Source organism: Vidua chalybeata, chromosome 1 (assembly GCF_026979565.1).
Source record: "Vidua chalybeata isolate OUT-0048 chromosome 1, bVidCha1 merged haplotype, whole genome shotgun sequence".
NCBI classification, from domain to species: Eukaryota; Metazoa; Chordata; class Aves; order Passeriformes; family Viduidae; genus Vidua; species Vidua chalybeata.
The window spans coordinates 89,340,578-89,412,666 of record NC_071530.1 but is presented as its reverse complement, the minus strand read 5'-3'; the positions used below and the strand labels follow the sequence as shown (position 1 = coordinate 89,412,666).

Here is a 72,089-nt window from a genome sequence, read left to right as displayed (position 1 = left end):
CTGCAGCAGATCTTAACTCCCTCCTTGCTTGTTCAGTTTTCCTTCAGGGCAGAAAAGGGTGGACAGAAGAAACAGAGATTTGTCTTAGCATTCAGGTGTGGTGCCCTAACATGGGTGCCAGGACACAGCACCTATGGGTAACTCAACCTGGCTGGAGCTTCCTTCCAGCTGTTCCAGCAGCACTCTCAAACTTCTCTTAATCCAAACACAGAGCTCTCAGCACTGGTTCAAAGAAAATACCTAAGTATGAAATAATCTGAACACATGGTGGCCACATCTCTGTCTCTCCCTGAACAGCGCTCTCTGTTGAGCTGGTTTGTGTCTTTTGATCTGGACTTTTCACAAAGCAATAGTTAAGAGGGAACAGCATTCATCTTCACAAGTAAAGCTGGGAGCTAAATACCCCTCACACCCGTTGAAATAAGGGAGACATTGCTAGCATACCTCTCCATCCTGCAAAGCCTGCTATCAGCATCCTGCAGTCCTAACTAGCGTGCTGCTACTTCTTCCCTTTCCTGCTAGCTTGCAGCTGTGGTGGCTGCTCAGGCTGTGTGATACAGTCTCTGCTTTGATACCACTCTAAAGGTTTTAAAGTGGAACATGCCGCAGAATTAGGAAGGGTGAATTGTCTTACTTTCATGAATCATAATCTCTTCTTCTCCCTCCTTTCCCATGACCCTTATCGCTCGTCCTAGTTCTGGACTGGCACTGTTCCCACTAGGTATGCTGCTGTTCTTTCTTCTCTCAGTTTCTCACTGTTACTGTTCTACCTCCTCTTATACCCAGAGAAACTTCCCTGCCTCAACCCCATTTCCAGCTTCTCTTATTTCCCAGCCAGATTCCATTCACTCATAACAGTGGTAGCTGTAAATAGCTCCTCAAAGCTCGGAGTGGCTTCTCAGACAAGTAATTTCCCTTAAATGGCCCTACAATAAAGAAGAATTTTTTTTTCTTTATTATTTTTATGTTTTTAAAATGTCTTTACTGTTTACTACCTGAGGAAAAGGGGTATTTTGAACCTGACATGAGGACAGATGAAGGCAAGCAGTGATAAGTGGGAAAACCTGATACAGCTCCTGACCAGCCATTGTCCCTTGTGACAGCTTCATGCCTCCTACTCCTCCAGAGTGTGAACAGCTGCCCACTGCTGCTTATTGTCCACAGGCTGCATTTCATCTGCACAGATCTGTGCACTGAGGCTTTGGAAGATTGGCTAGAGCTTGCTGGGGGGATCTCTGAATGCGAGGAGACAACTTCATTGATCCCTGGGATCTAGACTTGGCCCTTAAGGCAAATACTCCTAGTGTTTTGACTGCCTTGTAACTCTTTGTTGAATGTAGGGTTTCTTTGTGAGGTTGGTTCATAAGGAACAGAAGTTAGCTGAATGCTGGATAGTAACGAGCAAAAGCTGGGAGCAAAAGCTTGTACCAGGGCCAAGTCAGGTTTAGTACCAGGGATTTTTACTTTGCAAACAGAAAGTTATAGGAACGCCAGAGTAGAAACAGTGACAGGATGACTCCTGTGACAGGTCATGGAAAAATGCAGAGACTTGCAAAGCTGGCAGAAATATTTGCTGTCAAGAGAAGCCTGAAATTACAGCTCATTGGCCACTAAGGATAACAGCTATATCAGGTCTTCAGGAAAAGGCTCCCTGCACAGAGGGCTGCGATGAATCTGCCCTGACCACTTCCTCTAATTGCTTCTAGTGCTCTGTTTAAACAGCAGTGCTGTCATTTGCAATGGCTGATAGAAGGAAGACCTTAAGTTCAAGTGTAGCCAAGGGTTTTATATAAAACAAGGGCTGAGCCTACTCCCCATCCTTCAGGTGCAACAGGAGTAACCAAACCTTTGTTAGGCAGTGGAAGGACAAGAAGCAGGGAGCATACTGCCCCAGCCTCTTCTCCCACTTTTGCAGGGGGATATATGTGTGTTGCTCTAACTCAGCTGTCTCTGTGGGTCAAAATACAGAGGCCAAGGGTGCTCTGGCATCAGCTAACTTTGTCCACCAAAACAGTGAAAAGGTAACCCATGGAAAAAAACAGGTTTTTTTCTTTTTTAGTGAGCTGATGTGAATCAGCAAAAGAACCAAAAAGAGCAGGCAGAGATCTACAGCTGGAAGATGAGAGAGGGAGGAATAACAGAGGAAGGAGGATAGGGTACACTAGATTTCCTCCTTTTGCCTGCAATAGGACATTGTGGGCTCAACTGCCTGTGAGACTAAAGCCTTGGGGTGAAGTTGCACACCCATTTCAAGCTGAAAGAATTGTTCCCTGGCAGAAGAAGAAGGAAGTCTCCCAGCTTCAAGGCTCCAACATCTTTGTGAGATCCTGCCACATAGTTGTTTGTAACCCTTCTCCTCCTTTCCTTCCTTCAGGTTTTTTTGTGGAAGACTAATTTTCAGGAATCAGTTGAGAATGAATTTAGTAATAGAGACTTCCAGAAAAGAGTCTTGTGGATGTGGTAACCTTGTGCAACCGGGGTTATTAATGACTTAATTAATTTTGCCCTGCTTACTTTGCTATGAACAGACACACTGAGAGAAGATCATAGAATCATAAAAGATGACCAATAAGGGAATGTGTAGGGGAGTTAGCAGGACTTTCAAAAGAAGATATACTGGTTTTGTAATTTAAATAGAGGCAGAGACCTCTTGCATCATCATCTGCCAGTGATGATACAAGGCAGGAATCATAGAAACATCACCAAGATCCTTAGGATATCTCTTTGTCTGTAAACCTGAATCTCATTTTTGTGATTTGGGTATCTGTCTACATTTCACTGCTTTGTAAAGGTCTTTATGGTCTTAGTCTGAAAAGTAATGAAACATCAGAAACACGCGTTCTTCTTCTATAAACTGCAGTCCATGGTGGTGTTCTTGTTCCTTGTACTGGGCCAGACTGCCTGATGCTGCTGAGTTCCCAGGACAGTGAGGGAGCTGGTTATAGTTTTCTGGTTATCTGAGTCAGCTCCTGCAATGTATATACACCAGATGACAATCATCCTACAAGGGACTGTTCCCCAAGCTAAGAATAGCTGGAGAAGTGAAAAGAGAGGACTATAGGGGAGGAAAGCTGTCCCAGTGTCTGCACTGAATGGACCAGGTTGCAGCTTGTACAGCTTTATCATAATTAATAACAAAAGTGATAGGGATGAGGGGCCTGTAATCTTGGCAGCCCTTCAGCATCTGATCAGCTTCATTCGATATCTTTAAGTAACTCAGATCTAAAGCACTAGAGCAATCAGGCTCCTGTCAGAGGTGAAAGAGGGTGTTTCTGAGTCTGATCAGAATAAAAAGTTTGTCTCCTTGGAATAATGTCAAGTAAACCCACCAACTTCCGAATATGAAGAACCCACCTCAGCCCTGGGAATGGGCTCAAAACAAAGACTAACATTGCACCACCGAGACCCTTGGAATAACCTCTTATTTCCTGAAACACAGGGGACAGAGTTCAGGACTTTTACCCACACAGGAGCTTTCCTTCTTACAACTCTCATCAACACAGGCAATGTGTCCTCCTTTGCCAGCTGAACAGCACAACAGACCACCCCATGGCACTGGATGATAGATACCTGCTCCTCCTGCCACCACACCTTGTGCTTTTTCTCTGTTTCAGTTGCAGGAGTACCTACTAAAAAGCTTTAAATACCCAAAGCAAATATACATTTACATCCAAGGAGCTGTTTGATAAGCATCCCTTGTTTTCTTTTGATATCTTTTCCTGTGTAACTTTCTCAGTAGAACAACATGCACCATATTCAACATTTTGAGTCATATGTGTAAATAGTTCTTTGCCCTCTATACTTTAGATAGCACGAATGCTATGCTCAGTCACCAGTGACAATTGCCACTGGAGTATCTGGGCAAGACAAAACAACAAAACTGTCGAAAGATGCCAAGTTAGAAATGGCAAACTTGCCCCTTCTGATTTTCCATTTACTAAAATAGGTTTGCATGGCCAAAGTCTACTTTAAGTTCCATTTTCATTATGCAATCATTGTGCGACACATAAAAACTATTTTTCTTCTTTATCATTCTCACGTTACTGAATGATACCCAAACACTTAACAGGAGTATGGCAAGGCCATCTCTCCCACTCTTCATTCCAAGGTAACAAAGCCAGTAATTTTCATACGGAGGTGCAGTTGAAGTACAGCTACTGGAGGCTTTCTAATTCTCAGCCACCTTGAATTTATTTCTACACCGGTAGTATTAGCTATAGAATAATTTTACATATGGCCATATATGTTCTAAACTGTCCAAAGTTACAATGTCTGTCCTGGGGAAACTTCTGCCTTTTTACAGGATATTCTTACTGAATTGCTTGTGAAAAATGTGGTGTGGCTCTTTAATAGTTGCTGAATGAAATAAGCATTTCATAACTCATTCTCACTAAAGAGGAGTTGTTTTCTACCAAAGGCACAAGAAAGAAGCCTGAATAAAGACTTTGGTGAATGAGAAAAACAGGTAAAATATCTTTTGAATTATGAAAATCCTTAGCTCTGAGTATAAATTCAGGTCTGTGGCCTGAATTTGTAAGCCTTTAGAGGCTTGAGGAGTTATGGCCTGGGTTATGTTGCCAGTGATCCCAGAGACTTGGACTGCCCTTCTTCCAGTAAAGTCTGAAAATCTAGGTCAAAATATGTCCTTTCTATGCACTTGAAGTTGGAAACTTCTTTTTCTAATTATTTCTTCTGAAATGACTAATTTCTATCCAAAAGCCATAATAACAGATAATCTAGGTTTCACTTTTATGGCAGCATTATGATTTGTATCCCTGTATATCTATTCTATATGTATGTTTTATTAAATATCCTCAGTAATTTAGGCATGAAACAATACACTTTCTGTTCCTTGGAAATAGCAGTGATACTGAGTATTTTTCAATCCTATTCTGATTTGATAGCAACAGGCTCTTGTTTTCCTCCTGCTAGTAATCAGATAGACTATTCAATTTGTATCCACTTGAAAAAGTTAATATTTGTGCCTAATATGATCATTGTACTATCATATATAAATAGACTGTCGCAGTCATTCCTCAGGAAAGCATGAAGACTGAGGGGAACATTTGCCAACCTATTTCTCCTTCTGAAAGTAGAATTCTTTATTACTCAGTGGAGTTTACACATGAGATCAGTGATACACATGAATTAAAATCCCTGGCACATGTGTTTATGATAATTTTTATTCAACTTCACTCATAATTCAGACATCCCTGTTCTTTTCAACAGTGCATTATATTTTCTTTTCCATTTTCTTTTCATGATTTGGTTTACTTTTCACAGGTTTCCAGATTTGTCGTGTTCCATGTGGAAAGTAAATATCAGGATTTCTTTATCCTGTCTTGGAATTGCTCAGGTGACTCATTAAGATGAGAGCACACTCATTTTCTGAGAGGAAGGAAGACCACATTCTAGTTTTGATGTTTCCAGCGTGAAAATCTCAAAGTGCCATTAACAGTGCTTCCAAGCTGAAAAGCAAGAACTATTAACAAAATTTTGACATTTTTGTGTTTCCTTTTGACAATTTCCTATTTAATTGATCATTAAGGCAGAGATCACAGTTGTGCTCTGTCCTTGTCCCTCACAGACACAGATCTCTTTATAGCACCAGCTCCCCACAAGACACACACACACACACACACACACACACACACACACACACAGAGTCTCTTCAAGGCTCCTCAATCCCTACAAACCCCCACTCTGTCTGAACCATCAACCCTGGGAAAGAAGGAGCTGCCTTGCCCTCCATGTGGCAGCTGTTGCATTTGGGAGGGAACAGATGGACCTGGCAAGGTCCACTTGGGTGCTCCATCTACTTCAGTGGGTCAAGTTAGATGCTGCACTGCAGGGAACCAACAGTGAAGTCTTAAACAAACACTGGAGCACAGGCTGGAGCCCTGGTCTGTCCCAGTGTCAGACAAGGAGCCCGTGCTGTGGCTTGCAGGGTGCTTCTGTTGGCAGTGACCATGTAAACCCTCAAGGATAAAGGAGGGAAGGTGGTCTCTTACACCTGGTTGGAGGTTTGCAGCATGAGTCAGACACAGGACCAAAAAATTAGATTTTTTTTTTTTTTGCAGGCTACAATCCTACCTTTTAAGAGAAGGTTATAGTCCTCAGTCCCTTTGTGTACCTAGGTTATAACTTTCAGAACATTCTCCTTGAGGAGAGGTAAAATTGTTACTATGCTTTACCCATCTAAGGGAAAACCTCAAGGATTAATGGCACAAAATGAGCTTTCTAGCACTTTTCATTTGCATCATAGTATATTCATGATTTAAAGTTCACAGACACATAGAGAGCTGTGACAAGTGTCATGTCTGACCGTGGCTGTGGTGCCACTGTCAGCCAAGCTAGTTTGCAGTGGTAAGAATATGGCCCTGTGTTTTGCATGCATTTGTGTTATTTTTCACATGGAAGCTTCCTTTTATAAATATTTGCAGGTTCACACAAAATGCACATGAAAATACATACACAGAAGCCAACACACATACATCCATATGGGTAATTCTTCCAAAAAACCGAAATTTCCTGCTCCTTTTAGAAAATCATCACTACACAGGAACAGCATTTTTTGCACTCTCCGTGATTATAAAATATCAGGTTAATGTGCTGTGTGCTTTATCTGTTACTGTGGATTTGACAAATAGGTTATTTTCACCATTTTTGTTAAAACACCACCAACCTGGTTTCTTTGAAATCTGCATTTTTTACATTTGGATGTAAACATCCCTTAAAAACAATCATCTTTTGCAATAACCTTATTTCATATCTTCTTACTCCTCAGTGGGACGAATTGCTCATGCAGCTGGTAGCATTTAGCTTTATGTTTGCATACCCAGTGATGTGGCCAGGTTTCATAATGCTGTGAATACCAAACCATAAAACCGCTTTTCAAAAGCAAATTCATAAATGCACTCATGCATACCTTTTTGAGTTATGAGGTGGCTGCAGATTTGGCAGTGCTGACTTGATGCAGTTTTGACAGGTTAGGTTAAAGGATTAAGTCTAGTCTGTCTTCACTTTGCCCTGGCTCTGACACACTCTAAAAAAAGTTGTAGGCTGGCTCTGTGCCTAGCATGACCTCTACATCTCCTCAGAGTGACAACACTTCCCTTTAAGGCTCTCCAAAGGTCAAGGCAGATAACTTGTTGAGTCTTCCAGATACTTTCTTATCTGTGGCTCTTCCTCCTAACCTCACACAGTGGAAGAAATATGCAAAACCTTGGAGGGAAACAAATCGGGCTTCATGAGGAATAACCAGCACTAGATCAAATATTTCTATCAACCTTTTCTGTATTATACAACCCTTGTTTACAAAAAACATCTGAGATCACAGGTCCCTAAAATCAGATACGTGTTCCATAAAGAGATCTCATAGCCCATCTTCTTTTTGCCCTGGCTAATTTGCAACTGAAAGCAACTTTCAAGCACCTAAAAAGAGAGAGCTGGGGAAATAATGATATGATGACAGAAGAGTACACTTCTACAAAAAAAGCCTGTGGAATTTGTTTAACAACTGTTCACCTTTGAGAAAAAAATAATGTGAACAAATATGGATGATAAGCTCAGCCCTTTATTCTGGCATTATGCCAAAGACTTTTACAGAGAAGTGTTGCTGTATGCAAGATTCATAGAAGTTAACAGATTTTAAAAACCAGAATACCATCTATTTTTCTCTCTGATTTATCCATTTAATTTCATCTAAAATTGTGTTGTGTTTAAAGGCTTGTGACTGACTGCAAAACATCACTTAGGAAGGAGAAAAAAACCTCAACATTCAGTTTTGATGTGCAAGTTTAAATTAAAAAAATAAATAATCTTTCTATACACAGTGTTATCACTTTATATTCTGATTACCAGAATGAGTATTTTTGTCTTCTGAATTCAAGTGCCTTACTGAAAGTAAATACTTCTGGTAGTTAGAGAACTATATACAGGACACATACATCTCTTGTGTGTGATTCTTTAAGCTAAAAACTTTAAGCTTCCTGTGGGTTTGGTTGCAAAGTGGAATTTTCTATCTGTAAAATTATTCCTATAGCCCTTGTCTGAGCACTCCGCTCAGATTTTTAAATCTTTTTTGAAGAATAGATATCAGACTGCATTTTGGCAATGGTATCAGTAACTTTGTGGACAGACAGAACACAGCTCTCTTCCCCTGTTGCATGATTTCTTGTTTGTAAATCCACAGACTTACAGTAATCCTCTTGGCTGTAGCACCAGATGAGAAAATATTTCCACTGAAAAAGTATTATTACCTTGCCAGGCTCAGTGCTTCTTAAAGTATTCTCTCCTAAATGTTAAATCTTCCATTTTTTTTTTTTCCTGTGTGGGGGTCTGACCTGTGGTTATATTAAAATATGTAATTTTTTTCCCCAGTTTTTTAAACAATTGAGAGAATCATGTACAGACAACCCAGATTCATGATTTTTTTACCACAGGCTCTGTTTTTGTGGCACCTGCAAACCTTATCAACAATTCTTTTATATTTCTTATATGCATTTTTCAATGATTTATGGCTTCACTAGAGCAAGAACTGGTCTGTGCGAGACCACAGTGGAAGCGTATTTGATTATGATACTTTGGTAATTACTCTGTTGGATATTTATCATTCACATATCACATATCAAATCATCTCATGATAGTGAGAAATTTGCATGGTAATATGCAAAAAACTGTACAGATATTCAGCCTGAACAGAATATCTGGTAATAAAGGTACCTTTAATCAGCTCATTGTCTCTTAAGAAAGAAATGAGGCCACCAAAAACTGGTTCATGCAAAAACAAAAAACAAGCAAACAAAAAAAAGTCAACTGAAAGGAATTGTAATCTCATCCTTTATTTTTCATATAAATTATCCTATTATTATGATAACCTCCATGTCATCTTTACATGTTTATTATTCTAATGATAATTTTAAATTATTATTAATTTAATTAATCACAAATTTACCTGCCATCCTTTAGAATTTCCCTGCCATTCTGAAATTTTAAAATGTTACCAGGAACAACCTTCAAAATTATTTGAAAACACTTGGATTTAAATGATAGATTCCTTTGTAAAAAGCCTTTGTGATAGATGTTTAATTTGTTTCTGAAGCCCATTTATTTCTAACAGCGCAAATGACTTTGTGACCAGAGTTTTTTCCGTTACAGAGCACCTGAAGTAAGAAGTTATAAACCCAACTTAGAACGTAGCTATAAGCCCAGCTACTGACGTATCGAATGCCTCAAATTGTTGTTTGAGCCTACAAATGCATGACCTCAGAACAGGTCAGTTTGGGGCTGGATTTCTGTCCCTCTATAGAAGAAGCAAAAGGAGAGGGGGAAGGGAGAAATACCATGAGGTTCACCATCTGAAGTTTTGGTTGCTTTGTTTATTTCTTTAAGTATTGTCGAACACAATGGTTGCTTCATGGGCTGAAGGACTGTGAGGACAAGAAGGTGTCAGCCAGGGCAGGGGCTTGGACAAAAATGCCCATCTTCCTGCAATGCAGGGACACAAGTGTGCTCTGCTCCCAGCAAGTGTGAGTTGCATGCTGCAATGACATGTTCCACAGGAAGGGGTGCAACCCAAAAAGCCCAACATCTGCATGTTTAAATGCAAGGAGATTTAAGTTCAATATTAGGAAGGAATTCTCCATGACCCTGGCGCAAGTTGCTCAGAGAAGTGGTGGATATCCCATCCCTAGAAGTGTGTACTTTACTAAACGTGTACCAAACATAGCAATGTATGCACACTGTCCTCACAGTGTAAAGCTCTTTCTTCCTTGAGTACATTTTGGAGTCATTACCAGCAGATACATTGATGTTTAGCAAAGTACTGAGGCTCAATACAATATATTCTGCTTGTCAGTCAACACCCAAGAAGATTCAGAGCATGAGATTTAAATTTTCTTTCTAAAGAGCTTACACATCCTTAAATCTAATTATCCTATGAACCCGAAAAACAGTTTGGTGGACTTAAGTACCCATCGATTATGATTCAAGAGTAGTTTTAAGCAGGCCAATTTCTACATGGAGTCATTATCCAGTGCGGATTGCTGAGAGTAAAGAGGACAACAGTTCAACAAGGAATAGAAATGAATTTCATGTTTTAACATTAGAAAGAGTAAATAAGATCATGTATTAATTAAATAAAAGACTAAACAGGACAAACCTTTGGAACAACAGACATAACATTTAAGAATAAAATCAACATGGCAGGGTAAAGGTCGGAGAAGATCAAGTAAGACGCTAATAGTTGTGCTTTTTCCATTTTCTTATCGATCAATATTATGTTTTTCCCAGTGAAAATGCAACAGCAGAGTTATTGCTGACCTTTTTCTCACCCTTCCATTGTGTATAAAATCACAGCAAAGTAACAAACAACTTCATAAGCTGCAGAATTTTTTGAATCAAAAGGCCTATGTCCAAAAAAATAATTGTTTAAATGATGCACAGTAAAAAATGCTCTTTACATGGGAAGAAGTAATCTACCTCTCTCCTTATTACACATGTGAAAAACTTTGTGTCAGCTTAAAAGTCAATAGGTAAACATTTTTTGGGGGAAAATTCAGCAATGCACTTTGTCTGCACTTTAAATAATTGACAGGTCAAATACACTCTCAGCAACAAGAATAGGAATTAAGTATATATTTCAATAAGAACTAAGGACATATATATTTCACTTATTATAATGTGTGTTTCTTTCCTGATGCTTAATTCCTCCTTCTCACTTTAATGTAGCTTGGATCAAAATTCTGTTTATTAACAATGATTACTCATATTGCCCTTTTAAAAATTAAGAATAAGCTTTTGTAAGAACTTTACATTACTTACTAATAAGGACATGGATGGCCGCAGTGAGCAATTCAATCAGAAAATTGTATGTTCTGTTCCAGCAAAATGACACTTTCCATTTTCTGCCTCTGCCACTGCCACCAGGAAGAATGACACAGAAACTGAGGCAAAGAATAAGAGACATAAAAAAAAAAAAAAGGAAAAAAATCATAGTGATTTCAGTTAGTTCAGACTGATACAGTGAGTGTTTTATTCCATTTAATATTTTTATTTTGATCAGTTAAGATTAGGAACAGAATAAAAGTTTTCATATGGTAAAGCTGAACTGATTCATCATTGGGAATGGCAGAAAAAACACATAAGGGATATTACGACATACCAAAGTTTCTTTCAAGTGAAAGAAGAAATGCTTATATTTTTCTACTGTAAATAGTATTTGCAGATCCTGTAGATATAATAAAAAATAGCTAACTGATTTATTGAAAAATATTCACAATTCTCCTTTCAAAAATAGATACTGAAAATACGATCAGAAGTTAAAAACTGCCTAGTAAAAAGTTTATTGTCACTACCAATGTACAGGTAGTGAAGATATAATTTCTTTACATAAAAATTAGATAATCACAGTGTTATCTGCATAGAAATGTAGCTTGATAAACCACACGGTCTGGTGCTCAATGATACAGTAAGGATATGTTTTGTTGCAGAAGGTTATACGCTCACTCGATGTCCCTTTATGTGACATACAGGACGTGGTGACATTTGTAGACAAAGGAAGCCTCTTTGTCTCCATAAAACTTATAGCTGTTTCCCTAATTAAAAGCCACCAAAGAATAGAAGCATATGAGATAATTTAAGAATCCATTAAAATCTCTATATTACATGTTAGATTTCAAAATCTGAACAGAGGCTACTAAACAGTGAAGATGTATCATATACACATAAAAAAGGCTTTGTGGGAGATTAGAAACCTTGACAGCTATCACAGCTTTCTTGTGAACCGTGATATAGCTGAAATTTACTCTGAAGCCATGACCTATAAAGATGTGTGATTATTGGAGAATTTCTGCCTTTGTTTAGACAAGCAGGTTGCAGCCAAACTTGTTTTTTTCCAAAGGTACTTGAAAATGAAGCCTCACAGTATTCTATGAGTATTTTCAAAACACAGATGGCAAATGCAGAGACTCCAGATGCATTATTTATTACCAAGTCTCATAATTCATTTAATGATGTAATTGTTTTACAAGCCTGGGTCGTCATTTGTGAATATCTGAGTGTAGTGACATAGAAATTAACCTAAAAAAATGCCACCATTGTGCTTTACTGTGCCATTCTCTCATTCAATTACTGTAGGCAGTACACAGCTCTCCCTTGCTCTTCTCCTCTTCATTATCCTTACCTTCTGCACTAGACAAATGCTGCTTGAAGTTACAGAAAACACCATCCAACCAAGAGAGAAGATGTGCTCTTTTCTAACTATTAGCCCAGTCATTACAACATTTCCCAGAAACACTGGAACCCACCGGAAATGCGTAAACTCTGGAACTCCAGACAAGTTCTAGCAAGAGGTGTGCAGAAAAGAAGACATCTGAATACACTAAAACACTGTGATGGAGACATGGGAAAATGCAGAACCTTCCATACTACTTTTCTGCTATTTCTTGCTGTACATTTACAGCTTCGGTCCACCTTCACGTGCCTTTAACAATTTCTAGTACCCCACAACAAGTAAAAGCTGAATTGGAAGGCATGTCACAATTCTCTGTCTGGTGAGACACTGGCTTTGAGCAGGATACTACTGTAGAATATAACTGTTAGGGTTATCAAATTCCCAAGGTAGCTTTCTCCCTCAGAAAGGCTGCTGTTTAGGGACACTCCTCCTGGAGTGCCATGGCTTTGGAATAAGCACACTTCACTTTCTACTGACTAAGACAAACAAAAAAGTATTTCCATAGTAAGAGACTGCAATATTCCTATTGCAGAAGAAGATCTTTTGATGCCATAATGTTGCATGGCTTAAAGCTCACTCTGCTTCTTCTCCCCTGCCTCTTCTTACATCCTTTGGAGGAGGTTTAATTTTCATTTTCTTTCTTCTTTCTTCCCAATGTCCTCATGCAGGTCTCCTCTCTGCTCCTGTGCTCTTCTCATTCTGTTTGACTGTCTCTCAAGCATTGTCATTGTCATTGTTGTCATCTATTCTCTATCTTTTTTTTTTTTCCCTCAGCTTGCCTTAATTTTATCATGAATATGGTGACACTCAGCTTACTTGAGATGTATCTCCAACTGGTCACACATATTCTCTTATGCAAGTTGCTTGATATTTCCCATAGTTTTCTCTGGGACTTGGACTCCAATAGGTCTCTTTGGCAGTGGCTGCATTTTCCCTGCATGTTTAGGTGACACTGCAAATATTGCCTGCCTGGCTAAAGATGGACTAGACCTCCTTTTTTTCCTGCCTGGAAAGAATCTTGGAAAGACAACTGTATTTGAGGCCTGCATGAAAGCAGCAGAACAGACAGTACATAAGAGAAAATGTTTTGCTAAGTGGAAGAAAAACAAGAGTGAGGGAAAGCTATGTCACAAGATATTTGAGAAACAGAACCTCAATAACAATAGCAAAGACTGGGGATTGTCTGCTTCTGTATTTTTCAAAGATGTGACAGTTGGACCAGAAGTCTTGACAGGACATGGGCAATGATCAAGGAATTGACCTGTAGTGACAGGACAGTGCAAGGCAGAACATCACTAAGCCTGTGAAGCTTAGAGAGATATGAGCTGACCCAGCTGGGAGAGACCAGCTTACTTTCAATGCTAATTTTTCACCCTGCAGATTAATTAGATTTGTGAATACAGTAGAAGGGGATATGAGGACTGTGCTGTTAAAAGGTCTTGTCCTTAACCAAACTATGAATTTGCTTAGTGGCCCTATATTAGCTTTTTACATTTGCTCTTTTTTTTTTTTTTTTTTTTTTTTTGATTTTTGATTTTTGGTGTAATTTTCCAGGTATGAGGGGTTTTTCCCCAAAATATACATGATTTTATATTTTCATGAAACTCCCACCACTCAACAGAGAAATGCCTGCCTATGAAGATCACTAGGAGATTCAAATTCCTCAGATTCTGAAGAGACAAGGGCTTTACGGGGACTCTGAAACAAATATTTTATTTTGTAAAGGATCTCTTAAAGTAATTGAGAATTCCAGCTCTTTTTACTGATGGTGGCTTCTGCCACAAGGGCTAGTGTTTGGAAGAGGCAAGTTACAAAATGTAAATGTGTTGTATTTAAACCCTGAGAATAAAGAATAACATCTTCTATCTGGGGGAGAGAAAGGAAAAAAAATAAAAAAAGAAAAAGCATCTTCCAAGAACAGAAAATGCAACTTGGCTGTTTGGGCAAGAAATCTAGCACAGTTGCTGTGAGCCCATCAATCAGTGGCTGAGATGAACCCATTTGTAAAAGTTAATAGAGCAAAGTATAATGAAAGACAAATTGGTGTTATTAGTCTAAAGTTTATGGTTCAATTAAACTAATAATATGCAGTAAAGCAAAAAGAATAATTAGAAACTATGATAAATATACATGGGATTGTAAAAATATGACAAAGCTTTACATATTTTGTTCTTTTTGAGTACAGTATCTTTTTGATAACTTTATACACAGTTGCCCTAGGGCATACAAGGAAACTGCAACAGTAAGATTTAAAACAGATAATTACTTGAAACCAAATAGTATTAAATATGCAACATAAAATTTACAGCAGAAATTATCCTGAGAGCTGAACCAATTTGAGATTTTAAAAAATAAAAGGATAATTTAAATTGGTTTCATGATATTACTTGTTTATCAGCTTTATAAATAAATAAATTATAAATTTTTTATTGCTAAGCATTATTATTCTGTTCTCTGAACCCTCTAATATTTACAAAATACATACAATGAGCTGCTCTATCTACCATGAAGCTTTCTATGTCCTCTGTACTTCTCTTTGTGGAAATGCATAAAGGAGAAAGATCCTTTGTCAAGCACTCAGCGCTGTCCCTCTGCTCCTTGCAGGGTGACATCAGGAAGTCCAGGAAAACTCGAACCATCTTTTCCCCAGAAAACCAACCAGAGTTAGGAAGCCAGGCCAGGAGATTGGCTTGCTGCTTAAAGAGGCTGCTCCCCTAAGAGCCCTCGGAAGCACGCAGAGAACTGGTGGGATCCTGACAAGTCTTTGTCTCTGCCAGGCTTTGCAGCATGGCCCTGACCCACGCAGCACCCAGATAAGCTGGGGGTGCAAGGCTCTGCTCTGCAAAGCGATGATCTCTTCACTCAGGGGAACAATTGTTACTTCCACACACCTACCTCCAGCAGCAGGGCAGGTTGGGTGCCACAGCCACAAGCACAGCCTGTACAGGCATGGCTGGAATCAGCAGGAGCAGCTGAAGGTGTGCCTTAGATTGAGAGCATGAAGCTACATAAATATCAGCCCAATCCCCAATCCCATAAATATCAGCCATGTAGCCTCTCAGCCTTCAAACTTATCACACAATTTTAAAATATTTTAATTTTTCAAAGTTTATTGGGATGCCAGCCAGGTATTTTGGTCACTGAAAGATGGATGGGGAATTTGCATGAGGAGAATATCAAAGGTAAATCCTATAAAAAAATAATCCCAGATAAAAAAACTCCTCCATTTGATCTATATCTGATTCAATCTGCAGATGGTGAAACAGCTGCAGGAGGAAAGTGGAAAATAAGACAGTAAATGTTTCAGGTTCATAAGAGGACAGGGATCAGTTTTTTGAAATGTGGTGTCAAGCAGACAAAGAAAATAAATAGAATTTTAGTACAGAAAAGTAATTACATCAAGTAAAAAAACCTTCAAAACCCAAGTACAAAACATTAATTCAAAGTTTTATGAAAAAAAAACCCAGCAAGCCCAAACCTGTTCAACAAGATATTTTGGTATCTTTTATAGGCTTTGAAAGGACTGTTATATCATCTTCTCAGAGAAGTTAAATTTCATACATCCTTAATCCATCAAATACCTTTTCTCAAACCCCAGGGCTGTGACATTTCAGTCAATCAAAGGCAGAGGACAGCAGAGACCAAGACACCTCCAGGATGGGAACCTGATTAGATGTATATGCAACAAAAGCTCTGTTACCCTCACAGCAAGGAAACAGTATTGTATTTCAAGAAATGCCATCTAGCTTCAGTAGGTTCTCTGGATGTTTGTGTCAACAAGATTGTAATCCCCTACTGCCAGACCTTTTTTTCACTATGAAATTCCTTTTACCAGTGATCAGGTTACATCTTGATCTTCTATCAAACAAGCTGAGCTAGATGAGCTCTGAAGGCCTCATACCACAGGGCTAGAATATTTTGATCTCACATGGCCAAATGGTTTGAAAGAGAATGTCCTAAAAAAAAGTTTCACACTGTTTCCCAAAAAAAAAAAAAAAAAACCTACATCAAAAATATAACTTCCATGAAAATTACTTTAGACTAGGTATTTTTGCCATAGTTTAGCCTAGAAAGAGGCAAAAGATTGAGAGGTTCTTACTTTTATTCAGCATTTCCATTTTCTTGCCTTTCAGTTGGATTAATTAATTAATTGAAACAACTTGATCCCTACCTATTTCTTTATTTCTAATGTTAATTATTTGAAATTTTGTAACATAGCTTAGGCAAAGGTATTTCAACCTATAAAGTAACAGTTACCTACCACAATAATTGATTCAAACATTGTCTTACTCAAACTTCTAATTTCCACCTATGATTGATTACTTAAATACAAGAAGATGTTTGGTTATTTCCCCCTTTCCTATTAATTGAAAGACTTGCAAATTTGCAAAGAGTTTCCTACAATAATTTCAATTAGAACAGAACAAATAATCTCCACCTAGCAACTCAATAAATGTTTTATTATCTTACTTCTTGCTAACTCTCTGGGGAAAGATCCTCAAATAAAACTGATGTGTTGCTAGTAAGAGTTGTTCTTCCCCTTCTTCCCTCACTCATACAGTTTACAGATTACATACCAGTTCTCTGTAATACTCAATGTTCAAAATTCTAAGTCTTTTGAATGTTGTCACTAATTTTCACAATTTCATTACAATGCTGAATTGGTTGAAGACAATGCCCAGCAGGATTGGCACAATCAAAGACCTGACAGTGAGAAAACTTTAACCAGCTTTTCTCTCCTCCTCTTTGCAGCATTAGCACAGCAGGAGAGCTTAAGGAGCACATATTTGAGATGACACTTGTCACTCTTTCCAAGACAAGGCAAATCACTTTTCATGCCAGCTTTGGTCTAAATGGTAACGGTCACTTCAGACACCAGTGTGAGAAAGAAAAGGAAGGAAAAAATGAAAAGTGATTTCTTTGTCTGCTTATGCTCAGACAACACAGAAAATTGAGACTTGACCATTCCTGGGATCCCCTTTGCTGGAGAATCACTAAAAATAATGCAGAGGTAAGATAATGTGAACCACAGACATGTGGGAAGTGGAAAACTGAGCCTGGAGAGAGGGAGTGACCCTGAAACAGCTTTTCCTGCAGGAAGCACAATCTGTGGTCTTCCTCTGAATTAATTTATTTTGATGAGGTTTTGATTCTGCCTTGGAAGTTCTCTTCCTCTCCCAAATTTCTTTTTGGGAGAATCTACACACCATTCCAAGATCAGGCCTGTGTTGCCTTTGTTAGGATAATTTGGCTATTAGAAAATAAAACAGACAGGAGAAGAGATTAAGGTTTCCTGTTGGTAACTATCAATTCCTTCAGAACTTTTGCAGAGAGCATTGCTGAGTGGAGGGAAGAGCTTCCTGTTAGGAGAGCTTTTATTTTCATTTAAGGGAGTCAAAATTACAACACTCTACCACTTGATCATCTGGGACAACACAGGCACACCTGGATTGCCTGGAAGAAACCTGAAAATTCAGAGGTATCTCATCCAGGTCTCTGGATCTATCCCCACTGCCAGTCATAGCTAAGAAAGCTCCTGGGACTTCTTTGGGGATCTCTGTGAGGCCCAAAGTTGCCTTGTGCTACATGGAGCACCAGATTCTTGTAGGGCAAGTTCCACATGCTGTTTTCTCAGCAAACGGAGGACTCACTGATTTTTGGAGAGACCAGGGCTCAGTGATGGCTTTTCCTCAGCTACCAGGAAGCTCCCTGAATGCCAGGCTTGGGGCTATTCTGGAGCAAAACCAGCCTGAGCTCATATTTGTAAAAGGGGTCAAAATTTGAATGGTGGTACCATCAAATCTGGATTAAGACACACAGGAGTTGTGTGACAGTCCAGTTTTGCTGTCAGAGCACATGATGGGCAGAAAAGAACTCTTTGAGTATATTAAATGACTGTTTGGTTACTTAAAATTTTTATTCAAGCAGAAGCTTTAAATCGTGCCTTCCCTCTTCTTGCCAAGTGTCCCAATTCAGGAATATGCCCAGGTCACACACCATTTCCATCTGATCCAGCAGACATCTTTTTTTCCCAACTCAAAGCATCAAAGCATAAATGGGAAGATATGGGATGCACCACCCTCTGTTCAAGGAAGCACCCAGCCTCCTGCTGAGGGCCCTCAGGTGCCAACTTTGATTTTCTACTGGCAGAGGAAGCATTTACTGCCCTAAAGATTCTGTCCCCAGTCACACCAAAAACTGTTAGAAACTCCTAGCTTGGACTAGACAAAAAGGAGTGTTCGATGGACAGAGAAAACACCAGTGCATTTCCACAGTCTGTCTCCTGCCAGGTCCCTGCTTTGTGCTTTGCTTTTTGTGGAAGGAGGCTCAGGGACCTGCCCAACGTAGGATACAGCTAAACTGTAGATGTGGCTCAGGACTGCATTGTACCACTGGAAGAAACAGAATTCCAGCCAAAACTGAAATGCTTTGCAGCCTCAGAAAGTCAGTCACTGCTTTCCAAATCAGCAGATATCCTGAAGTCTGTGGGAAGCCTGGGAAAACACCACAGCCTGGTATTTCTGAAGTGGCCATGAAACTAAATCAGCTGGGGGAAAAAGCGGGCATGTCTTGAAGCCAGGCATAAAAATATATTTAGTAGGGCTAATCTTCATATTTTTCTGCACTTCACTCCTTATTCCTTTTCTGCATTTCAGCCAGAATCCAAGTCTGTATTTCATTTCAAACAAGCCACAAATGATTTTCCCTCTTAAATTTGTTTGCCATTGTAGCAACATCATTTTACAGCACACCAAGAATTTCGTGAGTTTTTTAATACTATCACAATGCCTCACTTTTAATTACTTGAACAAAAAGCTTTCAAGTCCATCAGAGTGCCTTTCAAGGCCTGCAAAGATATTAACTGATTCCATAACCAATTACCTACATTTTCCTTTACTTATTGCAAATGTGACCTTTTGTTAGAATTTGATTGCGAGTTTCCTGCTGTGAGTATATAACTATCTGTGCGTCTGAGAATGGCTACCCTCCACTCATGTGATGACTGCTGTTAATTTTAATACACTTTGATGGCTAGAGAACAAATAAGTGTCTGTGACACAGAGCAGAGACATTTGAAGGTGGATAAACTACCACTTTAATGAGTAGAAATCAGCAAGTAAAGGGGCCTTCCAGTGACAAACCAGAAGACCTTCAACCTAAGCAAAGTATTTTTCAGTCTGGAGGGGATTTTAAAAAAATCTACTTTCTGTAGAGATGGAATAACAAAACACCCCGTAAAAATGGCACAGATTATAGAAAAGAAGAATGCATAAATAAATGCTCTCCACAGGTAATCTATTTTTCTTATAAATAAAACTATGTGGGAGAAAATATTTCAGGGAAACTATTGTAGTTATATGTTTTATTACCTGTTGATAGTAATTCTCTGAGATACAAAACAAAAAAAACATTACATTTATAGACCATTTTTTCCATACTGGCACTGCATTACACTTGTTTGGATTAATGTTTGGGAGTTCTTTGTTCACTCCAAAGACAATCTTCAAGCTAGAATCCTCTGTCTGAAGAAAAATACATTAACATACTTTTTGGAGTCCAGAGGAGACCAAGAACTAAAATTAGGAACCTGGAAGGATTTTCTTGTGAGACGAGATTAAAAAAAATGTTGCTTACCCTGACTAAGTAATGATAAAGGTCAAACATTAATTCTTTGTAAATATTTGAATACTATGAATCCTTAGGAATGAGAGAAATTAATTAATAATATGTAAAGGAGTACTGGGATATTAGAAAGGTTGTAAATACAAAAATATGAAAACTGGATTATTTATTGTAAGGAAAAAACATACAAATTATTAAAAGTAAATTAATAAAAAATACTGTCTGCTTAGGTAAAATGATATTGCACTAAAGTTTGACTCTTCAAGCTGCATTCTTTTCCATACTGTTATTTCCCCTAAAAATGAACAACACAATTGCATACAGAGGTTCCATTGTGTAAAATCAGGAGATAAACAGAAAAGACTTGCACCAGGCTGGTTTTTTCTTTCTTTTCTAATTTTCATTCACAGTTTGTGGGTGTATTCTGAAACCTAAGTACTGACTTGTTATCAGTAGTGGAAGAGTTTGCAGAGCACAAGGTCTCTGATTATGTTTTAAAAAGTAGAAGCAAGCAAAAAAGATTCTCTGAATATATTCTTTGCTACTCAGACTCCATTGGATGGTTTCTCAAACTGATGAAATCATCAATTATTAGCCACAGAGTTATCTTTTCTTATGTTTCCGTGTTTACAATGACTGATTAAAGATTCTCATTTATTTTCAGAAAAATCCCCAAAACCAGCAGTTTTTATCTTGTTACCCCCAGAAAGAAATCCCATCTTTGCATTGGCTCCAGAATCTACTGCTTGCCTGGATTCTTACTACCTTACTAAATACTCTGTTCAATAATGAGAAAAACTTCAGATGTATATGAGGACTTAGGACCCTCTACAGCGTTTCAGTTTCACAGCCCATAGCTGACTTCTTTTCTGCAACCACTCTTAATTAAATAAGAGAGGAGGGACATTGCCTTTGCAAATATTTCTCATTATAAAAGTATTTTTTCAGTAATAATTTGTGTCAATATCTTAATATTTTGTTCTGAAATTGTCCATATAGACTCAGATCATCTTATCCTACTCGCTAGAAAAGAGTTTCTGCAAAGACACAGCTTATTCCAAGAGTCAGATGAGCAAAATTACCATGATGCTTATTCAAGCCCTTCCATTCAGTGATGGTGCCAGAAGATGCATTCCTGTAGCTGAATTTCTTACCTTCTCAGAAGGTAAGAAAAAGCTCTTGGTCTCATTCCCATCATGACTAGTTCATCCTTGATAAGGTAAATTTTAATCACAGAATCACAGTGTCACAAGGTTGGAAGAGACCTTTAAGATCATTGAGTCCAACCCATGCCCTAAGACTTTAGCTAAACCATGGCCACCAACTAAACTGAGTGCCACATCCAGTCTTTTTTTAAACACATCCAGGGATGGTGACTCCATGACCTCCCCAGGCAGATGATTACAGTACTTTATCACTCTTTCTGTAAAAAACTTTTTCCTAATATCCAACCTATATTTCCCTTGACGCAGCTCGAGACTGTGCCTTCTGCTTCTGTCAGCTGCTGCCTGGAGAAAGAGACCAACCCCCTACCTGACTACAGCCACCCTTCAGGAAGTTGTAGAGAGTGATGAGGTCACCTCTGAGTCTCCTTTTCTCAAGGCTAAACAACCCCAGCTCCCTCAGACATTCCTCACAGGGCTTGTGTTCCAAGCCCCTCACCAGCATCGTTGCCTCCTCTGGACGCACTCAAGCGTCTCAACGTCCTTCCCAAACTGAGGGGCCAGAACTGGACACAGCACTCAAGGTGTGCCCTCACCAGTGCTGAGTACAGGGGAAGGATGGCCTCCCTGGTCCTGCTGGCCACACCATTCCTGATCCAGGCCAGGAGCCATTGGCCTTCTTGGCCACCAGGGCACACTGCTGGCTCACGTTCAGCCGGCTGTCCATCAGCACCCCCAGGTCCCTTTCTGCCTGGGTACTGTCCAGACACACCGTCCCCAGCCTGTAACATTGCAGGGGGTTATTGTGGCCAAAATGCAGGACTGGGCACATGGATTTATTAAACTTCATACTGTTAGATTCTGCCCATGCATCCAGGTCTCTCTGCAGAGCCACCCTACCTTCCAACAGATTGACACATGCTCCCAGGTTCGTGTCATTTGCAAATTTACTAATGAAGGAATCAACACCCTCATCCATGTCATCAATAAAAATATTGAACAGAACTGGCCCCAGCAGAGACCCCTGTGGGACACCACTGGTGACTGGCTGCCAGATGGATGCAGCACAGTTCTCCAAGCCCAGCCATCCAACCAGTTCTTAATCCAGCAAAGAGTGCTCCTGTCCAAGCCATGGGCTGCCAGCTTTTCCAGGAGTATGGTGTGGGTGACAGTGTCAAAGGCCTTGCTGAAATCCAAATGGACAACATCCACAGCCTTTCCTGCATCCACCAGGCAGACCACCTAGTCATAAAAGGAGACCAGGTTGGTCAAAGACAACCTACCCCTCCTAAACCAGTGCTGGCTGGGTCTGATACCCTGGTCATCCTGTAAGTTCTGTGTGATGACACCCAGCATAAACTGTTCCATTACCTTACCAGGTACTGAGGTCAGGCTAACTGGCCTATAATTACCAGGATCCTCCTTCCCACCCTTTTTGTGAATGGGCATCACACTGGCCAGCTTCCAGTCATCTGGAACCTCACCAGTGAGCCAGGACTGTTGGTAAATGGTGGGGAGTGGCTTTACAAGCTCATCTGCCAGATCTCTAATCACCCTGGGATGGATCCCATCTAGTCCCATGGATTTATGAACATCTAAGTGGCTCAGCAGTTCTCTGACTGCTTCCTCCTGGATAACAGGGGGACCATTCTGCTCCCTGACACCACCTACCAACCCAAGAGGACAGTTGTCCTGAGGACAAGCCATCTTCCCACTAAAGACTGAGGCAAAGAAGGCATTAAACACTTCTGCCTTTTCCTCATCTGCAGTTATTAAATTCCCTACTGCAACCACTAGAGAACAAAGGTTATTCTTATCCTTCCTTTTGCCATTAATATATTTGTAAAAACATCATTTCAGCGGTCCCATAGTTTACTGGATATTGTACTGTTGGCATACAGAATCATCCAAAACTCATTATGCTGCTCCTTTTTTTTTGTTTGCTTTTTCTTTTGTTTTTGCTTTTGGTTCTGCGCAGGTCGCTGGGAGAAGATTGTCTTTGTCCCATTACCTGAGTAGGTCCATGGTTGGTAAGCAGCTGGCCCTTCTACTCTTCTAATGCCAAAAGTCAAAAACTTGCCATGATGCCATCACTAGCTCACACCAACCTTTTATTCCTCTGAAACCTGGGAGTGGTTAGCAGGAATCCACTGCTGCTGCTCTCTTGCCAACTTGTCAGTGAGCTTCCTAAGCCTCTTGATTAAATTCTGTCACAAAATATTTTTCCAAGGCATTAATAAATACTCTTTCCTTTAGCAAAACAGACTGGAGCCCTCTGTATATGTGGTGCACCTGTGGCTGTTTTCCTGGAAAAGAAAGCCAGTTTCCAAAGGACTGTAATAGCAAGAGAGCAGGCAGGGCTTGAGCTGTCAGAGCTGTACTAATCATAGGACAACACTTGAGTGTAAGCACATTGCCGGTCAGACCTGTGTGTCCAGACTTGGCCTTCTCCTGCAGTGCAACTAGCTGGCTCACTGCACAGCATTTTGGAACACAAACTGACAGCCAAGCGTTGAAAATGATGCTGAGAAGGACAGGCAAGGTTTGTACTCAGCAGTATTCCCAGACTGGAGCAAGCTCATCAGCCAACAGACACAGTCAAAAGGGCGGCATCTCCAAGAGGAGCTACTGGTAACAAGTGGTTCCACACAACTTCTTCAAAAATCAGTGTTGAATCCATGTTCACACTGAATAGAAACAGAGCACTTAGTAGAACACTGTTTGCAGAAAGGCTCAGTCAGTCTTGCCTTTCTGTATCAGTGTGACCTGCAATTTTTTTCCCTGATTCTCAGTATTACTGAACCAAGCAGGAGGGAGGAAATGCTTATATTACAATGGGTATATTTTTTAATAAACTGTAATTGATATCCAGATATATGTCAGTCAAGGTCATGAAACCCAGACTGGGAAATCCAGTGAGACAGCAAATCTTACCAAATCTGATTATATTAAGGGCAAAGAGCATCTCAAATATAAGACAATCAAAATGAATTAAAAATCAGAACAATATAAGATGCAAAGCTGCATGTCTTTGAAAACAGAAACTGCTTGTTACTGGCACACATTGTATTACACAATATCTTGTGGAATGTCCCTAACCTGTATCTTTCTCCATTACAAACTTCTTTGTGTTGTTCTTGTCATATTATTTTTCAGTGGGAAGTTATCAATACCTTTCAGTCACTTTTGATCTCTTAGATCTGAATTTGAATTAGATCTTAGATCTGAATTTTTTTTACTACATCATAACCTTCTAAAATTAATTACAAATATATTGATAAAATCAGTAAGAAAGATACTAATAGCAAAAAAACTACTACAAATTTCCAATAGACATCTCTTAAAATTCAGCCTGTCTTTGCAAATCATGTCTTAAAAGCTATACTGTAGACTGTGATGTTACTTTTAAGCAAAAAAAAAGGAAAGAGTGATATTTTGTATCAGAAAAACTGGACCAGCTACTCCATGACAAGGGGGGGGTTCAAAGTGATTTTTTTTTTTTTGTCCTTACTTTTGCAAGATCAGAACAATTTTAGCCATTGCGTAGATTGAGACAGATTTTCACATTAGTAGTCACTAATGCAGGTGAAGCAGAATGACAAGACAAATTCAAAGGCTAGAAGGACCTTTGCAAGATGGACAGGATGGGTGGGATTCAGTTGCCTAAACATTGTCACCTCAAGCTGAGATGCCATGGGCAGCCACAATATCTGCAGGTTTAAAATGTCAGAGCCAACACTAAAAGTGATACTTGGCCCTCCTGTTTCAGCAATTCCATCTCCCTCTCCTCCTTGAGTATTCCTTAGCTTGACCTCCTTGTAGGGCCTGGGGCTGTAGTTTGCCTTTCACTCCATTTCTACCAGAAAATTGAGTTTCTCCAGAGACTTCACTGAAATTGAACCTTACACACCAAGATTTGATTCCCCAGTTTTTCATCTGGGAAAGGACCAAGAAGATTTTATGTCCGTTTTCTTTCTTCCTCTTTAGGAGCTCATAAGTTATTGAATGCATTGTGTCCCCACACCTCACTTCTGGCCACCTCAGCAGAGCATAAAGGATCCTATCCTGGAGATGTGAGAGCTTTCTAAAAATTCTCATTCTCTTTTCAAATTAAAGCCTAAGACACATGACCCATCACAAAAGTAAATAAAAGCTACCGAAACCTTTGCTGTCTTCTAGAATTGCTCAGTAGTGTGTGCTTGCAAAAGGTGAAAGATCTGCTCTGAGAGACCTATTAGTGTAGAAACAAGGGGCTCAGTCCAGTTCTCCTACTAGCCAGAAGACTGCCTGCAGCAGAAAACCACTGAAGTACTGCAGGTGCAGCCTACCCAGGCTTGACAGAGCTGTTCCATCTCATGTTAATAATTAAATATTCATTGGAGCATGGACCAGAACCTGACTCTCCCACTTCCCAGGTGATAGCCCTAATTATATGCCTAGGTCATCAATCTCTGTCTCTGCTGTAATGAATTGTCATTATTTGTATATACTGGAAGAGTTTTAACAGGAGATAGCTCTCCTCCCTCGTCTCCTCCCCTCTGAATATCTGACAGCCAAGAGGTCGCAATACTCTTTCTGGCACAGATGAAGAGACAGGTTCAAGTCTTCTCTGAATTACACAGAGTAATGAATCTGAGAAGAGGTGCATGGGGAATAGCCACAGTCACTGCAAGGTAGTCCTCAAAGACTCTTCCCTGGGCGAAGCTGAGGGAAACTAATTCTGGTCGGAATTCACGTGAGGTCATTAAGAAGAAGGATCCTGACCAGGTTGGCTGTGGGTATGTGTTTGGGCATGCCCATTAGACACTGAACTATAGCTTTAACATCCCTGCTGCTAAAGAGTACAGCTGTGCACCAGAAAGAACACATGGATGCTTAAGTCTTTTCACACATCTAACCCTTATTATCTACAGGATTACCTGCAGAGGTATACATGGCCTCAAATAACTTTCTAATGAAAGAGAATATCAATAATCAATATAGTGGCTCTGTGCTCCTCTCCTCTCAGGTGTCATTACACAGCCCTTGCCACCAACTTGAACAACATAAAGATTTCACATTAAGACTCACACAAAAGATCTTTCAGACTCTGTAATCACATATTGGCTCTCCAGGGCATTTTCTACAATGCAATACCATATTTTCATATCCATTACTCACGTTCTCCGTAATACTCTCAGCACTAACACTACTGAAATTACTTGTGCAGGCTTTAAACAGGCTGGTTATACTACACTAAGCAGGTGCTTCCCCAGAGTTTTCCATTGCTAGATCCTTCCTGAAATGCAGCGCAAGAGAATTTGTTTATCACAAGTTAAGAGTCTCTTAATGCTTACCTTTTCTTTAGGAAAACAAATGAGATTAGAATTGATAAATTTAGCACTATTTATAATAGACTCACTAGTTCTGTTCACCCTCTGTGTGTACAGAATTACTAACTCTACAGTGTAGAAAAGCTATTTTTCTATTAAACCCTGGTAAAAAGCGAGTATGGATTTTTTTTTTTTTTTTTACATGACAGCTTTACACATTAACCTCTTTAATATTGTAGCCTCTCTCTTTAGAGTGGGAGTGCTTTGCCAAGTCAAGCTGCAGCAGGGGCCAGTGCAGTGCCCATGTGATGGGGGAAGGCGTGGGGCACAAGATGAGCTTTACCCCTTGCACACCTGATCACACGCTGAGGCATGATCCTTCTTCCCCCACCATGCAGTACCCAGCACAAGGCTCCCACTCGCCAGCTGCTGCACAGAGTCACAGATCCCCTTCCGTGACCTACATCTGCCTCCTGTGACCAAGATGCCAAGGAGAAATGGCCATGTAGTGCTGTGTATAGCCAGTCTCCCAGTGCTGCAGCAAGGACTAGGAGATGAAGGCTCCTGTACCCCTCTGTAAATCTGCACCTGCAAATATTGACAGAATTCTACTGCAGATAACATGCCCATTAGCTAATCCATGCTTGTACCATCTAGAATGAAGGAATGAAATTTTTGGTCCTTCCCCATTGCATATATTGTTAGTTTTAAAAGCAATTACCATGTAAGGCAGCAGCTATTAAAACACCACTTCCTAAAATCCATTCAAAATGGTAATTTTGAAAATGTTCCCACATAAATCTTTTGCATACCAATTATGCTTTTGCTGACAGCAGTTACAACAGTGTCACCTCAGTGAGTTGTTTAGAATTACTCTTAATTTCACCTTAACAGAGTAGCAGGAGAACCAGACTTTCTGAATCAACGTTTAACACACTCAGAGGGAGAAAAACACTAAAGGCAAAACCGAATAGCTGCTTTGCTAGTGCTAGCATTCAAACATTATGCCCTCATCTCAGCACAGTCTTCATGAAGCCAAAGTGAAACATACAGCAGGACAGTGTTTAGTGATTCATAAGGTCCTGTGGGACCAAGGGGAAAGTTTCACCTGCAGTTGGGTGTGAGGGAAGGAATAGCACATTGCTAGAGCCTGGATCACACCATTTTTACAGCAGAAAACACAGAAAAAGCAGAGAGAAGATATCTTAAGACTCAAGTGTTCTTTATGAAATACAAGCAGTATTGATTTTATTTCCTTTCATCTATATAGGAGAAAAAGAACTTTACCTCTGCTGATAATTGCTTTAATAATTAAGAAACTAAAAGCCTAGCTGTGATCTCCCATATATAAGTAAGAAAACATGATGAAAATATAGGATGGAAAAGGGAATGGAAAAATGTTGGCTGAACAGTTCTCTTGGCTACTGCACAGAGCATACCAATACATCTGCCTTATCACACTGTTATTATTGTGGTGGCTTGCCATGCCATCTAGCAGGGATTCAGGGAACTACCAGTTCTGGGGAAGAACTGAAAAGGCAACACAAAAACAAGACCTGGACAAAAGTTTTGGAATATATATTTTTGAAGAGTAAATATAAGCATTTGCATTTTTTCAATAAAACAGGTTCCGAATGAAGAGTAGTTTCCACAAAAAAGAACATCTGCCTCTAATTGTTTAATACATATTGAGCACTTCCATGAGTTCATTATACATTGTGCATGAAAATATTTTCCTTTCACCTTTAAACATCTCATGTTTGCTCATTTTCTCTAAAATTAACAATGAAAATCTGCAGCTGGCTTTCCATACATCATGTTTTTCACCTCTGGTGCGTTCATTTTCTTAATCCCTTCTCTCTTTTTTTTTTTTTCTGATGCTTCTGTGAGTTGAACTCCACATGCTTCTAGACCAATACTGAGACTAAACTGAAAGTGGTTTATGAACATCACTGATAACCTGATACACTACACACCAACATCTGTCAAATGTAGTTGTACTTTACTACACACTGGCATGCAAAAATGACTTGTTAGGCTTCTCCTTTTTTAAAGGGGTAATATGCCATTTTTTAGAGTTAAAATAATTTTCAATCCAAGAAATTACTAATCCCCACCAGATATACCAAGTCAAAACAGTACATTAATGCAAAGTTCATTAACTCAGATTCCTGCTTGAAGGCTGTAGTCTATACTGCATGAACAAAACCATATTTCCGTTCTCTTTTTAAGCATTTTATGAAACAGGAAGTTTGAATGAAATTTTATTTGCTCTTAGTATAAAGCTACTGCTTCTACCACTTGGCCACACAGAAAAAGCCTTTCCAAACCTTTACATACACCAATACTATGTTTGCTCCAAGGAAATCTTAAAAGGACATGAGAATGTCCATACTGCTGCCCCTCTAACTCTCACTGAGAGACCAAGCCTCTTAGAATTTTACAGACATTGGTAACGTTGACATTTCTTCTTCATTTTCCCTCCCTCTTCCTCAATTTCTACTGCATCTGTCTTCCTTCTCTAGCACGAATGCCTTACACTCCAACATCTGTTAACGCATACACCTTTTTTCCTCACTTTAGCAGTTTCCTTTTTCTTTCTCTCTTGTAGCACATAGCAGATTCTACCAAAACATGGTTTTCACCTCCCTTGCAAATAGATGCACTTTGACTCCATTCTCCCCATTGGAACTATCAGTATCATCACCACCATCACCACCGACAGTTCAAAGAAAAAATTTGGACGAGTGAAGATCTGCTGTTGACTTTGCCATTGTACTTCCTCCAGTCCCCTTATCCAGCAAAACGTAGTGATGGGAAAACAAGGACATAAGCTGTGGATACAAGAGCAAACACATCAATGCAGCTCCACCCAGCCCTGTTGCTGGCCATGCACCTATTTCTTTTTGGTCTCCCTGTGAACACAGGGAGAATCAGTTCCTACGGTGTGCATCACATGTGACATGTTGCTGCCTGGCAGAGCCCATATTTGCAGTGACATCTCTCGACAGACCATCTAGAAAAGCCAGGGTCTCCACCATCCTTACACTGAATCTGTGGTCTCGTGGTTGCCAGATTATCCCATTTGAAAATGTACACATGGGAATTAGAGATAAGAACTTTGGTCATGGCAACACTCTCCAAGAGACAGAGATGTATAACATTTTTCCCTGGTACTGAAGGAACCCTGATAGACATGATGAAGAACAGGAATCCAGTTGTTCGGTCACCTTTGACTCTTTGAGCACAAGGGAAATTCAGCAATCCAGAGGTCTACACAAGGAATTGGAAGAGGACACAGCTGGGACATGGCTAACCCCAACTAACCAAAGGGATATCCCACAGCATATGGTGGTCATGCTCCACATACAAAGTGGGTGGAAGAAGGAGGAATGGGGGAGATTTGGAGCAATGATATTCTGTCTTTTCAAGTAACTGTGACATGTGATGAGGCCTGAGGATTGCTGAACACCTGCCTGACTGTGGGAAATGGTGAATGAATGCCTTATTTTGCTTTCCTGGAGCGTGCAGCTTTTGCTTTCACTATTAAACTCTCTTTATCTCAACCCATGAGTTTTCTCACTTTTAGTCTTTTGATTCTCTCCCCCATCCCGCTGGAGTGTATGTCTGGCTCCCTACTGGTGACCAAGCGTCTGGCCCTTCACCACTGGACAATAAACAACAAATGGAAAAAAATGCTTTCACCCTCTTTTTTCTAGTACTTTGACAACTTCTGCAATCCCATGTGTCCTCCTGGACTCTCTCTTTGAAGAGGAGGAGGAGGTTCTTTCTGAAAACTCTCCATTTCCAAGCGCAACTTTGTGCTTTGGCAGTGTTTCTCAGGTTGTAACATCAATAAGTTGATAATATTTTCTTAAATGGAGTAAAATTATCATCAGAAAATCCATTGAACCCTAGGAAACTCTTGTTTCCAAAGACTTTTATCTATTAAGAGGTCTGACTAGTAGCTTTTAAAAATAAAGTTGGTTGCACAGGAAAAGGACGCAATCCAGAGGGATTTCGATGGGCTTGAGAAGTAGGTCGCTGAACCTCGAGGTTAAACAAGGCCATGTGCAGTCTTGCACTTGTGTGGCTGCAATTACCAGTATCAGTACAGGCTGAGTGATGAATGACTGCAAGTAGAGCCAAACAGAAGGATGTAGGGATACTGGTGGATATAAAATATAATATGAGCCTGCAATGTGCTCTTGCATCCCAGAAAATCAACCATGTCCTGGGCTGCATAAAAAGAAGTGTGGCCAGCAGGTCAAGGGAGGCAGTTCTCCCCTTTACTCCACTCTCATGAAAGCCCATCCGTTTCTACAGTCCCAAGTACAAGGAGACTGTTGGGGTAGGTCCAGAGAAGGGTCAGGAAAATGACTAATGGGCCGTAACACCTGCCTGGTGAAGACAGACTGAGAGAGACAGGGTGTTCAGCATAAAGAAGAGAAGGATCTGGAGAGACCTTATTGTGGCCTTGGAATACTGTAAGGGGGCTTTTAGGGAGATAGATAGATAGATAGATAGATAGATAGATAGATAGATAGATAGATAATAGATAGGACTGTTGTTACCAGAGCCTGTAGTGAAAGACAAGGGCAAATGGTTTCAAATTGAGAGAGGGTAGGCGTAGAATAGATACAAGTAAGAAAATTTTTACGATTACATTGCTTTGATACTGGTACATGTTGCCCACACAAGTGGTTAATCCCCCATACCTAGAAGTGTTAAAGGCCAGGTTGGATGGGGCTGAGCTAGTAGAAGATCTTCCTGACCTTTGATGGAGGATTGAAACTAGATGATCGTTAAAGATCCTTTTCAATCCAAACCATCCTATGACTCCATGACTGGAATCACTAAAATAGCAAACAAATGAATAAGAAGGGACACATAATCAACCACATCAACTTGCATGCAAGTGACAACCTCAAGAGGCTGTTACTGAGAAGGGAAATACTCAAAAGAACAATTCCACTGTTGCTCACACAACCAGTTTTCCACATCTGGATGTTTTTACTCTGGAGTCTAAATAAGGCAAGATTAATGTGGAAAAAAAATGTACATGACCATGCAATTCAGAATCCAAATGCAGATCCTGAAAACACAGGAAGCACATGCAGATGATCAGTTCTAGATTCGGAGTGCTTCAGAAGATGACAACAGAAACATTTTTCTAATATAATTCTTAAAAAAAAAACCCAACATATTCTTAAAACTGATTTGTTTGTTTGAATCTTTAAAAACACACCACCACAGCTTGACAGTACTCTGTAGAACTGCAGCAGCAGAAGCCACTACCCCAAGTTCTACTACAGTGACATGTCAGCATTTTCAGCACAGAGGTAGCCACTGCAGTTGCAGCTTTGGCTGCTGTAGCAGCAGCTGTTACTCCCTTGGCAGTAGTACAGCCTGGGTTCTTCAGATGTTCATCGGATTCTGACCGACTGGATATCCCTAAGAAGGGCAAATGAAAGAGGAATCTTACCACTCTATAGGAAGAAAAATTTCCAGGACATTTAAAAAGGCACTTCTACAACCAAAAGCATTTCAACATGAAAAATATCCAAACCTTTATTTCACATACACAGTAGCAACATATAATTTTCAGGTGAATATTTAAAATCCACCTCTAAAATGTTAAGAAATAGCTATCCTAAAATACAGGCTATTGATCAATTCTTCTTGGTAAAGTATATACAGAAGATCTATCAGGAGCTATTACAACAAGGCAGTCAAGATACAAAAATGGAAAACACAATCTCCCAAAAGTACAACTTTTCCCCATGAAATGTGTTTGGATTGAGGAGCTCACTATTGCAAGACTCTGAATACTCTTTGGTCTTAGCAAGTTCCAAGGAAGCACATAGAAACAACAAAAGGACCTGGAACTTTAAATAATAGTTTAAAAAACCCACTAGGTATAAGATAATGATCTTATCCTTTGGTTTTTAACATGGATTTAAGTCATGATTAAGAAAGTCTTGTGGGATGAGGGGCACTGATCATCCCTACACAGTACCTAAATAGTTTCATACCTTCAGCAGCTCCTGATTGGGGTTACTGCTATGAAAAGGACAAGGGAAGGGAAATCTCGGAGGCTTCTGCTTTGCATTTGGCTTTTGGTTTGCTGCACAGCTTTTTTAAGACTGTGCAAAATGCTCAGGAATCAGGGTCCAGGCAGCCTGCCTGTTTCAGTAGTTTCAGCAGAAAATGCAAAAAGAGAGCGGTTGGCATCCACAAGTGTCCAGTGAGGACAGTGAGGAGAGGAATGATGGGTCTTTGAATAGTTATGACTTTTCACATCCAACACTTATATTCTTTAACAAGCCTTATCCATTATGTAACCAAGATTAAGAACTACAGATCAGCCTTTCTGTGTGCCATTATTTGTTACTGGGGAGATGTGGGGGTGGTAAAAGTGCCTTGACAGTAACTGAGGTACTGTCTGCCAAGAAAATGAAAGCACCTGTCAAATAGTTTTCCTGGAAATAAGAAAACAATTCTCCCCCACTTTAAAATACTACATCACTACAGAGCCACAGACTTCCATCTACTTGCTGCCATGATCTGTTCAGAAGGTACATATTTGGATGTACATGTGTGGAAGAGGCCATAACATTACATTCTGCTTTATTTCATTTAAACCAAGTAAACTTACATGGGGGCAGTTATAATGCAAGATTAGAACAAATATTGGTTTTGAGATGCTTTGAAGATAATAAAGAATTGGAAGCAGTTTTCAAGAAATGTTTAACACCTAAGCAGACATGGCTATATTGCACAAAGTTCTCAGTAGGAGCTTTTGGTAGTGGTACACCAATTACAGAAATCTTCAGTAAACAATCTGTCCTGCGAAAGGATTTACGCAGGAAGTGATGTTAAGGATATGTAATGAAAAATTAATATACAGCAAGAGCATAAACATGTCTAGAGAGTATCAGAAAGCCAGAAAGATAAGACACAAAGCAAGATTTGGTTAACAATGAACTTTAAAGGCAACAACAAGCAGTTGTACAACTATACTGAAAAAATCAGAAAGCACAAGGATGTTTTGACTCATCTGTTGATTCACAGTTAAGACTTTCTGTCCAAGCTTTTACTATTAAAAGAAATTACTTAATACACCATCTCTTTTAAGTAGAAGCTTAGAAATGCATAGGTTCCAAGAAGACAAGATGCGAACCAAAATTGCCCCTGTTTTTGGTTTGGTCAGGTTTTTTAAATGTAAATAGGAGGCTTCCTTTAGTACTTGTGAGGATGGTTTGTGCCTTAAGGGAGAGGAGTACAAGAGGAGAGCAGCAGTCCTCTCTGCCTCTAGCAGCTGCCTGGTACCTCTCTCATTCACTGCTTAATACATCACAAAATGCTAATAAATACGTTCAATTTTGCTTGGCCAATTATAAAACATAAACTGGAAAAGAGTTACTTAACAGATATTTGCTATTGACACCTTCTGCATGTGTTGCTTGGATTCACTTCCTTTTGTCAGATTTGTATTTAATCTGTTTTGTACAGAGAGGAACTGTTAACAGTGATTTCTTTGATCACAGCCCAGAACAACACTACCCTTGAAATTGTCATTTTTTCTACATCTGCACAAAACCACAGTGTACCTAAGAACGGATTTTTTTTTTTCTGAGCAAATTCTATCTACACAAAATGTTTATTTTCATTGTCCATTTTTTCTCTCCTGATAATGAAATTTAAAAGATGTATGGAGAATGAATGCAATTTTCCTTCTAGGAAGTTCTGAGGTATTTTATTTTTAAACAGAGTTTCCATGTTCTTCTATTTGTATGTGGATTGAATGATTTCTAAAAGTTCCTCTGTGTAACATATTTAGGTATTTTCCATATTACAAAAAGAGAATTCACAAAAATATTTAGACCAAAGTTTTCTGCTCCTGAATTCCCCTCTTTTCCCCAAATGCTCACTAGCTCTCATCTTTGCTCTGCAACATCTTTCCCATTAAGTCCCACTGCTTCTAATTCTCCTTTGTTTCTGCTTTTATGTCACTCATCAGTGGCTCATGTCAAAACTTAAGTGCTTTTAAAATGGAGCAGATTATAATGAGGTACAGATTATCTGATTTAAAAAACTTTTTCTTTGTTGCCATTGTAAATGCCCACATAAGTATACAGAAGATGAAAAGGAGCCATAGATGTACTTATAAGATGTATAAGATGTATGTACTTATGTACTTATAAGATGTATAAGATGTATAATCTGTATGTTTTTCATATACCCAGACACACATACATGTTTTTCTTGGCATTTTGTATTCAAAAGTAATAAAGTTGGACAGAAAATATTTCACAGGTGACCTGCTGCCAAGAAGAATTTGAATTATTTTCGGTCATTTTGAGTTATAAGGTCTCAAGATAAAAGAAAAGAACATTAAGAATAAGCCATTAAGTCACTTAACCAAACAGTCCTAAAGGAGTTTCCTGCTAAAGTGAACCACATTTCACTGTCCCTCTACCTGCTGTAATGAATGATACATGAAGCACTTCAGATAGTACCATGGGGTTCAGAGTGATGAGCTGACAGTGTGACTTTCCTTGGCTTCATTGGCAAGCCATCAAAAAGAAGTATTAAATCATTGTGGGTTTCTTTTTTCCCCCAAATTTTTTCCAACTGCCTGATACACATGAGCATATTTTTACTCAAATGACATGAGACTCTATTTGTTTACCTTACATAATGAAGGAACTACTGCATCATATTTGCTCTGTAACTAATTTAAGATTTACCAATATGGAATAGTATCCATATATTTGCAAAAAGACCTTAAAGATCTGTTTAGTGAAATCCTTGTGAAATGAATACAACTCAGTGAGGACCTTACAGAAAGCAAAAAGTAGGGATAAAAAGGGGAAATAATCAATCTAAGGTTATCTCTCACACAGACTAGTTTGGTTTTGTTGCAGACACTACAGCTCTAGCTTCTACATTATATCAAGTAGTTGTAAAGGAATGGAAAAAAGGAATTTTATTCTATACTTCTTTTAACCAAAGCTCTGATGCCTGTGCCCATTATTTGAAAGTTTGCACCACCAGCCCCTTGTATTTCTACAAGAATGTTCTAACTGTAGGGAAGTAGCCATGTCCATCCTTCTGCTAACATCTTGCCATCAACTAATCAACTCAGCAGAAATTCATGCCCTCAGAAGAAAACAAGCAGACAGGAAAAAAGCAGATGCTAGTTTAAGAGTCTATAAGACTCAGCTAGATGCAAAATGGATTAGGATCCTAGTTCATGCTTCTTTACATTGTTTTAGATGATTCATGAATCAGAAAAATCTCCTCCACCAAGCCAGACAGTCTGGAGAGCAGAATACTCTATGGATGATAGAGTGTAAAATTAAATAAAATGGGCATTTCCTACAAATTATGGAGTTTTTTCCTATCTACACAAACATGATTCATAGGAAAGGTCACTTCCTCAGAGGTCCAGATATACAGAACCGTAACTAGTCTATCAACACCAAAACCCATGAAAGATTTAGACTAGATTATTCCACACAGCATTATTCCCACACCCTTTTCCCTTGACTGTGGACATAGGTTCCAAATTTAGCCTTAAATTGCTTATGGGGTTCTGCAAATTTTTAAGAGAAGTCATCCTTATGGGCACTCATCACAAGCTCCCAGGCAGCAACACAGCCCTGGTTATTACATATTTGAGAGGTGAAAGGTACATAACACCTGACATATAACCTGCATACCTGCAATTGTATGGAATACCCCAAAAAGAGGTGACTAAGCAGAGGTTCTCTATGAAATACAGAAATGGAGAAAAAGACCAGTATTCAGATTGCAACAGTTTTATAATATCACCTTCTTCTCAGCGTCCAAACACACTTTTCCTGGGTTATATGAAAATTAAAAAAGAGGGTTTATATAACGTTTAAAATTAGGAAAATAAAATTAATATTCACTAAAACACCAATAAGCCACCTGAAAAGGAACTGTCATTGGCTAGTAAGATGACCTGCTTGAGCAACACAAGAATTTGAGCTTAATACTTAATGGAGTATGAAGCTTTGTATCCTTTTTGAAAGGCAAAGAAAACAGGTCATAGATTACAACTACACAGCTCATCAGAATCAGGTTACTCATAATTCTGACCTTAGATGAAGCACAAGCATTTTCAAAACAGAAAGTCTCTATTGCTCTCTGAATCAAATGGGTACCACACAGCAGTCTTGATTCACACATTTTATTTCAGAGATTTTTTTTTCTGTTCCAACAGCAATACAGAGTTACAGAGCTCATAACAGCAACTTCAAATGTGAAATTGATCAATTTCACCAAATAAAGTAAACAGTGTTAACCCACCTTTTATTTTTTGTTCATTAAATAATAAGCAGAAATGGTACTGGAATGGATAAAACACTCTTAAAATACACATGAGAAAAAAAATTCTTAATGGAATGGGGCTTATTTTCCCCAAAATGTTCCTGCTTTGCAACATATTTTTTAAGTGTTCAGATAGAACTATAGAACTGAAAATCGTAATCACAAGCTAGAAAATTAGGGGTTTCAATTTTCACTTTAGATAAGAGCCTGCTTTAAGAGGGAACAGCAGATCAAAGTCATGAATAACTACATAAGCTATTAATGCATACAATCATACCAGAAGAACTGAAACAAAATATTAAAACCACTAAAAAATAGGGAATGCAGAAAAGACATAAATTTATCACAACTTATAGAAAATAGAACATCAGGAAAAATCTATACTGTAAGATGTAAGGGCCATAAATGTTTGAGTGTTTTAGGAAAAGTGTTACACTATTGTTGTATTTCTACTATTGGGTGATATTAAAAATTGGTAGGTGGCAGATTACAAAAAGTTGTTCCAAATGAGGAAATTCCTGTCAAACAAGGATGTTTGTCATTAGAGAAGGCCTGACACCAAGTAAAACTGTTTCCCAGAATTAGAAAGAAATACAAAACCATCTCTGGTTATGCAAATATTTGCAGAGGAATGTAGAAGACAGAGAGAACTGCTTACAAAGTGATTTGAACCACTCAGCTGAGCATACCCAAGCTCAATACCCAAGCTCATACACTCAAGTGCAAGGTCACACAGTAAGGAACAGAACAAGCATCCAGATCAAATCTGCAGCATAGGAGACACTGTGAGTCTAGAGGACACAGCACACAACCAAGTCCACATAAATTTCCAACACTATGCTATCCAAGAAGGTGAATGCATTCCCTTGAATAAAAAGGGATTCCCTCTCTGCTATTTTATTTCTGCCTGCAGCAGCAATGTTCTTAATGCTAAGTTATTATATTCACTGTAGCTAGCAATATTTTAATGTGCTGAAAAATTGCTGAGGGTTGACTCACAAAAGAAGTAAAAACTTGTTCTGTGCATCTTAGCAAAAGTAAACCAAGGTTACAGGACACAGTGTATAAAAACCTTCATGCAGGCAAAGTAACAGGTGCCAATCACTCTTTTAATGGAGCAGGAAACAGCCAGAATGAGCAGCAAGGTGCTGTCATCTTTAAATGTTGTTGTACAAAATATATTTCTTGCAGTTTTCTGAATGCTCACCTGTGTTCCAAGAGGTTAGATCTATCAATGGAGGTAACAGGGGAAGTTCTTCAGCCAATTATTCTCAAAGTTTTCCAGTCCTGCAGGTCTAAAGGTCTTTACTGAGAGTATATGCCTAATATCCTTTCCATTTATCATCGGAAGAAAACATATTTCACCTCTGTTTAACGTAAGTATCAGCTCTTTTCCAACCTGTTGGACATAATTAGTTAAATATTTTCTCTCTTTTGAAAATTTCTGAGATTTCTATTACTTTAATGTAACCACTATCAAAGATCATTGCTTGGGATGTTTTGGGGCTTTTTTTTATGGGGGGAGAGGGGAGAGGAAGTGTTGGGATTTATTTTTGGTTTTTAATATGCTTTAAAAATCCCTTCAATTGTTCTTAGCATTAATAAAAACTGATGTTTTGCCGATAAGTACAAATTTTCCTAACATTGTCTCAGGCTTGTCAAAAATGTCTGAATCTGATGTCTAACTTATGCTAATTGGCATAAAAGTCAGACATTTCATGATTAAACAGTAAACACTTTATTCCACGGCTATTCTTGAGGAAGATGCTATTATCCAGCACAGGAGATGCTGAATGCTGGCTACTTCATCAAAGCCATGGAAAATGTCAGAAGCCACTGGAATTCAGAGTGGCATTCAAATGGGTAAGCAAAACTTAGAAGTGTAAGTCTCTTCAATCCAGAATCTGGTATAAGCATCAAGAGCACCACAAAATCAATACTGCCAAAAATAAAATTACAATAAACTTTGGAATCTGGGACTTCAATTTGAATGGAAACAATCCTTTTACATTTTCATCCCAAAAGGTAGTGCAGATTTCACATATGTTCTCTTAAATGAGAAAGTGAGAACAGATCTGAAGTCCTCTAATTGTCCATGTCCTGAACCACATTTTTTTTTTTTTTTTTTTTTTTTTTAGTTTAGTTTGTCTGGCTTTGTTAGACACTGAGCAGATGATGACAATTCATCATGATTACTATCAGGATTTGAAGTTTGGTCTTTTTCCACATTGCTACAAAGCCAAATATTATTTTGCAAGAGCAAAGTTCAAGTCCCCATCACTCAGACCACTAGAATACTTTTTGTGGGAAAACAAAGTTCAAGTCCTTCCTGAATCTTATCCAGAACAAGGTCTGGAAGGCATTTTTAACAGCATCACTGTTCAATGGAACCACTATCTCTGGCCTGATACATATTTCATTTCAAAGACTGAGAATGGACCACTGCAAGGATATAATTACCTTTGGAACACAGTCCATAATGGTTTTCAGATTCCAGTCTTGTTTCAATTAATACACATTTTAGAAAATACCAAGTTTAAAAATAGTCAGGAATGCTTCAGAATTTCCTGCAATCCTTGGTAAATCCCACACTGTGAAGCCTCCTTTCCCCTGGTCTGAATTTGCTTTGTCTATAGCTTCCAGCCACTAGAGCTCATTGTTTTTAGCCAGACTAAAGATCCCATTATCAAGGTTTTGTTCCCTGCATTTGTACTGGTAGACCCCAATCAAGTCATTCCCTTAACCTCATTTATAAGGAAATGCAAAGGCAAAGCTTGTTCAAAGCTTGTGTAGATCTTATACTACACAATACTTTTTCTACTCTTTTAATTAGTACCATGGCTTTCTTTGAACATTCTCTAACTTAGCCATATTAATTAATGAACCATAGATTTCAAACTGGACTTGGTATTCAAGTAACAAACGCACTCATGTAAAATTCAGAAGGATGTGCCTGCTGAACACATCTCTATTTATTCCTCCCAAGTTCATAAAAGTTATTTAAGACATGGAATTGGTCTGGAAATTCATAGCATATGATGATCAACAAACTCCCCCAGTCAAACGCAGTAGTCAGTATTTCCTGTAACCTGAAGTTATTAGGGCTGTTACTCACACAGGATAAATTGCAAATCAGGCTGATACAATTATCACTTCAAAGAAATACATTTTTTACAATAAATATGGACAGCATTTCATTTTTGAAACACATTCAGCTTTGTGCTAGTCTTGGCTAAGTGGCAGTGAACAGAATCACTGCTGAATCCTCGCCCTCAACAATGCTTCAACCTTTCAATCCTCAGCAAACCATCAGTAGCTATAACATGGTTTTTTAGGACACTCCTAAGAAGCTAAGTGCCATAGGACTGAGAAAGGACGCCATGAAGGGTCCAAGAAAAATGCATCTTTTCAGCAAGGAGTCTCATTTTACACTGACAGTTACACACCTAAGAATTATCTACTTTAACACATGTAGAATATGTGAAGTGTTACTGATTGATTACACAAGACTTTCCTTTCTGAATCAAAATATGGACTACTAACTCTAATCTTCAAAGAAATCAGATGATATTACATTAACACTTTTAGCTTTATCAACCACTTTTCCTAATTTCATCAAAAATACATCATGCTAACTTGACATGGTCTGGCTTTCCTATAACTCGTGTTGATTGGCACTAATTATACAACACTTCTTTAATTCATTATTAATTAGGTCCCTTATTATTTTGCCCAGAAGTGATGTCAAACTGACAGACATGTAATTATCCAGGTCATGCCTTTTACCCTCTTTGAATGTGGCACGTTAGCCATTTTTGTGCTCTTTCTCCAGTACTTCAAATCTTACAAAAAATCAGCATTAATGGTCCAGGAAGCTCATTGGACAGCCCTGTTGAAACTCATTATCTGAGCATTCTAATTTAAAAATGGCTAAATTTAGCTGCTACTAAAAAGCAACCCCTTGAGTGCCTATTACTGGAAACTATTGCATTGACTTCCTATTATACAATTACATAATCTAAAACATACATCTTTTCATTTGCCAATCTTTTTACACCACTTTACAATTCCACCACGTCCCTCTCACATTAGACCAACACACCTGCTTGATTCTAAAGTAATTCAGTGCTCCATATCAGCCTTACTTATGCTTACTATCACCCTTCTGTTCTCTTTTTCCTTCAACCATTTACAACATACATATTACTTAGCTTTACAGCTCTCCTAGCTGTCCACCAAACATGGAGGTAAGTTTTTAACCCATGTGGCCTCCTTTACCACTGTACCACAGCCAACAAGTATTGCCTCTCGAAACAATGCGTACTGCTAGCAGGGAACACACTGAACAGTGCCAACAATGTGGATATTACAAAAGCAAACATTTCTATTGCTATTACAGCATGCTGTATTTCGTCTGATGCTTGCAACAGCATTAAATAAAAAGGGCAAGCGTTAATGGCAGGTCAGAGGGTGAGAAATTTAGCAGATGCCATACAACTGAAAAATTTTAGAAAAAGTGCTTTTGCATATTGTGCCATAGTCATAGTAATGATTTGTGCTCTTGTAAACAGAACTTGCCTTGTAAATACATTTTAGTTAGTTTTTAATTAGAGGACAGAGAGCTAAGAAAGTAATGTGGGGAAAAGTATCGATGGTCCTTATTTATTTTGGAAGTTTAAATACACAGTGATTTTCACCAACCTTAATACATGCAGCAATAAAGGGGGGAAAAGCCTATCTGGTTTTACTAGAAAAACAGGATAAAGTTGTGACCATTATCATGTGTTGGTACTTTGCATTTCCCTAGTGACAGAGTATAAACTATGGTTTGTACTCCACTAATCAGAGACTGTAGTTCCAGCCTGGGATGAATTATTTATGAGGAACAAAACAGTGACTGACAGAATCTAAGTCTGAAAGTTTTATTCCATACCACTTTCGAGTCTGAATTTGTGGCCTGAGAACTGCAAAGCTGCTTTGAAACTCACCTGGTTTAGTCTACCCTTACTTTGATACTGATGTATTCTGGTCTATCCTCACACATCCATTTCCACATGCATCTATCTGCTTGGCGCAACTAGTAAAGTTTAGTTCTTGCTTTTCCCCACTTCTTTTTCCTGCAAATCAAGGCTGGCCTTTCCACAGATACGTGGATGGCATAGTTCAAAGTGCAAGACTTCATATAAACAAACATTCCTGCACAGACACAATGAACCCAGCACACAGGAACTGACATGAAGCAAAGTCTGAAGTCTTCCTGTGGAGATCACTGGAGCAAAGCAGAGGCCTTCATTTCACAGGCGTCAACAGCTTCACACAGCACAAGTACTTTAGGGAGAACATCCAAGAACAGCATTCCATAGTTCAGACCAGTGGGATGGGATTTGTCTGGGTCCTCAGCAGATGCTGTGCCAATTTAAACACTGTTAATTTATTATGAGCAGCAGTGATCCAAGCAGATGTATTATTCATTAGAACATCAAAGGCCCAAGGAAGAGGACCACATAAAATTATTTGTTTCAGGTCTCTTTGAGAAGATGATTGCACCATGAGAGAATTCTGCCAGCCAACATACCCTACAAACTGGTAGAGAGCCAGAATAAAATGCAACCAGACACGCTTCAAGACAAACACTGATAGTTCAAGCATAAGACTTATCAGAAGACTGTTCATAATAGCCCATTTATGCTCAGTCAACAGATCATTTGCATAAGGTCAGATTGCAAATTACTGGGTTTCATGGAAGGATCTGTTGCCATCTTTGTACGTGCTCAGGCACTACTCTAAACACAGCATATGTTAACTTGGCCACTGCACTAACATTACAAAATTACAACCTTCGTAACAGAGCCTGGCTTGGCCATAGAAAGGTGAGTACTCAGTAACCTACACTGCACAACAATGCATAACTCTAATTAGTACTTCCTAAATCTAGGTCATTACAAAGAATAAATTGATGGCCAGAAGATCACTGAAACCAGCAGTAATGGAAAGGAGAAAAAGTGAGGGGAAGAATAAGGGGAAGAGACAGAAATAGGTAAAGCTTTTATAGGTGGAGTGAATGAAAAAAGAGGAGGGGTGTCCATGCAATTACTCACATGCAGTACAGTCTCTAAACAAAAGACCTCTACAAGAGAACCTTTCAGACCTTGCTTTAAGCCTGAGTTGGTCCATCTTAAGTCTATAAATTGACACAAGTTAAGTAGCTTTAGGCCCACATGATTTGGTTCAACTTGATACAACCACATCAATCTAACTATGTAAACTGCAGGTTTAGAATTCTACCCTGTTAAACTTTAGACAAGCAGCAATTACTCCCTGGGACCATGCCCTATCACCAGCATTTAAAAAAAAAGTAATTTACTGACAACAGATTAAAAAGCTTTGTGAAGCAAAGACCAAACCAAACTCAGACCCTTCTGCTCCAGATAGAGGCCCTGTTGGAAAGCTACGCTCGCATGACGGAATGCTACCTAAGTGAAATTAACACAACCAGCCCCACACAGCCTAGGTAGATGCTGTCAGTGTCATATTACCTGTATTAAAGGAGCAGAAGCTACCACCTGTAATGGAGCAATGCCTACTCTGAGAAGACTCTTTTTCACTACTATTCCATGGAGGACAATTGCAAGTCCCGGTGCTGCCCAGGCACTGCAGTGAGTTAAGGTCATCAGCTGCAAACAGAGGCTTCGGGTGTGAATCCCGAGCAGAACCAGATACACTCTCACCCCTTCAAATGAAGGGCAAATGGTTACATCCTCACCTTTCACACATGCCAGCCTGGGTAGCTCTCCAGCTCACACTGATTACCATTCCAGACACTGGTAGCTTCTTTTAAACAGGTAGCAAGAGCAGCTACTTGATTCAGGGCTGACTATCTTGCTTCCAGGAGTGTTGTAATGCTGAGTATCATAATATCTTTGCACTTCCATTTGTGAATCTAGCTATAGATACTGGACCATGAACCAATTAGGAGCATCACACAGTGACAAAAGAGAAACACCCAGGATAATTAATCACCCAGTAAACAATTACAGCCCATTCAGTGTTGAAAAGAATACTCACTACAAAACAAACCTATCTACAGCCGAACACCAACTTTAAGCCTGCAAGAAGTCTGCCAGACATGAAAACTAAATTAAGTACAAAGCAGATATTGTAATACCATTCAGCTCTCAAACACTTGACAAGCTGTGTTTTAAAAATGTACAGACTGGACTTTCCATAGTTAAGATAAACACAGATCTTGCTTTCTAAATATATTGTTTATTTATAGTTGAACGTTAACATCTGAACAGAAATCTGCAAGCACACAGGGATAATCATTCAGTGATGTTTCCGTTTAAACTGAAGTCCACAGTAGCCACATGTTCCGGTCTTCGTCTCTTTGTCCTGCAAAAATATGAAAATACAATAGCTGTTAGTTTCACTTTATAAAACTTTAAGAAATTACAATTTTTCTCTTATTTATTTGTGCCATCTTAAAACCAATCAGTATTGCCAAAGTACAGAGTTTAGTCTTATTTGAAACACTGGAAGCAAAGATTCTTCAAGAGTTTGGCACATCAAACAAAATCAACATAAAGTGATCAGGAGTGTGCTACAGAAGTTAAGGCTGAAGTCCTTCCTAAGTGTTATAAATCAGAACCTCCAAACATTTAACTTTGGATAATGTAAAATGAACTATTACAAAATTCTTACTTTGTTCCAAATAGAAATGCTTATGATTCTAGTTAGGAGTCACAACAACACTGACACTTAAGGACACCAGCTCTTCCCCACCATTCTTTTGGGCATTAGGAAATGTCCAAGTTCAGGTGAGCAAACAAAGATTTTAAAACATCTGCAATCAGGCTCTACCTGAGAACAGGACCTAAGCAACAGCTCAGGTCAACTAAGGTCATAGGACAGTAGCCTCAGTATTTTTACTCTGTAGAACAAGAATACACTGGCAATTATCACTACTGTCAGCAGCAGGATAAGACAACATTTATTCCTCATTCTCTGGCCATGACCAAAATACTCAGTCTTCAGAACTACCAAGATTCCCAAAGACTGAAAGAGGGGTTGGTTTGTTTGGTTTTCATCATTCTTTTTCCCTTGAACTTGCAAGACTGAAAATAAACTGCATATTCTTAAAAATACTGCAAATGTATGGTCAAACTACATGGTGGCATTTAAATAATTAGAGTTCCAAAATGCAGCAAGGATGTTAATTTTTGCTCTCAATGGTAGCTCTTACTACTTCACCTGATTTTTTTTTAAACAAACCAAGATTTCAAAAAGGAATTTCTATAACTTCAAATGGAAGCCCTCTAATTCTTCTGATTTATATCAAGCACCAAATAAAATGAGCACCTCAGGTGGTTACTCCTTTTATTTTGTTAAACTAGCATTCCAAAAACCAGATAATCTTACAAAAAAGAACGCACAGGCAAAACATGCTGCATGGAGAATAATGACATTACCAAGTTTATGTATACTTTGGGATGTCCCAAAGCTCCACCACCACCATCGCATGATATCACTCTGCTTTCAACTTGACTCACAGGCTGCTCTGCTATCAAATCGATTGCAAAATTCTTGTTCACCTGTAAGAAAAAGAGGGAAACTTTCAGATACCATCCCCACCCAAACAGAAGGCAATTGCTATTTGCTGCCTCCTCAGGCAGTTCCACTACAGCCATTTTGAGAAGTTCCTGCTTAGGCTTCCTCCCAACTCCTCCACCAATTCTAAGGCTCTGCTATAAGCCAGATCAATGATCTATACATTGAACTCTGCAAAAGTAATCAATCCCCTTCCCCTGACATACAGACCACATCGGTGCTCAGGTTTCAGCAGATTCAGCGGAGAGGTGAGCAGGAACAAGTAGACAAGAACAGAAGATATTTAACCAACAATGTATTCTGCTTTAGTGACTACATGATAAAATTGCAGAAGAATCTCTGCTGATAAACTCAAAAATAATAGTGAGACAAGTAAGGTCAGGCATGAGATAAAAACACTGCTGGTAAATTAGAGCCTCTAGCCATGTACCTTATTCTATCACTGCACAGGAATCTCATGAAAACATGAATGTGGTGCATGACAACAGTCAGAAAGACAAATTGTTTAGCATCAGAAAAAAGGAAAAACCTCTAAATGCCACTACTCCACTCTGTAAGTCCATCATACACACTTCCTGAATATGCACATCACTGCCAAGTAGGGCTTCTTCCTAGAGCACACCTGCATGGCCTGGAAAACATATCCATGTCTGGACAGGCTGGTGAAAGCAGCTTGTCCCTCAGCAGGACATACAGCAACCCAACACTCTCAAGGTTGCACTGAGCAGACAACTACTGCTACAATTCAGGGAAAAGTATTCCAGGAGGGACCACCTTTTTCAAAAGCCATGATATAAACGCATGAATATCAAATAACATGCACACCTAAAGAGGAGGCAGTATCTACTGCTCTGCGTTTAAACATGCTGGTATTGGAATAAATATTAGATTCTTGGGAAAAAGACAGCTATGTGTCCATTACATAAATTCCTAGGAACTACAATGGTGGTTTTACATAATCCTAATACGTAAGAACTTAGCATCTTCCACCAAGCCTCTCATTAAGTCTCTGCATTTTTTGGTACAGTAATGGAAAAGTAAGTTTTGCAAACTAAGAATTTGTCCTCACCGAAAGAAGATGATAGCTAAAAAAAGTTAGCAAAAAAATTAGGTTTTGGTATTGAAAGAAACTGGCAACATCAAGAACCCCACTGTCTGGGGCTGTGTCCACAATCATATAATTTTCACCAAACAGCAAGAACTTTTACTGCTGTTTTTAATAACACTCAAAAATGTGCATCCTTTATTTCCTGCTAAAGAAGGAGGGAGATAAAACCATTACACACCTTTGCTTCAAGATTAGAAGCAAGAACTCCACTCATCCCAACGCTTCTTAACCACAAAAAGTACTTGTGGGGAAAGAGAGAAGCAAAGACCTCTCATCTACTGCATAGCTAAAACCTGTCTGTGGTTCAGCCTACCAAATAAGACACAGTCTAGGAATTCACCAGAAAAAAACACCCAAAAAAGCCCAAGTGGTTGCAGTTACAACACAATCCTCTGACTAAAGCACAGCAGTACTCAGCAGGAAGAGGCCGATTCTCTCAGCACATCCAGATGTACCTTGCCCCAAGTATAAATCAATGGGCTATTTTTTTTCCTGACAGAGTGCCAGTTTGACAATTTTGTTTCTGCTTCTTCCCACCTAGCCACCTGTGCCAGTCCATGGTCTGGGAAACCAAAGAGATAAAACCAAACTTGGATTTGATTTCAGTCCAAAGATGTAGAGGGAAGGCAGGAGAGAATATTTAAAACAGACAAGCACTGAGGTGAGTCCTCCTCACACCTTCAGCTGCTGCACCAGCCCAACAGAAAGGGCAGAGCTGAAGGGGGAATGGCAGTGTTAAAATAGGTCCTGCTCTACCTTAGGGATTACAGAAGGGCAGGATGACCTGGTTGGACTGTGGCAGATGCAGTTTAGCAGTTGCCATGATCAGTTTTCTCACAGCTTCCTGCTTCAGGCCCTTGCCAGAGAGCACTGATCCCCCGTTCTCCACAGAGAAGCAATGACTTTAGCTAGAACACATGGATGTCACTAGCGACTAGGCCGGCAGAACCGAGGGGACAATAAGCACATCCTCTTGGTCACAGCCCTGGGCCTGGCCACCTGAAGCACACAGGCCCAGACACCCTGACTGGGGAGACTCCAGAGGCTGCATTCCCCCAGACAGGAAAGCTGCCATGGCTGGAATGGGCCGATCCTGAGCGGGACTCAACCACTTGGACCTACTGAAGGCAAAGGGAAGAAGCCACCAAGAAAGAACAGTCACCAGGAGAGCTTCTGCTTCAGAAATATGATAACACTCAGACTACAGACATGGCTGTCGACCCGAATATTGGAGGCTGAAACACACTGTGGGATAATGGCAAAGCCCCTAGAGAGCGATCCTATTAATAGGCACAGATCACTTAATGTATTTAACATGTACATTTTGTCCCAATTTCACATTAAAACTTAGCATTAAACCTTGCTCAGCAGACACAGAGCTTGGCTTTTGCTGGAGAAGGAAGAACTGGGCTGAACTGAAAACCCTGGATGTTCCACACCACATGGAGTCTGAAATTACCTGATGTCAAAGGCACATTTAGAGGGACCACTGCCCTGGGGAGAATTAGCCTTAAGGAGCATTTCTTAAAAAGTTACACAAGTAGCAGAGACACAGGTAGTATACGTGGGAGAGACTTACTTTGCCAACTATCCTCCCTGAAGTAAGCTAATTCAGCATTTTAAGTGACATTTTCATTTAATTATTTCACATGTAGAATCCCCACTTTTGCCACACAGCATGAGTTAAATTGTATCCGCCACACAGTGAGGTAAATTCAATATGAAAACTCGGAAATTAGTGTAATTAGTTCAGGTTAATTTAGGAAAAGAATAATTATATCAAACTACTTTAAAAATGTATCACACCTTATATTTAATGTCTCTGCTGAACATAAACATTTATAGCATTAACACTAAGGCACTATTCAAAGGTTCAACCACTGAAATAATTCTATTTCTATCCCAAAGGCCAGCAGACCCCTCGTGGAGCTGTGCTGCTTGATCATTAGAGAAAACTCAGTGCTAAAAGACTTCTCATAGAGTGGGTATGTGAAATATTAAGCAGCAGCAACAGGGCCACCTTCCCAGCACTGCACTTGGATGATGCTGGTATTACTAGACTTTGCATTTGAGGCTTCATCATTTCAGAATAGTCTACATATTACTTTTGTTTGTTTCATCACTCTTTCAGCAAATGCTTCTAGGCTCTTAAAAAAGTAGTTTGAGTAAAGAGCAGAACTTTAATTAGAGAGAAGCAAATTAAGCTTCAAAACAGATGTAAACAGATATATATAAACAGATTAACAATTCAGCAGAGCATTTAATGATGTGATTTTTCTGAATATAAATGTGCTAAAAACATACTAACTTCTTAAAACACATGCTTAAAACAAAAACTGTTCCAAGTTTAAGATGTTCAAATGCCTACAACTCTAACACCCTAAATGCTAGCACTTAACAAATGTAGAGCAAGTCTTGAGTTTTTCAAGTTTACCAAAAGCAGGGAGGTAAGACAGAAACAACTGTAAACTGCCTTGAAAAAATTTTTCACTATAGTGAAAAAAACTCCACTGGAACCCCAAATCCAAACCAGTTTGGTTTTAGTAGACATTAGTTTGTTTTGGTTTTTTTTTTTTTGGTTTTTTTTTTTTTTGGTTTTTTTTTTTTTTTTGGTTTTTTGGGTTTTTTTGTTGTTGTTTTTTTGTTGTTTTTTGTTGTTTGGTTTTTTTTGGTTTTTTTTTTTTTTGTTTAGTGGGTTTTGTTGGGTTTTTTTTTGTTTTGTTTTTGATTGTGGGTTTAGGTTTAGTCGGTTTCTTGATTGTTGGGGTTTTTGGGGCTTTTTTAATGACAATGAGGTTGAGGACACTACTATTAGGTAAAGAAAAAAAACTATAAACTACCCCCTCTCCCATGAAAAACTGTGGAATGAATTACCTCCTTTTGTCGTCCAACAAATCTAACTCTTCTATAATCCTTCTCGTCATATACCTAGAGTGTAAAATAAACTTGATCTTATTTACAGAGCAACAACTATTAACATACAACACAAAGACTCAGAAAACAAATAGCTTGGCCTGTATATGTAGATTCAAATATTATCACCTTGCAACCATGTAGTATACAGAAAAATTAGCTTCCATTTCCCTCACACAAGTAACTGAATTGCACGTTGGAAAGTACAACAGACAAGGAAACTGGTGGTGTCGAGGCTGGCATGAAAGCCAGTGAACAGAAGAGCCTGATCACAGAGGTGAACACAAATGTATTATTTATAATGCCGTTCCTTGATCTCACCTAGGTGGTGAACTAAACTGGGAAATTCAGGTTTCGTATTTTATTTCTGTTCTGGTAAGTAACCACAGTGCCAGCTTTCCCAAGTTAGCTCCACCCGCCATCCTCTCTCGCATCTCCAGGCAGCACACGAACCTCAGCTTCTGCCTTGGAAAAGAGGAAACCTGGAGTTACAAGGCACTGACACCAGGGTGCCTCCTCCACCTGGCAACTCTTCGGCTGGGCACAAGTCGGATTCGGACCGGAACGCTCGGTAATGGCCAACGACCCCGATCCCGATTAACGGGGTTTTTGTTTGTTTGTTTGTTTGCTCCGAAACAGCGCGTACCTCCTGGGAACGGGTCATCCAGGAGCATGAATGTCCGCTGTGCGCGCTGAACGGAGAATCACAGAATAAATCAGGTTCGAAAAGACCTCTGACATCACCAAACCCAACCTGTGACCGAACGCCACCACGTCAAGCAGACCGTGGCACTAAGCGCGACATCCAGCCATTTCCTGAACACCTCCAGGGACGGCCGCTCCACCGCCTCCCGGGGCAGCCTATTCCAGTATCGAACCACTGTTTACGGCAAGAAATTCCTCCTGATATCCAACCTAAGCCTCCCCGTTACGTTACATCACTGCACCAGCGCGCTGCCCGCGGTCCCGGCGGGATTTCCCTGCGGGCGCCGTGCGGGACGCGCCCGCCGCCCTCCCGGAGCAGCGGAGGGGCGGCAGCACCGGGCCCCGCGCGCTCACCTGCCCCGTGTGCGTCACCAGCTCGCCGGTGTCGGAGGCCCGCACACCGTAGTGCCGGGCGGCGGCGGCAGCCAGCCCCGGGCGGGACAGCAGCGGGCGGCTCCGCGGCAGCAGCCAGCGGAAGGTCGCGGCGGGCGCCGCCATCTTCGCGCCGCCCACGTGACTCCCGGTCAGGCGGGCGCGGGCCCCGCCCCGCCCCGGTGCCTGCGCGCGCTTCCGGCGGCGGGGAGGGACGCGTGGCGGCGGGCGGGGAGCGGCGCCTTCCGCGGGGGCCGCGGGCGGCTCGGGGTGAGGTCAGCGGGCAGCGGTGTCCTCACCGGTGGCGGGAGTGGGGCGGGCGTCCTCGACGGTGCGGGCGGTGGGTGGTGCGGAGGCAGCGGCGGGAGAGGAGGAGGGGAGCGGGAGCCGTGCATGTGTCCTGACCGGCGCGCTGTCCCCGCAGGGTGCCGAGCATGCTGTCCCTCCTGGTCAGGGCCGCCGCCACGGCCGCTCCGTTGCGCTCGCTGTGCCGCTCGTCCTTGTGCTCGCTGGCCCCGTGGGGACGGGCGGCGGGGCTGCCCGCGGCGTGTGCGAGCTGGGCCCCGCCGCCGTGGCGGGCGCCCCGCGGGCTGCTGGCCGTGCCGCCGCCCCCCGGGCCGCCGCTGCCGGCCGGGCTGAAGACGAAGACGGTGCTGAAGAAGCGCTGCAAGGACTGCTACATCGTCCGGCGGCGCGGGCGGCTCTACGTGTGCTGCAAGAGCAACCCCCGGCACAAGCAGCGCAAGGGGTAGCGCCGGCCGGGACCCCGCAGGGCACAGAGCCGGCGCCGTGTTCGGCGGCCGGAGCCCCCCGCTGCCCGTGTCCCCGGCACCCCGCGGCCTCCGGGAGCTGGCAGCTGCGGACACGAGTCCAGAAATCGTGTGCTTGACAATGGTTCATCTTTGGAACACCTAGAGCGAGGTGCGATCTTGACGGCCCTTGCCGACATTTCAAGCCGTGGATGCGGAGAACTGAAGTGGGAAACAACAGGCTTCAGGATCTCTTGTCATCTTAAACGTGAAGCCTTAAAATCACCGCGCTGTTAAATCAGGAAGGGTGGAGCTGAATCACTGGACTCTGAGGTGCATTTGGGTTTAATTAAGAGCAAAATGAAAATAAACTCCACTGATGTTTATTACTACAACACTGCGGTTTTTTTCTTCTGCCTCCCCCCACCAAGATGTTGATAATAGTTTCAAACTCAGGTGGGCAATTTCAGATTCCATCTAACTTGCCTTAAGATTCTGCAAAGCTTTAGGCTAGTTCTCATTGATTGGTGAGGCTTAAATATTCTTTTCTTATGTCCCTTGAAAGAAATCTCCTAACAGGTGTGGAGAGAATGACTGATAGCAGTAATGCCTTAGAGGTCATATAGCCAAGCTTAATGTTGAATGCAAACTAGTGGATTGGTTTCCATTAATTAATTAGAGCCAAAATTGCTTCAGTCACCAGTGGTATTCCTCACACTTCTCAATATGACTCTGCTTGAGGCAGGAGTGTTTGATCATCCTCTGAACTGCAAGTTCTTAACAAATGGTACCAAACTAAACTTTCAAAAAACTATCCTCTTATAGCTACAAATTTGCCAGAGTACTGTGAGGAAGTGTCCCCGACTTGAAAGAGGTGAAATTGGTTGAGCACTGTGTTTGAAATTGCCATAACATTGCTGTGTGATGACTTGAAGACCTTTTCTGCCCAGTTATAATTCCACAACTTTACAATTGCAATAAATTTCATAATTAATATATTTTTACTCAGTGCTTATAGACAATGAGACTCTAGGCCTGTAAAGCTGTGGCTAAGCATTCCAGGGGCAATAATTACTGGTTTTCCATTTGTTGGGTGGTTTGTCTTTTCACTCATCTATCTCATCACTGGAAATGAGGGTTTGGAGAGAGAGGAGCAGGTTAGTTAACATACACATCCATATTAGGGCCCATTCAAATGAATTCATGGCAATGGGAGGAGAGGGAAGAGGCTAGCTTCATCTAACTAGAGAGACGGATTCAAAATGTGTAAGGCTCCTCAAAATCAAAGAACCTTGAAGTAGTGGAAAACTTGCTGTACTTCAAAAGGTTTAATTGAAATTTGGACCCTCATGAAATAGAGCTTCTACCTTCTAAATACCCACAGCTTGTGCATGAAAGTAAAATGTAAGCAGAGAAATTTCTTGGAAATGCTTTACACCTTTAACATGCTGTTATGGTTTGATACTGGTGTAATGTTAGCGCTCTTATGAAAATATATTTTCTCAAATAAATGTTGTGAGATGTTATCAGGAATAGAGTAGAGTAGGTTTAAGCTTAATAACAAAGGGAAAAAATTTTATTAAACTACTACTATAAAAGACACACACACTAAATCTAGGATGAAGACTCTCTAAAACACCCCTCTTCTTAATTTTTAAAACACTTACTATGAAATATTACCCGGGATTCCTGATTAAATGACTACCTTTTAGATAATCAATACTTAATCTATTAAGGGAGAGAGAAGTCTCTTTTGCACTACAGACTCTTTAGGAAACACAGTTGCTACTTCCTGTGTTTCTATGTCACACATGGCAACTGCTTGGAGAAAATCTGCTAGTGTGACATTCTCTTTTCTATGTCACAAGTGCTCTTACTACGGTGCATGGACAGACTGCTTATAGGGCTCTTTTAAAGATGCTTTGCTATGGACTCAAAGATACAACAGTTCAGTTTTTTATTTTGGGACTTCAGTTTTCTAATATTTTTGCTGTTCTTTTGCTGATGGTTGTTGAAGCAAAAGAACTACTGCATTTCCCTAAAATGCAGTCTCTATTGCAGGAGAATTTGGTTCAGTCTATGGTTAATAAGAAAAGTTTAGCTAAAAGTTACTCTATTGCCCATGGCTGGGCAGGGGAGCGTCTGCACTCTCTGATGACCAGAACCAAAGAGACAGCTCCCCTGGGAGTTCTTGCTTTTAACCCCCTGTGTTCTCAGAGGCGTGTCCATACTTTCAGTGGTCACTCCAGGTGCCAATACCCAAACCTGACCACTGATTGGTTTGACCCAACTTCCCGAAAAAAAAATTCACTTCCATGTCAAACCACGACACTTGCTTTGACGGTTAAGCTGTCTTCGGAAGTGAAGATTTTAAAAGGTCTGATTCTCAGTGTTGATGGTACACATTTGTAGGTGTGTGCTGTGTGTTTTGTTCCAGAGGAAGAAAAGGCCTGTGTGCTGTGAACCTCTGGGATACCTTGTGAGTTCAGCTATTAGTACACCTTTAAAGTAAGCATTGTATGACCAAAGAAACCAATGATTTCCAGGCCTACCACTTTTCCACTGGATAGTAAGGACTGACCTGTGGATTGGACATGAGATGAAGTGAGGGTCTGTTGGCTGGTTGGGCTTTTTAGGAAATATAGTTGGTGGGTGCTAACTATCTTACTGCCTTGCAAGCAGTTCATTCAACCCCTTGGTTCAGTCAAAAAAAGGCAGCTCACTGGTACAAAACAAGTTGTGCTGGTGGGTTACTGAGGAAGTGCTCAAACATTTAAGGGCTCTTGCCATGAGCAGTGTCAGATGGTTAAGAGACACCTGCAAGTATGAATTGCCAGGTTGAGGAGCAACAGTCATTACCTGGGAAGACTTTCTGAATTCAGCAGTGTGTGGGACCCTGAGACAAGTTCACTCTGCCCAGCTGGTGTGAAATACAGTCTGCACTCAGAAATGGAGTGAAATTTAGGGCTAGGATTACTGTGCAGCACAGAGAGGCACAAATTACTGTTTTTATCTCCCCCTTTGGCCTAAGACAAGCTTTTATACAGTGCTGACTCAGCATCTTATTTCAACAACTTATAATGAGGAAAAATTTTTTACTAATCAAACCCTTTGTAGGGCTGCTGGTCAGAAACTTGAGATGTGAAGTAATTTCAATTCAAATGTTTATTATGGCTGTAAACAATTAATGTGTCATTGTCTGAACAGTCAGTTTGAGGTACCTGGTGTAGAGGATTCATGGCCATCACTGAAACAGCATATTTGGTTGTGCTTAATAGATTTTGGAAAGAGGATTATAGGATTAGAAACTAGGAGGTTCTGAATTGTAATTGTACTCTGCCACTGACTTGCTGTATAATCTTGAAAAGGTAATTTTGCCTTTGTCTCAATTTTTCCATCTGTTAGGCAGGGGTACTGAATCTCACACTTGTAAGTACTATTTTTTAGTTGATGTCTACAAACTGTTACAGAGGTGTTCTAAAAAAATCAGATTCTATAGCTTTCTGTAATTTGAATGACATGAGGAAGGTGACTATAGCTGGGGGTGATCCATGTTTATTTTAGGTTTGTTTACAGCAACTGCAAAATGAGCAGGTGAAATAATTCAGCCAGTAGACTTGTGGTTGATAGCTAAGGGTGCACGTCCTTCATTATAGATCTCCTGAATGTTGTGCTACTTCAACAGCTGTTGGCAGAGAAGGGGGTACACAACACTGCTGAAGTTACCCAGGCCAAAAATTTAGTCCTGGAATACTAAAAATACCGATCTATGTTAGTTCCTTAATTGTATGTGTTTTCTTTTTATTTCTCCCCCTGGAGGCTGAAAGGGAGGGGAATGATAAGGAGAGTGCAGCCAGAACATAAAATGTTTTAGGGAGGAAAATAGTACCCAATAACACAGGGAGAAGAATCCATGTACTGAAGACTGAAATAAGACTCAGGCTCAAATTACATTTTTAACTTTTGGCTTCCTACTGCTTACATGTCTAGGTTACCCCCTCCAGAAAATCTTCATTCTTCTTTGAATCCCCACAGTGGAGTGGGAATGTGACACCTGACGTCTCCTGTGACTGTCTCCATTGTACAATTATGAAAATCATTTGCAGTTGTGAGTGACTGAACTTGCTTAACTGCTCAGAACTGTTTTAGGGAATAAGATTGTCAGATTCCTGATACGCAACAGGTAGAGATGTATTTAGGTCAACTGGAGGATAAATCTTAGAGCTCATGTATATTAATGACTGTCAGACTTTGTCTGTGGTTGTGTGCATGGGAATTACAGTATTGGTTGCTGAATTCAGGACAATAGCTGTTCAAAAATGACAGGTGAGGGAGAAGTCTTTAGGAATTACAGTACCGAGAAGCCGTGTCTGCTCGGATGGAGGCAGTACACCCTGAGGTTAGCTGACTGACAGGTGACTGTTCCAGATTCTGACACCACCACACTCGGTTTCCTGCACTCAGTTAAAATAACAGCTATTTTTGAGTAATGTAGACACCATATTGTTCTTCCAATTATTCTATTATATCATCCACAAAAGAAAAAAAATGTACAAGAAAGAGTGATATTTCAGAGCAATTGCTAATGCATTTGCCAAATATTAACAATTGGAATTTTTTCTTTATTTATAGAGATGAAGTAGGTAAAATTAAAAACTAGAAATAAAATTATAAAACAAAAATGTAAATATTCTTAAACAATGAAAAAGAAAGTGAGAAGCCAGTCTGTTTTCTCCTCTTTGTTTAACAGTGCAAACAGATACAACGTGCTACTGCAGGCACTGTTCCGAGTATCTTCTGTGTAACATCAAGGTTCCTCCACGGTTTCAGTGAGCTCCATGCACCTGACACTAAAGCTGACTTATGTTTATCTGCAGCATCACCATATTGCAAAATTCTGAATCAGCAAGAGCGGACACACCTTGATACACACTGCTGAAAACTATCAAATTACTTTTAAAATGGAAGTTAAGGATAAAGTAATCCCATTCAGTTTAATAAAACTGATTCTACATTTAAATACTTGCATTCTTTCTATTACAGCTCACCAGATTATTAATTTGGAGCTTGAGATCTGTGCCAGTTAGTCCCAGAGGCTGAGAAGGGGCTGGATTCTTTCCAACTGGCTGGGACAGTTTACCTCACCGCACCTATGATGGGGTATGCCCTCACCTGTCCAGTCTCCTCTGCTTTCCAGGACTGAATTTATCTTCCTGCAGGAATAGGTGAGCTGGCCATGAAGCTGTTATTGAACTGTCACACTTTACAGCCCAGTTTATTTAGGTAAGTGGTGGTGTTTTACTTCTATACCTCTGGGAGATAAACTGCAGCAGTTTCGTTATTGCTCCGTATCCCACTCATAGTGGAGGCAGCAATCTTTATAAGAGCTTCATCACACTGAAGACACTGAACCTGATCTAAAAATGATGAAAGTTGGTACAGAGAGAATATTGGTACCCAAGATGAAGCTGTCACTTGCTGGAGTTATCCACCTGCCTCCAGGAATGAAAAATTTGCCATTTCATCTAGAAGTTTGTGCATCAGTCTTTGAAATCTGTTGTCTGTAAATATGAATAAACTGTTGAAAACAAGCAGTATTTTTTCAGGAAGCCACCTGTCCTTATGTGCCACATTGTGCAAAAAGGAATAAAAAGTGAAATTTGTGAAGTAATTTGATCTAAAAATACATTGATTCCATTTAGTGTTTGAAAGTAAGCAAAAGAACAGGCAGGGAATAATGCAAGGCTCTCTGTTGTACGTGATTAAAGATTGGTAATGAACAGTGGCTAAATGAAGAAAAGACTGAGAGCAAGCAGTCCCAGAGTATACACAGTTTTAAAAGTGACTCATACTAGGAAGCTAATATTTATAAAAGCAGTGACTGGGACATCTAAAATAGGTCACTTTCATGGGATCCTCAGGCTTTAGATAAGAACTTTTGCATCTACGTGTGTGCCAAGTACTTTGGTTTTGCTTTGATTGCTCATCTAGCTATTAAATAACTACTTGGTTTTATGTCATCTGGTCATTCATCCTGAGCACCTGCAGAAGAGAGGGCTGTGCTAAGCAGAGGGGAAGTGTTAAGAAATGTAAATCCTTTACATAAAAAACTGTCAGCAAACAAATTCTTTACAGAAACCCATAGCAATGACATGATCTTCAAATGAAGGAAGCAGAAGATTACTGAGGACAAAATCCAGGGGCATTTTAACCTCAGTGTGCAGTGTCACTGATATTGTTAGAAAAAAATAAGAAAGCTTTTGAGTAGGCAAGTCATTCTCACATATGCCAAAGCTTACCAGCTTTTTTTCTAACTGTCTCAATTGTCTTTTAAAAGATACTGCCTCTGCCTACAAGCATTCCCTCTCCTACCTTGTTGGACATTATTGGGTACACCATACACCTTTTGAGTTAATATTTTATGAAATATTTTACAAAATTCTGTCCCCCCAAATATTTTTTGTGCTTGCCAGTATGGCAGATGAATGTCTACCTTATGTTTCTTGGAAATATACCTCACCCTCTGTATCTCAGGATTGCCTTTGAACAACTCACTGGCCATCTGAGTGACTTCAAGGAGTAAGATGCCATGGATATGTCCTCCTCAGAGCACACCCTGTCAGAGGTCTCCTCCCAGAAGAGGGAATAAGATGGGAGCTGAGATGTGTGAAACCTGTCCAGTGATTCATGCTTGTGCAAAACAGCTGATGGAAGGGCTTGGAGAGTCCCTCAAGGACACACACACTGCATTTGTAATGCCATTTTGAGTGAAGAGGGTTTCTTCCCAAAAATCTTGTTCTCAGCTCCAAATAATAGATGATCCTGCCAAAATCATATAAAAATTAGATGTCTTATCAAGATGAATTGTATGCTTTGTAAGATACCGAGTGTGTTTTTCTCAAACAGTCTATTTTTAGCAATTTCTTAAGAAATTTTGTGCAGGTTTGTATATGTGAAGGTTTGACTGGACTCACCAATCTTCCTCTTTTTTAATAAACCACCATAAAGTAGAATTTATTTACATAATGCAATGATCCATGAAGGTTACCATAACATCAAGGGACCATATTAACCGCTTGAATGGAATTCATTAGAAATTAACTACCACTTAAATTAATTTTCCCACATTCACAACGCTGTAATGGTGGAAAAAGGAACCGTCCATCAGTGTGTACTGACAGGAGAGCTGTCACTGCTTTTATTTATAGGTGAATACATTAACCCATGAAGCAGCCTTTTCAGACAAAATCTTGGGCTTCTGTACAAATAAGCTGCTTCAGAAGATTTTCAATAAGTATCCCAGCCTCAGTTAAACAGGAACATATACTGCTTAATGCTTTTGCCACTGGCTATATGTATTGCAGCCTTTTCATAAGCACAACAGAAAAATTTGCTCATAAAAAATGCAAACTTCACACAGTATGTAATGTATTTTCAATGAATAATATTATTTGTTAGATCAAGTTATAGTGATATTATGTTATCAATATTGGTAAAACTGTACAAACGAAAGATCATCCATTGGTTCTTCATCTTTTATTACCTGGTTTGAATTTTTTAACTCTCTTAAAAGTGATTATATGTACAGGTCTTCAAACTGTAGGATGAAAGCAAATGAGACTTCTACCCACCTAGAATCTAGATATATTTTGGCAAATTTACTGTAGTGCATTATGGTAATCATTTGCATAAACTATGATGGGAAAGAGCTTTGTTAGGTGTTAGATGACCATAATTGTCACAAAACAATACAGCAAAAGAGGTGTCTTTTATATATGTAAACATCATAGCTGAAATTATCTTGGGACAACCTCCTGTCCAGTTTAATCCAAATATTTTTTTTAATTTGTAATTGTAGCTCAGAGTCAAAAGCTAGCCCTTACCAGTCAACAACATTTTGTATTTTAACAGTGTAAGTTCAATGAGAAAGGATTATTAGCTTTTAAAAAAATACCCCCTTAAGTATTAAAATAACTAAATAAAATAAGTTTTACATCATTCTCTCTTGGGTGCTACATTATGTAATAAAGAGTGGTGACACAACATCAGATGAGCCTGTGTGCCAGCAGGGGTGCTCACTGAAATGTTACAGTCTCACTGCTGTCTAGAAAGAGAAAATACAGAAGTTACAGTGAACCTCACAGCATTCTGAACACTTTCTCAAAAGCTTCTCCATGATTTCCTAGCAGTGTCAAACGAAGTTTCAAACACAAGTTCTCATATGGGGAATTTGTAGGATAAGTGGCCTTTCCAGGTATTTCTGTGAATTTACCACTGTGTTCAGACACTTGACATAGAAATGGCATAGAAAATATACAAGCTTTTTCTGGGTTACCCACAAGTCCCTCAAAGGGAAATAAAAGGCTGTCCTGATGCTCCAGTGATAAAATTACATGCTCTTACTTTTTATGTTGTCCCCTCTGAACAGATTCTTTTCAACAACTTCTCAGAGGTATTGAGATGTTGTACACTTAGGGCTAAAAATATAAACTCTGTAAGTGAAGAGAAAATATTTTACAAGCTTAGCCATCTGATAGTGTATGTAGTTTTCCATTTCAGTTATTTAAATATGGCTATATTATGCTGTTCAGCTATGCTGAATTAAAGACTCAGTTTTGGTATTACCAAAAGAGTCTGTGGTTGCAGTAAGGTCAGTCTCAGACTGTTGTCACACATCTTAACAAAAAAAAAATTGTTTGTGTTCACTTTTTTTTTTAGTAGTTATACTTTAATTTGCTAAACCCAAAATCTGGAAGTACTTTTACCCATGTCTTGGGATGCTATTTGCAATATAGATAAGTGATTCTCAGATGTTCCCACGGCAGCCTAAGGAGAGCTGGTAGCTCGCAGCAGACTAACCACTCTCCTTCAAAAGTAGCAACTGCCACCGGTACAAATTATGATTTATTTATTATTTAATGGATTTAGAGCATTTAAAATTCTTACAAACACTATTTTGTCTAATTCTTCCACATTTTATGTGGCACTGCTTTTTGGTTTGTCTGATTTGTACACACTAATGTACACACATAATGGATAATGGGAATGAGTCAGACTAACTAGAAACTCATGCCATTTTACTTAGTTCTCACTGGGGACTACAGTTAGTTTGGTTAATTGATACAATATTGACTAGGTAATGACTCTCACTTCTGTCAACATTTTTACATTTGTTAAATTCCCCTGCCTGATTCTGCTTTTCTGCTGTATTTCCTTTTAAAATTTAAACATCTTAAAAAAGGCTCTTCTCAATTAATGCATTTCATGATTAAGGAACACTGAAATTAACTTTTAGCCAATTAAATTTTTACGAGTATTTGCTATTGTCGACAGTAGTAAAAACTTCTGTTTCAGCCACATCAATAATTAATTTAGAAGCACATGCCTGAAATACTTCCCCACATGCAAAGGAGTTGTTATTCTCCCACAGCTTCCCTCACAGTCATCCCGGTGACTCCCTTGGCACTAGTACGCCATTATTTTGTTGGCAGCATTTTGATTTCTGCATGGTTATGATTAACCTGTACAATGTGTTCCTCTTAATGCAAAGCTGTTTTCTTATCCTTCAATTCTACAAACTGGAAAAAGCATATAGCCGCAGGCCACACAGAATAATACCAGTGTCAAGCTTTAAAAAACATATTTGTTTTGTGTCCTCTAAGGACAAATGATAGACATGTAAAAATGTTTTCTCTGTTTCTCTTTCATGGAATACTTACTTTAGAATTAACTTCTGTCACAGAAAACATAATTTGAAGCATCTACTTTATATTATTTCTGAACATTTCTGCTATAAAGAGGGAAAATAGTACATTGTGTATGACATGTGTGATTACAAGGTTATAGAAACTCTTTATGTTTCTCTAGTTGTTGTGGTTTCCCCTTAAGAAAGCTTGTCACAGAAACATAAGAGCATCCTCCCTTCAGTAGAGGCAAGTATATGGTACTATCAAGCAGTGTAATTAATGTAATTTTTAATTGCTTTACAATACTTTAAATTTCCACCCCTCTGAAGCAGTGTTCTTCATGCAATCCAGTCATGCATCTGTTTTGAAATAGGTCAGAGGAGAAAAGATTTTTTTATGATACATTCTTAAGTGTTCTGATGATTACACGTGCTGTAACCCATTTCTTCATAAACCCATTCTGTCTTTAATTTGGCCCTCTTCAAGTCACAATCACTCTAGTGTCCTTTTATTCATAAAGATTGTTCTTTCACGTACTTTCTCTGTCTTATCTATTTGTTAATTCTGTTTCTCTGTGATATCAAGCATACTTCATTTCATGCTTCCTTGTACAGGTTTTAGTTTCAGCTCGAGTATATTAAATGTTCCCACCCTTTTGCTCCATATTTTATAGTCAACAGTACAGAAGCGTTAAAAGCCTTTCTTGAGCAAAGAGAATGATGAGTCTTCTTAATGTGGAATTCTCTTCCTTCAGAAACTTGTTTGACCCCAAATCTTATGACTCCACAGTCAAGAAAAATAAAACTCATTCAAGGCAAAAAGTATCTCAGCAACACATTTCTGAAGTTTAAATAGTAGAAATTTTCTCTCTTCTCCCTTTTCCCTTCCTGTTGAAATAAAGAAAGAACCTGTATATTATTTTTTTTTTTTAGAGGCAGAAAGTCAGCTATATGATTTTTGCTAGTCTACATGTTGTTAGATATTGTATGTATCCCTCGTTTTGATAACAAAATGTGTTACTTTATTCGATTGAAGACTACTTTTCTTTAAAATCCTCAATTTGCTGGCTCAGTTGTTATAGTGAACCTGATCATAGAAAAAGATTTCCAGGACTGAGGAATTTCTGAGAATAAAAGTGAGGCAGGTTGGAAAGATCTCTTAGAATCACAGATGTGGTCAGGTTGGAAGTGACCACAGTGGGTCATCTGGTCCAACCTCCCTGCTCCAGCAGGGTCATCCTAAAGCACACGGCACAGGATTGTCTCCAGATGGTTCTTGAATATCTTCATTAAGGGAGACTCCATAACCGCTCTGGACAACCTGTCCCAGTGCCAAGTAACCCTCACAGTGAAGTGGTTATTCCTCATATTGAACTAAAAAATCCCGTGTGTTGTTTTCTGCCCATTTTATTGCTGACACCACCAAGGGCCTGGCTCCATCCTCTTGGCACTCTCCCTTCAGGTACTTCTAGACATCAGTGAGGTCCCCTCTCAGTTGTCTCTTCTCGAGGCTGAACAGGCCACGTTCCCTCAGCCTTTCCTCATAAGAGAGATGCTCCAGTCCCTTAATCACCTTTGTTGCCCTCCTCTGGACCCACTTCAGGAACTCTCTTGTCCTGAGGAGCCCAGAACTGGACATAGCACTCCAGATGTGGCCCCCACTAGGGCTGAGTAGAGGGGCAGGATGACTTCATTTGATCTACTAAAAATGCTTTTCCTAATTCATCCCAGGAAATAATTGGCCGTCTTGGCCACCAGGGTACACTGCTGGGTCATGGTCAGCTTGTTGTCTGCCAGGACCCCCAGGTCCTTCTCCACAGAGCTGCTTTCCAGCAGCTCAGCCCCCAGCCTGTCCTGGTGCAGGGGGTTACTGCTCTCCCTGCGTTTGCCTTTGTTGAATTTCAGACAGTTCCTCTCTGCCCATCTCTCCACCCTGTCGAGGTCCCTCTGAAGGGCTGCACTGGGATACTGCTCACTCCTCCCAGCTTTGTGTCACCAGGGAACTTGCTGGGGAGGCCTCTGCCCCTTCATCTGAGTCATTCATGAACAAGTTAAACAATACTGGGTCCAGTATTGAACCTTGGGGGACACTGCTAGTGACAGGCTTCCAACTGGACCCTGTGCCACTGATTACAACCCTTTGCCATGTGCCATTCAGGCAGTTCTCAATCCACCTCCCTGTCCACTCATCCCCTCCACACTTCCTGGGGCTGCCTACGAGGATGTTGGGAGAGACAGTATTGAGAGCTTGGCTGTCAGGTTTGACAATAACCACTGCTCTCTCCTCATCCATTCAGGAACGTGTTTCATCACAAAAGTCAATCAGTCAAGCATGTTTTACCTTTAGAGAATCCATGCTGACTACTCCTGATCACCTTCTTGTCAACCATGAGGATAGAGATTGTCTTTAGAATGAGGCACACCTTCATCTTTCTAGGGATTGAGGTTAGGCTGACAGGCTCCTAGTTCCCTGGGTCCTGCTTCTTGCTCTTTTTGAAAACTGGAGTGACATTTGATTTCTTCCAGTCCTCAGGCACAACCTCTGATCATCATGGCCTTTCAAAGATTATTGTGAGCAGCCTCTCTATGATCCCAAAAAATCAATTAGAGATCTTGGAAGCAGCACGGATTATCAAAATAGTGGTAAAGAGAGTACAAGTCTTACCTGAATGGATCACATTCCACAAACAGGATCCACACTGTAGTGACCTGATTTCTCTATGCTTTTAAATGTCATGCCAAGAAGTTACATGTGGCATCCAGTCAGCTCATGAAGGCTCGCCTTCAACTGCAGGGTGAGCACAGTGAACCTCCTTTGGAAGAGGAATGGGCACAATACTGAGGAATTACCAGGACATGAAGTGCCCAGGACTGGAGAGCCATGGTCAGCACCCAAGAGAGGACCTTCAAGCCTTGAGAGGGAAGTTGTCATTTCAGGTAGTTCTGGTAACATTATGTCACTGGGCAATGAAGAACCAGCAGTGAGAGTCCTTCTTCAAAGCTCACTCTTCACAGGGACTACAGCGATGGGCCAGCTTGGCCTGGGGGATGGCAGAGGGCACAGTGGTGGCCTCAGCTGTTGTGCAGGATAATTCTTTCCCTGGTGTCATTAGGGCAGGCATCCATGGGCCAGTGCCCTAATACATGCTTTTGGGATCCAAGAGCTCCTCTGTACTGGTTCTAGCCAAGGAGACACTGAGAGGAACAGCACAGCATCCCTCTGCACTGGTGGTATCTCCATGGACCTGTCTGCCACAGAGAAGCCTCCTGCAGCTGAGGTAAAGACCTCTGGAAGGGGTACTTGTCAAGACAGTTCCAAAGGATCACGCATATTTTCTTCCTGGAGTGGAATTACAAGAAATTTATGAAAGTATTTGACACAGATGTATTTCAATTAAATGTAAAATTCCAACAGGTATTATTTAAATACTGTCATCTGAGTTTTGTGGAGCATTCTGGAAAACAATGACAAACAGTTAAACAACGAAAGAAACATGAAGAGTCCCAACAGGTAACAACTTAAAAAGAGAGAAAAGCTGATAATAACAGAAGTGAAGATAAAAATAACGACAGCATTAAAAAAATTTAAATAAAATAATTTTAATACAGCAGAATAAAAAAAGCAAAACCTGCTGTATGGATCTTAGTTGTCAGATGAAATGCTTTGAACAAGAGAAAATGTAGATTTTATATTTATTTTTTATTGCTTCAGATTTAAAAGAAGGTATTATCATACTGATGGTACCAAGATAGAACAGAAAGAAACACATGTGTTCTCCCTGATCCCCATCCCATAGTAGCAGTTAAAACCAAAGACGAAAGATTATTCTGTCTGTAACAGTTAGCCTTATTAACATATCAGCTTTGGTTTAATGGAATATCAAACAGGTTGTGCTCCCCCCTGCAGCCATGAAAGTGCTGATTGCTGCATGTCTCAGGCCTTCGGCTTCTCTGTGGCACCCTCATGAGGAATAACCACAGGTGTCTTTCCTACTGTTCAACAGTTGCATTTGAATGTGCATTAAAAATCTGATGAATTCATCAATGAACAAAGCTAATTTCTGGGCAGATTCAAAAGTTATATATGTAAACACACATATATGTATATACTTTTAAGAATTCCTAGGTTAAAACTTCTCCACATAATATATTAATTATTTAAAGCCAATCTTAAACTTTTTAGCACACTTTCTTTCCTGCATACATGCTTGAAAATTCTTATAAATTAAAAGATGGGATTTTATTGAAAGGTTGACAATGGGTCTCCATTATTTTGGGACAGCAACTATGAAATTGAAGGAAATGGTTTCTTATATTTATGACTGCCTTTAGAAAAGTATAATTTATTAATGGAATTTCTTCACAGATCTACTATTTTATTCATATGGGCTACTCCACTGTCTGCTGTCCAAACATTTTAGTTCACTTATACCAGAAATATATCACCCATTCTGGGTACAAAGTATGAGTTACTTCCCCTTAATAAAAGGGCTTTGAGCTTTGTGTTATGATGTTTCTGTCGTTTGTAAACTGAACTAAATGGGACACTTCATGGTTTCTGCTTGGGCCATCACACTGTGAGGTGTGACAGGCTTTTCAGCAGTGATGGTCACAGGTAAATGCCTGCTGGTGATCATCATCTGTCAGTGGCCCGAAAAATACCCCATCTTTGGAGGCACAGGAATCTCTGTTGGGAACCCAAGGAGTGTGGGACCCAAGAAGTTCAGGACCCAAAAATACCTTAACTCACGCATCTGCTGAATACACCAGCAAAAGAAAATTGAGGAAGTGCTTAGGTGGTGTTTTCATTTGGCTTTTATGTGATTACAGTGGGGCAATTAGTAATTTTAGAGAATAAACAAGATGACAATTGCTTAGCAGCAGAAGGCAGAAAGAAAGAACTCATCAGTGCTGCCATACTCCCACTCCCATTGTGCCGTTCACATTATCTCAGTCACACACCGTAATTGGAAGTTAAGGCAGCAGTTCTTCTTTGCACAGCATAAAGATATACAAATAACAAACATTAAATAAGAAACATAGCACCACATCAAGATTAACAAAAGTAATAATGCTGACCTTGCTAGCACTCAAGTCTTTTCAACCGCAAATAATCTTCCATCCTGACAGGGAAGAGCAAGACACCTAATCCTCTAGCATGTTCATGATAGAAGGATTGCCACTCCTTCTCAATTAATCAGTATCAGAGACAGTTCACTTATACTCAAAAAGATTGTTCCTAAGGCCTTTGCCAGCTAAGACTTCCCTTGTACAGAAATGAGCCAGCTAGAGTTCTCTTAACTTTGCTCCAGTAATAACCCTTGCACTTGAGATCTAGCATTTCCCATTTAACCAGGCCCAAATGCTCCTTAAATGGCTGTTGGTTGCCTTTGCCCCAGTATCTAAAAGAAAAGTATATCTAGATATTATTGAGGTTTTCTGTTGATCAAAACCAATGTCTGTTTGCTGTTTTTGTAAACACAGTTTGGGTAGAGCTTTAGCACTGTATGAAGATTAATGACCCTTAGAGAAGTCCTGCAGATTTCATTTGCATTCTCCACATTATGCTTTCACACTTTCAGAGAGCATTGATGAACTTCTGAACCACTCTGTCAACCTTGTTAATTTGCCAGTGATTTACATCTCTCTTAATTCATACTGGAATATCTTCAGCTGTAGCTATTTGTTACTTATTCCACTCAGGAAGGAAAATCCTGGACTCATTGCCCAGCACATGCTGTCAACACATCCTGCTGAGGAAATGACCTTGACAAAGAGCACCCATTTTTTCAGCCCATGTTGGTACCCAGGTGTGTGTGTAATAGAAGTCAGGTGCATTGTATATTGTTTCCCTTTCTCACTTAGACCTAGAGCTGTAAAATCTTTCTCTTCTGAAAGAAGAAGAAAAAGGATTGTCCTTTACAGAGAAGAATTTATGTACAGTCAGATGAGACAGTCAACAGTATTTATATCTACATTAATGTGTTTTTTCTTTAATGACTAGGAAAAACATTGGGAGTTCAAGGCTATGCCTGATGAAATTCTTGCAAAAGCTGACACAGTTACACTTGTGGTTAAAATTATGCAATGTACTCAGACAAAATACACAAACAGCAGTCAGCACCTTAATTCTGCCAAGTTCTGCTTGGTCTTACCTGGAGATACTGACAGTGTCTCTGGAAGGACAGGCTGCTAAACCAGCAAGCTGCAGAAGCATTTGCAACTGCTGCAAACTTTGCTGAACTGTTTTTCATATTGGAGAACCTGAAGCAGGGACTGACTGCCTCATAGGGCACCACCAGTTTTACAGAAGTGATGTTATATAGTGTGATCTACTACAATATTGACTTTTTTTTTTAAATTTAGATATGTTCCTTTAGATATTATTAAATTATTTCACATTTTTTGTCCTTAATCCAGTGTATCTAAATGCATTTTTCTTTCCTTTGAGGGACTATCAGCATATATAGTTTCCCTTCCCATGTACTTTTCCAGGTGGTAAGAGAACATCTGGAGAGGCAGAAGCTGTGGACAAGGATTTTGGCATTTCAGTTTTCATCTATACTAATTTATGGCACCTAGAGGTCTGTAGACTTCCATGAAGTTTGTCCTTAGAAATTACTGTGTCCTAAATGCTGACAAGGACAAGAACTGAGGATGCATCTGTGTGAAATAATTACATTAACTTCAATATTATATATATATCTAAGGCAAACTACATGTATATCTAGGAAGGGGGGGGGGGTTGCTGTGTAAGTTTGCTGTTAAAGATCCACCATCAAGCTCAGGAAAGATCCTTTGATGGGAAAAGATCAGCAGTAAGCTTGTAAGGGGCAGCAACAGTCTAAACTTCTAAGTCTATACTTTAAGACTGAAAACAAGAATTGCAGTCATTTTACTAACAGTCTCCCCACAAAAGAATATAAAATTACTTCTGAGTTTTTATATTTTTTCCACTTGAATTTTCACAACAGTGAAATTCAGGTAGTACTACTACAGAGACTGTCACAGTCACAAAAAATTCGTGGTATGGTTCACAAAAGTGCCTTGGAAACTGAGATTAAGGAAAGAACTCTGGTTTGGATAAGGACATCAGCCATGTAAGGTAGTAATTTTTATTCTTTGAAGGAAGTTGCTATGTTTTAGAGCTTTCATAATGAGAATGAGTGTTTGTTGAAAGGAAACTGCTTTCCATATACGCTACTGTCTTTAGTAGTAGTCTTTACACTCTACTCTTATCTAGAATAAGAGTTGTTTAGTACTTGACTACTTAAGTTTCTGTGACATGTACTATTACTAGCACTATTTATAATTCTATGAATTGTAACAGAAAAGTAAATTTTCATGAAATACACATTTCTTGTCTGGATTTTCTTTTTTAAAATTCTATTGATTGTCTAAGTGGAAATTATAAATACTCCTGCAGATTTTTTCTTTAGTCACTGGAAGAGACTTGTACATGGAAGGCTTAGCTACATTATTTTCATATCCTTATATTATAAAAGAACTCAGTCTTCAATAAACACTTTTTCAAAAACAACAAAATCAACAAAAACATTAGGTGCTTCATGTGATATATGTATATCAAAACCATAAATATATATGAAGTTGCTTACACTTAGCAGTTTATGCCTTAGCAAACTTTGCAGGATATTGAGAATAGAGAATACTGCAAGTTTGGTTTTATTTTAAAGATTATAGTCTTTTGTATTAATTTTAATCAAGCATTGCACAAAATCAGCAACAACTTGAATTAAGAAGTTAGATATCAGAATAGAATCTCTGTAAGAGCCCTTTTCATCAATAGGAATCTGAAGACATTGTCTGGTATGCAAAGAATAACAGAGTTATTGCTTTGTTGATTTTTTATATCTTTTTTTTTCAATTTGTCAGAAAAAGAATCCCAGTTTCAGACAGACTGCAAAATAGCATAAGTACCTATCACTAGGAACTGTGGAAATTTAAATACCAAAGCAAAAATACTCATCACTTGAGGAAGCTTCTTTGCATACTTTCAGAGAGAGGTGAAAGGTACATCCTCAAACAGAAAAAAAAATCAGGGTTTCCAATAGATCAAATCATTATTGTTCTAATTTTAATGCATCTTGTCATGCATTAAAAGCCAAGGATGGACAAAAATGTTAAAAATGCAGACAACACTGTAGAAAAGGCAGAATGTTCAGCACATATTTGTCACCTGGTCTAACAGGTAGGGCATCCCAGCCTGCCTATTGTTAGTGTGGGGACTTCTACAATGAATCTTTCTTTAAGTTCCTCCCTATTTCTTGCACTAGCCCTACAATTTTTTTTTTTTTTTTTTTTGAGTGTAGGTTGTCAGACCACTAAAATAGGGAGGTATGTAGAACCATCTTGCACAAAATGTTAATTTAAAGCCTCCTCGGCCAGTGCAGGTACTGAACTCAACTTCTGTATTCTGAGCAAATGTTCTACTTGACAGATTAAAAAAAAAAGGTCTGTATCCAGGCAGTATTTTTTCTTAAATGTGGCTTCTTTTTGTTTGACTGTGTTTTAAATGGATGTAGCTATATTTTTGGCTGCCAAACCCAGTCTACAAAGAGACCCCAAGACTGCTGCTGACCAACCATGTGATATGGGCAGAGAAGCAGATAATTTCAGTCTTGCTTCAGCATGAGCATAAACAAGGAGAGCTGGAACAGAAAAGTCCCTCCCGCCTGGAGAAGCTGCAGAAGACTCTCTGCTCCTCTGAATTTTCTGAGTCAAAGACAGAGGCATCAAGAAAGTTTCATTTCTTCAAGAATGAAGGATGCATGAGCAGTTTTTGGGATGCAGTTTGGCTTGTGGTCTAACACCTCTTCCCATCATCCATCCTCCTTGTGTGAGTGACCCAAGCCAGCAAACCTCTGGTTGCTGGAACTAACCCTGCTACATCGAGTGGTTCACAGTAAAACTGCTGTGGCCAACAGAGAAGGCAATGCCCCTCCAGCAAATGGGAATAATGATTTTTTTCTCCATTCTAGATGTTTTGAACTATACAGATTAAAGTCTTGCACAGGAAGTAAGTTCCCATTTTAAAACAAGCCTGCAATATTGTTTGCCTGCAAAGAAACAAAGGTTACACGTTTCAAAAGTTTGCACAGTAAGTACTTACAAGCTGCACATTGTTTTTCATTACCAATGATTTGTTTTCTTGCAGAACAACTTCTTCTAAAATATTAAACACAGTCAAAGTGACTAATGCATTTTTTTAATCTAAGAACTGCTCAATTAAAATTTTACAAGGCACGCAATTTTGATTTCTGCCGACAATAGTCAAAACTTGTGTATAAAGATTAATTACTTATAAAGTAAAACACATCTTTTAAAAACTGACATTAAAATTGCATCTGCACTGTATGTTGGATTTCATTCTACTCTCTTTGAGCAAAGGACTTCTGATGGACTTTTGGTAAACTTTTATACTGCTGATAGAAATGCACTGTCTGAATTGAGTAGTTTTTGAACAAGCTGAAACCATAGAGAAGCAAACTATATCTTTTTGTACTTTTGGTTCTGATGCATTCGTTATACCCCATAGCTATCCAACTAAACAATATAAAAAATACATGGAATTTTAAATTACATTTATTATAGTGAATTATAATCTTACATCAAAGGATACTCATATTTCAGCTGAAATTAGACAATTTCATTAAAATAATATTTAAAAATATTTGTGGTTTTTTAACACTAACATTTTGTACTGACTCTACATGATTGAGGTTTCTAATGACAGTAAAATATATATTTCTTTTACTATACCAAGACTGCCCTCTAGAGTCTCATTGGGCCTAATTAATCTGTGGTGTAACCTCTCCAGAATATCTTTGAAATGTACATATTTTTACAGGGCCCATTATGCAGTGCTGCAATTTGAATGATACAATGGCTGCTTGAGAAAAGTAGGTAATACCGTTTCAAGACAAAGATATGATTTTTTTTTTCACTTACTGTGAGCTCTGATAACTCATTGCAAAAAAGAAATACTTGTAAGCTCTTTGCTGCACAAATTTCTCATTTTAATTGAATTGTAAAATATTAGAACAATTATGAAAAAGAGACTAGTTTTAATGTCTTCCTAAAACCGCATGTGAAATGTGTTTGTCTTTAAAAGATGTCAGAGGGAATGCATGCACAGTAACTGAATTAGGCTGGTACTTGTTCTTTCTGTACAAGTGTTAAAAGGCAGCACTTCTCCCCTCTGAGGGTTGGATTAAGCTTCCACTGGAGCCAATGGCAAACCCTAAGTAATCAAGGAAACAGAATTATTGCACTGATTGCCAGAAGCGTTTGTATACAGTTGTTAAATTAATAATGGGTATCTGGTTCAATAAACAGTTGTGTTTCCCATTAAACTGTAGCTGTAGTGCTGCTTCTTATTACTTACCAATATATTATGCAAAAAAGGTAAGGGAAAGAGTACAAATGGGAAGGAAACACACCCACACAATAAGGTTTTACATTAAATGATGGAATGAAACAAACTTTTAGTGCACAATTTCAACCACACACTACCTCATTATTGGAACAAAGGCTCATTTTCAGATTAAAGGAATATAATTTTTAATTACAACTGTAATTTAAATTAAAAAACATAAAAGATTTTATTGTTCTTCCCTCAAAGAATGGAATTTTCACTTCTTTTGCTGTTTCCCTGCTTCCAGTAGGAATGGCTTGTTCAAATCAGATTCCATTTTGTATTTTTTATATAGTCTGGAATAAATAGCCTTATTAAGGTGACTGAAATTGGCTTCATTAGATGAAGTCAAAAGGATTTGGCCCCCATTGATATTTACTAGAATCTGCATTCATTCAATAATGTTTTTCTTTAGTCTCATCATTCTGTAGGAAGCAACAAAAAAAAAATCAATCATGATCACAATAAATGGCACAGAACTAGAAACTGACTTTTTGACTACAGTTTCGTTGAGAAAAAACTCCAGTTCTGTGTTCTATGCTCCCAAGTTCAGGCAATGTAACTGCATTTGTGTTTGTCTTACCAGGGAGTAAGTCTGTTTTCTTGTGAGGAGCTGTGTAGTTATTCTCAGTAATTGTGACTGCTATGTGAAGTGTTACAGCCAATTGTTTTGGACATCTAGGGCCAATTTCACATTGCATGCACAGAGCATGCAGCAGAAACACTGCACACACAGAATACACAAGTCTTGTCTTTGTTTGAGTAGGTTGGAGGCAATTTGGGAAGAATTTCTGTAGTATAACAAAGCAATAATTTACAA

General features: G+C 39.5%; 2 protein-coding genes across 4 annotated transcripts; one reads left to right on the top strand and one right to left on the bottom strand.

Annotated features, from left to right (window-relative positions):
- Positions 1-39,628: 39,628 nt before the first annotated feature.
- Positions 39,629-50,566, bottom strand: NDUFS6 (NADH:ubiquinone oxidoreductase subunit S6). Of its 2 annotated transcripts, XM_053951866.1 has the most exons (4): positions 50,383-50,566; positions 49,285-49,338; positions 45,164-45,286; positions 39,629-44,087 (listed from the first exon to the last, which is right to left on the bottom strand). In XM_053951866.1, exons 1-4 carry the CDS (start codon positions 50,524-50,526, stop codon positions 44,022-44,024), a joined length of 387 nt encoding a protein of 128 aa, XP_053807841.1. In that variant the 5' UTR covers positions 50,527-50,566; the 3' UTR covers positions 39,629-44,021. The 2 variants fall into 2 exon arrangements, with proteins under 2 accessions (XP_053807841.1, XP_053807850.1); XM_053951875.1 differs by lacking the exon at positions 49,285-49,338.
- Positions 50,567-50,600: 34 nt separating this feature from the next.
- MRPL36 (mitochondrial ribosomal protein L36) lies at positions 50,601-51,544 on the top strand. Of its 2 annotated transcripts, none has more exons than XM_053951885.1 (2): positions 50,601-50,670; positions 50,825-51,544. In XM_053951885.1, exon 2 carries the CDS (start codon positions 50,835-50,837, stop codon positions 51,150-51,152), a length of 318 nt encoding a protein of 105 aa, XP_053807860.1. In that variant the 5' UTR covers positions 50,601-50,670; positions 50,825-50,834; the 3' UTR covers positions 51,153-51,544. The 2 variants fall into 2 exon arrangements, with proteins under 2 accessions (XP_053807860.1, XP_053807868.1); XM_053951893.1 differs by having other exon boundaries at positions 50,612-50,675.
- Positions 51,545-72,089: the final 20,545 nt, after the last annotated feature.

Excerpts from the sequence above, each read along its gene's own strand:
- NDUFS6 (XM_053951866.1), bottom strand. The coding sequence starts at position 50,526 with ATGGCGGCGCCCGCCGCGACCTTCCGCTGGCTGCTGCCGCGGAGCCGC. Across the intron at positions 49,339-50,382 it reads TGGTGACGCACACGGGGCAG|GTATATGACGAGAAGGATTA; the intron begins GTGAGCGCGCGG and ends TTTACACTCTAG. Across the intron at positions 45,287-49,284 it reads TTGTTGGACGACAAAAGGAG|GTGAACAAGAATTTTGCAAT; the intron begins GTAATTCATTCC and ends TTTTTCTTACAG.
- MRPL36 (XM_053951885.1), top strand. The coding sequence starts at position 50,835 with ATGCTGTCCCTCCTGGTCAGGGCCGCCGCCACGGCCGCTCCGTTGCGC.